At 37.8% G+C, this 72,089-nt stretch overlaps 3 protein-coding genes and 1 long non-coding RNA gene across 6 annotated transcripts; 2 read left to right on the top strand and 2 right to left on the bottom strand.

Annotated features, from left to right (window-relative positions):
- Nucleotides 1-13,160: 13,160 nt before the first annotated feature.
- Nucleotides 13,161-27,422, bottom strand: LOC105919053 (APAF1 interacting protein). 2 transcript variants are annotated; one of them, XM_021311585.2, is made up of 8 exons: nucleotides 27,306-27,422; nucleotides 23,587-23,649; nucleotides 20,206-20,306; nucleotides 18,341-18,389; nucleotides 18,125-18,242; nucleotides 16,062-16,197; nucleotides 13,935-14,102; nucleotides 13,161-13,778 (listed from the first exon to the last, which is right to left on the bottom strand). In XM_021311585.2, the coding sequence occupies exons 1-8, from the start codon at nucleotides 27,321-27,323 to the stop codon at nucleotides 13,679-13,681; spliced, it is 753 nt and encodes a 250-aa protein (XP_021167260.1). In that variant the 5' UTR covers nucleotides 27,324-27,422; the 3' UTR covers nucleotides 13,161-13,678. The 2 variants fall into 2 exon arrangements, with proteins under 2 accessions (XP_021167260.1, XP_012709737.1); XM_012854283.3 differs by having other exon boundaries at nucleotides 27,231-27,326.
- Nucleotides 27,423-38,919: 11,497 nt separating this feature from the next.
- LOC110367082 lies at nucleotides 38,920-42,419 on the top strand. The gene is made up of 5 exons (XM_021311614.2): nucleotides 38,920-39,127; nucleotides 40,593-41,207; nucleotides 41,316-41,363; nucleotides 41,447-41,525; nucleotides 41,617-42,419. Exons 1-5 carry the CDS (start codon nucleotides 39,055-39,057, stop codon nucleotides 41,786-41,788), a joined length of 987 nt encoding a protein of 328 aa, XP_021167289.2. The 5' UTR covers nucleotides 38,920-39,054; the 3' UTR covers nucleotides 41,789-42,419.
- A 33-nt stretch (nucleotides 42,420-42,452) lies between these two features.
- Nucleotides 42,453-67,297, bottom strand: LOC105919068 (excitatory amino acid transporter 2). 2 transcript variants are annotated; one of them, XM_021311603.2, is made up of 12 exons: nucleotides 67,140-67,297; nucleotides 64,733-64,809; nucleotides 52,786-52,925; nucleotides 50,742-50,894; nucleotides 49,720-49,970; nucleotides 49,496-49,604; nucleotides 48,865-48,991; nucleotides 48,538-48,771; nucleotides 47,554-47,748; nucleotides 46,991-47,125; nucleotides 45,797-46,007; nucleotides 42,453-44,845 (listed from the first exon to the last, which is right to left on the bottom strand). In XM_021311603.2, the coding sequence occupies exons 3-12, from the start codon at nucleotides 52,913-52,915 to the stop codon at nucleotides 44,774-44,776; spliced, it is 1,617 nt and encodes a 538-aa protein (XP_021167278.2). In that variant the 5' UTR covers nucleotides 52,916-52,925; nucleotides 64,733-64,809; nucleotides 67,140-67,297; the 3' UTR covers nucleotides 42,453-44,773. The 2 variants fall into 2 exon arrangements, with proteins under 2 accessions (XP_021167278.2, XP_012709757.2); XM_012854303.3 differs by lacking the exons at nucleotides 64,733-64,809; nucleotides 67,140-67,297 and adding an exon at nucleotides 55,823-56,059 and having other exon boundaries at nucleotides 42,454-44,845.
- LOC110367083 lies at nucleotides 51,524-54,221 on the top strand. Its single transcript, XR_004930861.1, has 3 exons — nucleotides 51,524-51,811; nucleotides 52,029-52,293; nucleotides 52,833-54,221. It is a non-coding gene; the product is annotated as an uncharacterized LOC110367083 (long non-coding RNA).
- Nucleotides 67,298-72,089: the final 4,792 nt, after the last annotated feature.

Here is a 72,089-nt window from a genome sequence, read left to right as displayed (position 1 = left end):
ACTGCTGTATCAGCAATAACTTTGTAGTATAGTCTATTTAAAACAGTATCAAACACTTATCTTAAATAAGCTTAATATGACTGATTAAATAACACTTTTTAATGTTTTGTAGCGTTGTTATTGTTTTGAGTTTTTAGACACGTATTAGGATTCAGAGGATTCAGTTCTATTACACAACTCCATCAGATCAAAGTAATGTTATCTTTCAACTTTGTTGGGGCCTGGTGTTGCTTATCAGTCTATGATCAGTTTGGCTTCTTTATAATCTGATACGATGAACTTCTTTTTAATTTGTTATGAAGTTCAGGAAAAAATGCATCAGATCATATGCACCTACATATCAATCATATAATTAACATAAAGCAAAGGTTTGAGGACTTTAAAGCAGCAATGGGTTCACATTTGCACATGAAAAAGATAAAACAAATTCTATTTTTTTATAGCCTTTCTTGTCAAATCTGTCTGAGGATCTGCTCAGAGCCCAGGGGAAAAGCACCTCGGCTCAGAAGGAAACTAAAGCTGTTTCAAAGTCAAAGTTATAATAACCTCTGTGTATTTGAAGTAGAATAAGGTGGCCATCGCCACAAAGAATATCAAGATAAAATCTGTGTAAATGCAGTTAATGGTTTGTCTTAGATAACACTTCTATTGGATATTATTTTAAATAAGTCGGCCACTCTGCAAAATTCTATGATAATAATAAAATGACTGTACAAAGAAATTCTAAAGCATATTTTATAAAAAAATAATAATAATAATAAAAACTCCCAAATCTACTCTGGTCTTATTTCTTTCTACTGAGGCCTTCCTCTTCTTCTCATAAACATAAACACAGTTCGCTTCTTGTTCGCTTCACTCTCAGCCATGTTCAAAGTATATGGCGAGAGCAGCGGAGCTACAATGAACGGCGAACACCGTAGTTAACAATTAAGCTAACCGGATACATAAACACAAGAAGAGCGCATGCAAGCAGAAACTAAGAAGCAATGATCACGAATACTGGCGTTATGTGATCACGTCAGAATGATGACATGTCAGACAACCAATAGATAAGGAGATTCCCCTGGAACTAGAAGGACGGGGGGGAAGGGGGGGGGGGTATAAAACGTCTATGAGTGAGAGCAGGAACAAAACTCTGACAAATCCATGCTTCGGACAAAGATTGGTCAGAGTTTTTACAGGCCTGCAGCTCCCACAGAGAATGATTTTTTAACCTCCTTTTTGTGAATAAATAGTGTATTAACTACTTTCAGGATGGAAGGACGATTTCACCCAGTATAACAAAACTTGTTTTAAACAGGATCACAAAAATCCCTCACGTCCTCATCTCTCCTACCTTGGCAAACCTGCGCAACACTCTCCGAAGGGTTTGTGTGTTGTTCTGATTTGAAACACTAGGTGTCATTATTATGTATTGCTCTTTCAAAGGAGAATAGCGTAAGTTTCAGGATCTTGGTAGACATCTGCCTCCTCGGGCGATAAGTTGAAATGACATGAGCGTTGTGAATGTGCATGGGAGAAGAGGAAAAGCATCTTCTGCCGGGACTGCACAGATCTTTGGTTTAGAGGCGTAGTGTCTTCTGAGGTAAGATAAATATTGGAGTTAGCCCATGTTCTCTTGCTCCTGCAATGATTACGGCAGAGACATCAGAAAGTAGCAGGATGAACGAGAGCGCGCAGCATGTCGCACCCATGTGCACGCCCAGAGGATTTGGCCCGAATCATTCTCTCATTAACTGACTCTTCCAGCCTGTGGGGACAACTGCAGTAAATAGAGGATAACTCATTTTACACCTTGGGCAATTGTAAGGGCATGCATGGGAAAGAAAATAAATAATAATAAATTAACTTCAAAAGTTGCACAATGCACCTTTAAGGCTCGTCTCAATTTCTCCAGAACACATCTTGATGATCCCCAAGACTTTTGGGGAAATGCTCTGTGAACTGATGAGACAAAAGTTTAACTTTTCAGAAGGTATGTAACCCAATTTATCTGGTGTAAAAAATAACACCACATTTCAGAAAAGGACATGATCGTAAAATATGATGGTGGTAGTGTGATGATGGTAGAGTAGTTGTTGATGGTAAAAGAGGCCCAACCAGTTATTAGATTTAGGGGGGCAATCACTCTTTCACAGAGAGCCATGTAGGTTAGGAATTTTCCCCCATTAATAATAAAAGCCATTTAAAAACTGCTTTTTGTGTTTGCTTGTGTTCTCTTTCACTAATATTTAAAGGAGCAATAAGTAAGAAATTGACTGTAACATTAACCAAAATATTCTCATTTGTCATCCGGGATGGAAGTAATATTCCCTTTAAACAATCGGTCCTCTACATCAACAATGTCTTAGTCAAGTTTTTCTCCTTGCAAAATTAGAGGTACAGTGCAAAACTACTTTGGTGCAGTGTGTAGCCTGTGTTTACTTCCTTGTTCCTGAGCCAATCGTATGAGAGTTCCCAGGGTTCCCAAAACGGAGCGCAGCATTTGGTGTTTTATCTTGGCAAAAGAGTAGCAGGCTGCAAACATGGATGCCACTGAGAGAAGCAGACCGGAAGTAGAAGAGAATACAACATCGTATACCTATCCTCTGGAAGTACAAATCCAGTGAGATTCCACAGCAGCAATGGACCGTTGAGGAAAAAGCAACAGAGGCTGTCAGTGGCAGGCTGTTGTGTATGGTGTTCCGATTTCAAACACTAGATGTCCTTTTTAATCATTGCTCCTTTAAATTTGTCTGATGTTCTGAAACATTTAAGTGTGACAAACATGCAAAAAAAAAAAAAGGAAGCCAGAAAGGGGGCCAACATTTTTTTTTTCACACCACTGTACCCACATCCATACATACAGTAACACCTTTATCCACTGTCTACAAACAGGAGTCTTGATTTATCCCTCTCTCCAGCTCCTACTGGCAAATCCTCAAGGTGTGTTTTTAGGCAAGAGGGGATAAATAGTCCCTCCAGTGAGTTCAGGGTCTCCCCCATGGAGTCCTCCCTGTGGGGTGTGTCTGGAAAACCTGTGGGCATCCAAAAGACATCCTAATCAGATTACCAAACCACCTTGATTTACACCTTTTGAAGCAGAAGAGAAGTGACTGTATTCTGAGCCTCCGCCAAATGATAGAGATCCTCATCCTGCCTCTCAGACTGACCCTCATATTAGGGTTGGAGCTGCTTGTGTCCAGGATACTGTTCTATTGGGTCAAAGCCCACCTTTGTTGAAGGTCGGAAGTTAAATGGATCGGTGAACTGAGAGTATCTTTTTTGTACCCTGGCAGACCGGAGTTCTGCTTACATACTGCACGTAAGGCCACAACCCATGTAGTAATCTCTCATCATGTGTGAATGTAGGATGGAAGACAAAGGGTTTGTGGGTTACGTTTCAAAATGCAAAGAAAATAATCTTGTTTATTTCTTCAAGAATATATTTCTACATGCTTTGCACTTTGATTAACAGTGAGCCGGTGGGAACATTACTGCATGGGCTGAAGTTGGCTTCACAAAGAGCATTCAGTCTGGAAAAGGCATTTGTTTTGATACACCTCCCTTGTCAAACATTTTCAACAGGATTTTAATTAGGGGAGCATGGAGAGTGGTCCCAATGAGGAATGTCAGATTTGTTGAAGTAATTTGTCAGATGGCCATTGTGAACTGCAGCTTTGTCCTGCTGAAAGACTCAGTCATCACAGCACAGACGAGCATCCTCAGTCAAGAGGGATGGTTTCTGCGGCATCTCCACACAGCCAGACGTGGTGTGTTGCTCCTGCACGACCTGTTGCACCATTGTTCAACTGAAAAAGCTCCCTGACCACCTTATATAAGACATCTCAAGCAAGAACTCCTGTAGATTCCACTGGAGGTCCTTGTTCTTTAAGCCCCTCACTTGCGGATGTTGTCTGTTTGCTAGGCTGCAGTCAGTGTCAGTAAGGGCCCTAATTTATTTCAGTGCAAGTCAAATGTATGGGGTTGTGCCCTTTTGAGTTTTTCTCTTATAATTCTCTGCATCTATTAAAAAATTAAAATGACTCCCTCCGCCCAACCAGTGCAGCAGTGATTGAATGTTGCAAGAATCCTGCCACATTCAAAGACCGAATACTTTTTTTGCCTTTGCCATCAGGGTGTTATGTGAGTCAATGCCAGACAGAAAATGGCATGATAACAGAACTTATTTGCAGATTTGGATTTTAAGACTAATGGTCTAAAATATCTTAGATACACTGATTAACAACCAATTTGAGTTTAAGTGCAGTTGTGAATAATTTGCCCACTCTACTTTTGTTCGTCTTTCACTCCGGTTTCTTCTTTTTGCATTTTAAAGCTCTATTTCCAAGCTGGCTTATATCTAACAGCATGAAAAGTGAATACTTGGAATTTATTCACCAGCCTTAGAATTTGATCAGTGGTGTGTATGAACTTGTCTGCTTGAGGCAAAGACAAAGACAAAGTGACAAAATAATCCAGACAAAGTTAAAACTGTGTGGACTCAGGTAATTCAATGCTATTTTTCCTTACAATTAAAGTATCTCAAATGGCTTTGTCACTACACTAGAGGATTGTCTTCAACTGAAATTGTATAGTATGCCATCAAATGGAAAACTGTAAAAATCAGCCTTTGAACAGGCAGTATATAAATTAATAAGGTAAGGCAAGGCAAGTTTATTTATATAGCACGTTTCACTAAAAAGACGATTCAAAGTGCTGTACATGAACAGAAAAAAAACAGACATACATAAGAAAAACAAAGGAATAAGCTAAATAAATCTATTACTAGAATTCTTTCATACATTGACAAACTTACAGAAAGACTTAATTGTTTCAATTAATAATAAGAAATAAGATAAGTATATTCTTTAGGATTTCTAATCTAAATAAATTTTGTAGTTTTGTGAGAAGAAGGAAATTATATGTATACACAATCATCCCAAATTTGAATCCCAGAATAATTAAACTGCCTCTTCAGCCCACCTCCGATACCTCTGTGCACTGAGTACCATGTTTTAATCTAGCTGTTTAAAACAGCTCTGCACATTGTGCGCTGATCAGCCGCAATTCAAAAAAACTGGATCAAGTAAATAAAAATATAAACACAAAGATTTTATACGCTGCTATGTATTTCTAAATGTTAATGCAAAATCGTATTTTATTTATTCGGTATTTACTGAAATGCCACGTTGTGGTTCTTTTGTTGTTGCTCTTTGTTTCGTTGCTGTGGTTTCCACCTCTATGATGTTATTCCGTCACTGAGAGTTTTGAAACGGGGAGTTTTAATTGATTCGGCAAAATCGTGGCTAGAGGCTGTTTCAGTGAACCCTGGCAACACTTGGTGAGAGCTGGATAAACTGGCTCCTGTCGTTATCTAAATGCGGTGACACAGACGAAGGCCTGAGTCAGCAAGAGATGGCTGAACGTCATCGACCACAGGCAGGTTTGGGCATTACTTATGTGTTTAGATCTGAGCTTGTGCGGAAGATCATCAAAGGGTACTTACAAAATAAAAAAAATAAAGCCTTCCTATTGTGACACGCCACAGCATGGAAATACAGAGTAAAACTCTTAAACTACAAGAACGTTTACACTTCCTACTCTTTTAAAGACTGCGTATGTCTACAGCATTTCCACAATTAAGTTGGTATAGGTAGAAATAGCAATAATATTTTATGTATAATACAAACTTGACATTAATCCTGAAAGGGTTTGCAAAACAAACCCTTGTTTGTACTAGCGTACATCTAATCAAAGGGTTTGCAAAACAAACCAATCAGATGTACGCTAGTTTTGTACAAGCATTGCAAACATTTGGTATCTCAATTAAGATAAGATAAGATAGATCTTAATTGAGATACCAAATTTGAGGAACCCCTTGGCTTTCTCCACATTGAAATGGAATGAAAAGGATATGTTCTTGTTTTATTTTATACAAATAAATATCTGAAAACTTTGGGGGCACTTTTTGTGTTCTGCCTCTGTGAGTCAACACATTGCAGAACTAATTTTCTATGCAATTGCAAGTAGTCTTCTAGGATATGTCTTTCCCAGCTTTGCACATTTGAACACTGAGGTTGTTGCCCATTCCTCAAAAAATACATCAAGCTCTGTCAGATTGGTTCAAGAGCAACTCTGAGCAGCAATTTTCAGGCCCTCCAAAATTTCTCCATTGGATTTGGGACCGAACTCTTTACAGGAGCATTGTCACACATAATAGTAATAATATATAGTAATATCATCTTTATTGTCATTGAAACATACATTGAAACATACATTACAACAAAATTTGTTCTCTGCTTTTAACCCATCACCCTTGGGGAGCAGTGGGCTGCCATGTGCGGCGCCCGGGGAGCAATCTGAGGTTAAGGGTCTTGCTCAGGGACCCAGAGTGCAGGCGCTGGGGATCGAACCGAGTTCTTGCATCCTTCTCTGAGTGCAAGCGCGCTGCTCTAACCACTAGGCCAACACTCCCCTGGATACATTAATAATCTTAATCTTTAATCCAAATGTTTTAACCACAGCTCTGGCTGTAGGGTTAGGATCATTATCCTGCTGGAAGGTGAACCTCTGCTTCGCTTTTGCAGCCTCTAACAGGTTTTCTTAAGGGATTACATGTATTCCATATATATTCCTATCAACTCTGATTGGCTTTCCTGTCCCATCTGATGAAAAGCATACCACAGTATTATATAACAACCATGTTTTATGGTGGGGATGGAGTATTCAGGGTGAGCTTTGCTCAGATTTTTAAAAATTTTAGATGTGTCCTCATCTTTAACAAAGTGCCCCTTTTAACATTTCCCTTCGACACTTGGCATGTCTCCTACATTGTTTGTGGACAATTTTAAAACAGCTTTCTTCCAGAAAACGATTTCTCATTGCCACAATTCAATCTAGGCCAAAACTGTGGATTTATGCAATGAGCTACACTGGATTTTATTTAGAGATATGAGAGTCAAGGAGGCTTAACACAAAGAAAAAAAAAACATTTTTGGGGACTCCCCCACCCACCCACCCATCACAAAAAACATTACAATAAAATCCAGCATAATTTGTCTAGAAAGACTAAATGTGAAAATGGATATGAATACTTTTGTATGGGACAGTATATAACATTTGTAAATATTTAGATTCCCATTGAGACGTCTTAACACAGCAATCACAGATAGGGCGATGCAGTTTCAACTGTCTGTGGAACCCCCCCATACTGTATTTATGACTCATTTATGATTTTCCCTATTATTTGTTTATACAAAATATTGCCGTGGGGGGCTGGTGGAGTTGTTGTGATGGTCACTGTAAGCCCCAGAGGAACTATAAAAGATACTGTTGTCTCAGCCGTCATGTTATGGCCACAAAGAAGGTTGTAATGCAAAAAACTAACAGGGAGAATGAGTAACATACAGAGCAAACTATAGCTTCCTTTCTCTTTTGGGGAGGGGGCATTGTGACTGAGTTTTTGTTTTTTTCTTTTACATTACTATCAACAAAGTCAGAGCCGACAAGAAGGCAAAATGAGGCCTGGGTGAATGCTTTAAGGGCAGTAGAGGGCTCGCAGCCAAGTGCTGCTGCTTGTTTGATAAGTCTGCTGAGGAGGTCGATTCACATTGGAATTCAGCAGACAACAAACCTTTACACAGGGTGTAAGTAAAAGCACGGCATCTGTTTTTCTCAGTCAGTAGCTAGAAACCTGTGCCGGGAAACAAAGTGTTGTTTTTGTAGCTCTAAATCACATCAGGAACTTCATTTTAATTCATATGAGTAACTACTTTTATGTTCCCAGCTATATATACCTATTCATTTTCATTCAGTTCAATAAAGTGCTAATTTTAGAAAGGGTTTATGGTTTGAATGGATATTTTACCAAGTTCCAGGGCCCAACAATAATACTGGTTTCTCTACAGTTCTTATACTTGTGACTAAAAAAGAAGAATAAGGCAAGCAGTGAACTGATATTAATCTAAATGTATCATTCCCAATCCTAACTTCAGCCAACAATAAACACAGGTTGGGACTTTACTAGCAGAGAGGAACATCAATTAGGATTCTTTTATTTCATGCTAAAGTATTTCTAATTGAAAAATTCATTGGCTTTTGTCAGCATGATATACGGTAATGCTAACTCACATTCTTTGTTCCAGTAACTAAATTTCCATTTCTGTTGAAATTACACTTAGAAAACTGAATGGCACTACCTGTAAAATAGATTTTTTTAAAAATCACTAAATTAGCTTTAATTAGGTTGCACATAATGTACGTCTTATACATTGAATGTGTTTTAAAAGGCTCTTATCTGTTTTACCTTTTATAGCCATTAATGTTTAACACAAATCACGCTCTGCAAGACTTCAGCCTCAAAATGCACTGAAGAGGTTTCGAAACAAAGTGGGGGGAAAAAATAAAAAACAAAAAACTTATGTAATCCTAAGAGTCATGGTATGATAGACATGTAAACAAACATCTACTAGGCAAGGAGAAACATGTACTGACATTTGCAGTAACTTTCTGCACAATGAAAGTTTTTCCTAAATGAAAGCCTGCATCGAGCAAAAGCTGCATTGTTTTATAAAGTGTATGTTGGTACTTGCTGACGTTTGAGTGAATAAGCTGAAATGAAAGTACTTTCAGAGGTCTGACCAGCCAACCCCCCCTCGCCCTAACCATACTAGACAAACTCATCTTGGACCACTGCCTGCTCTTCTTCACTGCACATCTCTCTGTTTTCAGCAATCATCCACCCCCTCCCCTTCAAATGACCCTTTGAATCTGCCCCCCCACCCCCCTTTTCTTTCTCAACACTCCAGGTGAGGAACATCCTGCGTAAGTCCAAAGCGAGGAAGGCTGCAGGTCAGGATCGCATCAGCTCCAGGCTTCTGAGGTGCTGTTTAGATCAGCTGTGTGGCATCATGGGAAACTTCTTTAATATCCGTCTGCAGCTCAGCAAACTACCACAACCGTGGAAGACCTGCTGCCTAAGACCAAAACACCTCAGTAAGCTACAGGCCGGCAGCACTAACATTACATCTGATGAAGACCTTCGAGAGGTTGGTCCTCAACCATCTTTGCCCCCTGGTGAGGTCTTCATTGGCTCCACTGCAGTTTGCCTAGCAGCCTGGCATTAGGGTAGCTGATGCCATTATCTACCTGCTACACCGAGCTCTGGCCCACCTGGAGAAACCTGGGAGCACCGTGTCAATCATTTTCTTTTTCCCCCAATGGTTTCAACATCATTCAACCACAACTTCTGAAGGACAAAGCTGGAGCGGTCAGGAGTGGGCCACCACCTGTGGGTACTGGAAGACATGGCACGTGGAAAAATAGACTTTTTTGACCACATCTTCAACTCTTGCTGTTTCTGCCTACTAGGTCGCAAGTCCCAATCTGCCTCTTCAACTTTGATGGCATCGCATATAGCCATTTTATTCACTGGCTAAACAAAACATTGCAGAAGGCAGTGTTTATAGTAACCCTTGAGTATTTTTGGATGGTCATCAGATATTCTCCTTTTTTCCACTTTTAATCTGGAAAAAAAAAAGAAAACTAGTCATGGACTGATTTACAATGCAATTTGTGTCTATCAGCACAAATGCATCACTGCACATCAACCCCTTGAGTCACGTAGATATGGTACTCGTGCTTAATCCTCCCCTTGCAATGAAAAGGTGCACACAAGAAAATCCACACTACTTTGTTGCCATTCACTGAATAAAGGTCACAGATTTCAACTGCTTCTGCTATTGTAAAAAACGCATACTCAACACCTCTGCCAAGGGTAAGGGTAAAGAAAATAGTATAATGAAGTTCTTTGGAGGTTTTAGAGGTAAAGTATTCTCAATTCAATTGTAAAAGCAATGCTGATATATATATATATATATATATATATATATATATATATATATATATATATATATATATATATATATATATATATATATATATAATAAATAATCAACAGTAGACCTGGAGGGCAAAGAGACTGTGCCACTAAAACTATATTTCCTGGTTTAAAATGAAAAGCTACCAGTGTTTCCTCTCTCACTACAGTTTCTGTCATCTTTTTGTGCACAAAGATAAAATGGGGTAGAGCATCAGGGGGTCTAAAAAGCGGTTGGTTGATCATTCTTGAGATTCCATTGTTTTCTGTTTAGATGCGTGTGCCGAGTGGCTGATACACATAGAACTACAGTACTTTGGTTCCAACGTCAGTAATATTAATTCATCTCACCATTTGGCCTGTCACAACGCTTTTACTGGAGCTAAAAATCATAAACACATTTACACTTTAATCAATATTGTAAAAAAAAAAAAAAAAAAATGGCACAGCAATGAATGTTCCTCTTCTCCTGAGACATGGGTGCCAAACACGTTAATACAGCTTGAACATAATTTATGGGTTGAGAGGCGCCGCTACAGCACTTGAGCCGTTATACATCCCTCAGCTGATTGAAAACACTGGTGAAGATAACATTTTCTGCAATGCTTTTAATGAGATGCTCCGCGCAGCAGCTGATAATGTGTCCCAAGAAGGACGTTTAATGGGTACAGTAATAAAGAAGAGGATCCAAAATAGTAATTTGGTTTTGTGGCTATTCTGAGCAAGCTTCAAGCTTTTCTCAATAAACATAAACATAAAAGGTTTTGGAGGCAGTTTGAACCAACATGCAAACATGAATAAAGAAATGCAAAGAGCTTGTTAAGGCCTAAAAAAAAAAAGCTAAAGTTAGCCTTCTGGGGATTACAGAAGGCAAACTTCCTGATAGATGTTGACATTTACAGTAAATCCAAAAGCAAATACAACTAAAAAGGTTTTTTATAGTTTTGTGGCATTAGGAAATAGATGTTTTTGTAGTCCTCAGAAAGGTTAAACTTATTTTGGCAAGTAAATTTGTGTGGCTCTAACTAGCCTATAATTGCTTTAAAAAGACTTCTGTTGAACTATTTCTATAAATAATTTGAAATAACAGGAACCACTGGACACACAAATAGTTTTTTCTTTGTCCTTTTTTTAAAATAATATTCTGGATGTTGCATTTTGAGAAAACATTAAATGGAAAATATCATGCAAAATCCACTTTTTTTTTAGCCCTTAAGTTGTGTTCTTGGGAATCTCTAGGAGTGCAGAAAAGTTGAATGTAGTCTGTCCAGGTTCTGCGTAGATGTCTTTACATTCTTTTAGGGTCATATTGCTCAAGCCGTTTGTTTTTCTGTTTCCTCTACGTTTTTCAAACAATTACATCACAGTAATTGCTCCGGAACTGCTAAACAAGGCCATGGATCTCCAGCTCCAGGTGTCGTCAGCAGCTGACGACACCTCTGACAAAGACGGAAGGTGTGTCAGGTAAGTTTTAGACAAAACTGTCTGATAACAGAAGAAAGAAGAGTCTATTACACAAGCATTCTTGGAGAAGTTAAAATGTGTAGTCATCGGCAAAAATGTGAATCAAGTTAAAGAACTGTGCAAGTTGCATGGGAAGCAAAAAGAGCACAAATAGACATTAGCATGTGAAAGAGAGAGTAAATAATTCTCAGACGGATCAAAAAACATGCGGAACCAGGAGCACTTTAGTAAACATGTAACAGACTATGAACTGGGCGGGTGGAATAGTTTCAACAGGGAACAACGGCCTTTACAGCTTTTGGGGGGAAAAAGCTGTTTATAAGCCTATTAGATTTTTACTTAATGTTCCTGAATCATTTTACGAGGTGGAAGTGAGACAAACGGTGCATTGCCTGGGTGGGGGATCTGTGGCTACGCGTCCGGCCCTTTTGTGGACTTGGTCACCAGAAAACCGTGTCCAGATCTTGTAGTCGGCATCCCACAATCCCCTGTGCAGGCCAAATTATTCTTCAACTCCTGGAGGGGGCCACACAAAACCAGTCCAGGGCCACCTGGGCACCAATTGAACACCCCTGCCTTAAGAATTGCTAATGGTTGAAAAGAGACAAAGCAGACAGACAGAAAGGGACAGTATATTTAGGACTTGATTAGCCCTCCTTCCACCCCTTTCTGAGTCTGAGCTATTTTACAGAGATTTTGTGGTATTATCTTTACTTTCCACTTGTTTTAATGACATACCTTTATAACACTGTAACATTTCAAGCCTGACACCACACGTTACGACTGCATTAGAGAAGTTTATCTTCAGAACCGGAGCAACACAGCCTGAGGGCGGTCAGATTCACTTTGTGCCTTCGTTTGTCTGGAGCTCTCAATAAACCCCATCCCCATCTTTCCTTGACTTCATGTCATGTTCAAACCAGGTCAAGTTTAGAAAAAGACATAGAGGGTCGTTTTTCTACTGTATGACAGTACCTGTCCAGTAGTTCAACTAAATCATGAGGTATGTGTGACAAAGATTTCTGTGCCAAGCTGGCCTCATTCCATGTGTGATTGATGTGCCACAGTGTCCCTCCAGAGCTCTCATGCTGTAGTCTTAATGTGTCTGTAAGTGAACTTTTTAGACAGGTGATAAATATTAATCTAAATGCACGATAAAAGAAAATATGAAATTTGGCAACATTTGCAATGATTAAGGCTCACGGAATGTTTTCTTTTCCAGTCATACTTTGAGAGTGCCAAATGTTTGCACTTTTTTATGTTTATCTTTTCAAGATATGATTAAAAAAAAAAAAAAATATATATATATATATATATATATATATATATATATATATATATATATATTCAGATACTTGTGATGTTCACACTGTCCTTTTTTATCTTTTGGACCGGTGTTTGGTTTTCTTTGGGAGAAGATTTATCTGAATTCCTCATTAGGAGGTGAGGAATCTTGGCAGCACAAAAAAGGTTTTTTGTTATTTTGTTTTAGCCCCCCTGCCCCCCTCCCCCTTCACTTTCTAACAAGCCCGAGGCGCATTTGACAGCGCTCTGTTTTGAGTGAGTAAAGTTGTGGAAGCGCTGGGATGGTGGCAGCAAAGGGAGCTTGTTAAAAAAATGACAACTCTGCCTTTCATGAGAAACGCGTATGCACACAACTGAACGCATGCTGTGCGAGGATCTACGGGCGCTGTGCAAGTTCTGCACCAAGCATGCGTGCCTGCTGTTGGAATGGTGGTGTGGGACTGAAAGGATGTCCATGAACGCAGCAAGGGTCCTTTCAAGCCCCGCAGAGTTATTTTCTGTGAAAGATGTTTGACAAAATGACCACAGGCACTTGAGTGTAAGTTGTGTTTTATTTTTTTTTTTTATCCCATCAGTCAACATTTTGTCTCATTTGCAAATGAGATGTTTAATTTGAAATTTGGCTTACAAAATGAAAGGGACAGACACGAGTAAACAAAAGCCCATGGAGTCACAAGTGGCATTTTATCATGTTTCATTCACTGAGGCAAACGTATTAAAGATTAAGCAAGACCTGTGTTCCAGTTCTCCCTGACATGCAGCTACCTTGATTTCGGTGCAGCCAGGCTTGAACAGAAAGGCATTTGAACCTGAGGACATCGGTTTGACAGCTACTCTCTTGTGAGTTGTCCCACAGTGCTTTACAGTGTACCTGCAGGTACCTCCAGATTACAGGCATTCGATCTTCAACCCCGAATTTGCCCTTACCATCACATTTCATCCATTTTGAGGCAGGCTGCCGTGAAAGGCAAATGATTACAATCTGCTCCCCTGATTGAACTCGGCTAACCTTTCTGTAACAAATATCTCAAAAATAAGCGCCAGAAAATGTCACACTATTCCCTTTTCTTCCACTGGAAGCGCCGAGGGGTCCAAACCGCACTGCTTCATCTGGACGGCAATGTCGAACAGGTAATCATAGCATTCACACCTGCAACGGACATAATTACGACGTAAAAAAAACGAATCTAAATTTGCTTTCTTTGTTATGTGCACGCTGGATTTAATTATACAAATACATGATCCATGCTAGATTAGAGTTAGTGGGAATAATAGTGCTGGAAAAAAAAAATAAAGAAATGCTCACATTGTCTTTGCTTTTTCCCAGGACTCGCCCCAGACATAGACACCATGTCTGCGAACAAGAACTGCGCATGAATCCGGGTATTCTTCCATTGCTCGGGCCATCCTGTCTTTCAAGTCCTTCTCCTCTGGTGTGTTTTCAATAATAGGAACTACCAGCATGTCATCATACCTACAAAGGCGAGGTATCAAAGACAGAATCCATGCACCATTAAAACCTTCTCAAGTGGTACATTCTGGAGCAATAATTACACTGCAAAGTGAAATGCTCCAAAAAAAAAAAAAAAAAAAAAAAAAAAAAATTTAAAGGGAAACTTTTAAGTCAGAGTATAAGATCAAGATGGTTAAACTTCTGGAATATTGATCTGGTCAGTTTAGTAGTAAAGGTTGTCAGCAGTGTTGGTGTTAATGATATTAACAATGGGGGCACTAAAGAGGCAACAATGAGACAAACCCAAAAACAGGCGATACCTGGAGTCTCATTCATAAACTTTGCATAGAATCCTTACTAAAAGCATATGTATACAAAAAAAATCTGATTTATAAAACCTTGCGCATGCACAATAGCACACAATTTCCTTTAATAGATTACAGCTGTACCCGAACATTTGCCAGGTTCCTCCTCATTTTCTGCTCTCCTCACGCCTAGGTTCAACTATAAGTGGTCAATGCATAAGTGGTCAATGCATGTGTATTAAAAATGAGTCAGCTGATCGTTTTTTTTTTCCATGGTGAAACGGCAACCACTGTGAAAAATTTCACAGCGAGTATTAAACATCAAATCAAAAGTAAAAGCATTTATGTCGTTCACATTAAAAGGACTTAAACAGCGAGGCTGATTGCAGTTGGAAGAAAGCCTCGCGAAGCCTCAGCTCCGTGTTGAAATTCCTCTGAGGCTGTGAGACCAGGGGGAATGAGAGGTTTCCCCCCCTACGATGAAGAATCCCCGCCCACCCCAAAAGCACTCCAAAAAGCAATTTAGGAAGCTGCCGGGACGCTCCACAGCTGAGCTCTGCATGGTGTGTGAGCGGTATTAAAGTGCACCTTCTCCACTCTGGGGTTAAGAGAGCTGCTTAGGACCCAGCTCCAGGGGGTTGTAGCCACTGTCCCCTCCAGGTTTTAGCAGAAAGTAATGCTTGGAATCTAAAGCGGCATATTGGCCAGTCATCATCACTGGCCAGGAAATACCTGATCCCTGACGCTTTGATTCAGAGATGCCTTATAATTACTTTATGAAAAGAAAATCATATCAAGATGAAAACACCGTATTTGGGCATTCAGCCTAAAAATGTTGAGACATTATTGTTGGTGCATTTCCCCCAGTCCTGCTGCATGCCTGCTTTCTCTCTGCCCAGTTTCTCTCAAACATCAGTCTCATAATGTTAGCTCGTAGCGCTACCTCAGCTAGCATGTGGCTTCCTTCAGCATTTTTTTCCCCCTGTCCTTCTTTGTTTTCTGCCTGTACTCAACATATTAGCAGAGTTTGAAACTCACCCTTTTGGTCGGGTGAGTGGCGACGGGCAAGGCAGCGGCTGATTTGGGAAAATGTAAATGGGTCACTTTAAACACATTTTGACACAAATGATTATCTTTAAATGATCAGCTCTCTTGCAATTGAATATACTGAGATATTGATCTTTTCTTTTTGACACCCCTAATATGGACATTTCAAAAGCAGTGCAGACAAGTCTGGAAAGATAAGAAATCCAATCAACCATCAAGCATCTGAGAGTTATTGGGGGGAAAAGATATAACAAGACCGGGCACATTTAGGCATAGCGTCAGAAAAGTGCTGGCATATTCTTATTATGAGGAAATAGTGAACCAGTCATGCAGTGAACCAGACGCACAGTGAGTTATGCCTTTCTGAGCTACGATGAAAGACAAAAGCCAAGCCGGTTGATTGTAAAAACATTTTAAAATAGATCAGGACCAGAGGAGGATAAGATTTTCCACTGTCAAATTTCACAGCGCATTAACTTGTTTCAGAACAACACGCAGATAAATTAAGTTTGGAGGGAGAGTTTTCATTTAAATTGCAAATGTTTGCAGATGAGCTGAATGTTTCACTTTTATCGGGAGATTAAACCTTTCTCCTGACTTTACTAGTGCTTGCTGCCTGATTACCTACCGATAGTTTGTGCCTGCAGTGTCCTTACGAATCCCCTTTATCATTTCCTGGTGCGTTATTCTGAAATCTTTGCCAGGATACAGCAGCGTTGCCATGACAGCAGCCTTGGAGTGGGTGTGTATAACTGCCTGTGCCCCTGAGTTTAAGCAAAGAGGAAAACAATTTCAGCTTTTTAAGTACTGTTCTCTCCTAAATGTTATTTATGACACAACTTAAGGAATTAAATGGAACAAACCGCAGAATATGAAATGAAAAACTAAACTGTGCACTTATAGACTCCAATATTAGAAGCTCAACAATCTGCTAGAGGAAACAAACTGGCCTTGTGTTCAAAAGCAGGAGGAATAAGTGAAACGCCATCAATTTGTGGTGAGGGATTTCATTAAATACTTAACATTGTTTACATCGGTCAACACTCTTCTTAATGCTTTTTTTTTTATCAAAACTGCAGCTACAGAGATGAATCTATAGCCTTTGTCAATATTTTCTGGAGGTGTCGGTTACCTATCATGAGTATGCAGGTTAGCTGCAGGCCACAACACCAACAACTAAATACTTGCTTTTGGCCAAAGATCTGAAGCCAAGTAAAGACACTCCTGGGAGACGAAGAGTAAAAGGATAAGAGAGATGGGCAGATGGTGGGGAAACTTAAGCAACATGTCTTCAAGCAAGAACAGTGTTGCTACAAGTTTAATTTCTGACAAACTCTTCCAAAGAAGCCCCCAAAATCTCTCTGACTCAAAATCCCCAAAGCAAATTTCATTTAGCCGATCACTGAATGTTAGTCCTGAATGTATTAAGCAGACAAAATGCACATAGAAACAGCAGACTTTGTAATTCTATGCTCCTCAACTGTTTTGAATTGATCTTCAGCGCATGGTATTCCTGATTCGGTTGGAGATTTTCACCATATGATTTCCTTGAGGAAAAAAATGCGGTTTCATAGCGTTCGAGTAAAAACGTTTAGCGCCAACTGAATGCTTTTGTATAAAACAGAAAAAAGACAATGTTATGCCTACCACTGAAAAACTTAACACACTAAATGTAGGAGTGGTTTTCAATTTTTGCAGAGTTTTATGTCTTTTTGAAAAATGTCTCTTCAGCATAACAGCGGCAGGGTAACAAGCTGATATTATCCGGTTAAAGACTCCAGCTAGCTGCTGTTTAACAGATGCTGGTAGCTTCCCAACTGCAGCTTTAAAAACAGCCATGTGTAAGGTCCTTTAACCTCCGTCCTGTTGGAAACATTTTCAAGCAGCTGAATTTCTCTTTTCTGTTACTGAAAAAAAAAAGGATGTATGAAAAGCTTTCGTTTCATTTAAAACACCAGGAAGTTGGGGAGGACCAGCGCTGCATCACTCTACAGAAAACTCCATAGAAAACTCTGCTCACGATGGCAATTTATCTGAGATCTCTTTAAACTGTAAATAAAACATGAATTTTTTTCAGCACTTTTAAAACTAACCTTTTAAAACCTCGGTATATGTCCATTACCTGTGACTGGCCCTTGTCCAGTTCATAAACAATATAACACCCCAAAGATGACATTATTATGTCACTGAGGGGCAAACAACGCATTGCAGCACATCGCTCCATTCAAAAGCACTCATTTTTCGCACAAAATGCTAAGTCAATACAACTTTCACATATCATATTTTCACTTAAAAGGGATGAACCCTGGATTTGCTTGCTGTAGTAGTTCAGTCTTAGGGTTAAGTGTATATAAAGCTTCAAAAAAATTCACAAATATGTCTACATTACTTTGTAAGTTTCATTCCTGACTTAAGGTATATCCTCTTTTAGAGAGGATAAAAGGAGAAAAGGATGGTGACAAATGTCAAACTCAAGGCTTCAAAATTGCAGTTCAGACACATACATTTTCCATTCTCACACCCCGTAATATAAATTCTCTTCCGGTCTTTTGCCAAAAGTTTAAAGTTTATGGAACTTTAAAACGAATGATCGCATTCACAAAATGGATGATCTACAACGCTCATAACAAAGCTACACGTGACTGGAAACAGGTTAGCAGAGCCGGTATGCCATGCACCGGGGTGACTAACCTCTCATGGTGTAGGCATTCATAAAAAGTGGTGTACACTGGCTTTTCTTTAACTTCTTCCAAGCGGGCGGACAGCTGATGTCTCTCTCCTCTATGTCACACACAAACATATCCTCTGGCTGAAAATCACAAGACAGGAATGACATGAACCGTAGCAGAGTTAATGAGAACTGTGAGTCAGCGCGTTTGCCGGTAATGCTTTGTGTAACCTGCTCACCTGTATTCTCTCCTTCTGAACGCCTGACGGTGCAATGTAGATCTGGTCACTGAGAGTTATAAAGAAATAGTTACGTATTAGTGCTCGGGAAAATATTTTTTCATGCCAAGAGGATGAAGGATTTCAAAAGAAAAGGACTCCACTGCAGGGCTGGGCAATATATTGAGATTTTAAAATATATCGAGAGTTTTTTAAAAGAGATATAAGATGAGTCTATATCATTTGTGTCGAGACGGTCTATGTTGTTGTTAGAATTATACTTTTATGTATTCATGTAGGTTTTTTTTCAGTTGTTTCTCATATTTATTTACAGCTGTTTGTTAAGAAATGTGCCTGTGAGACATTTGGGTTAAAGCTTTGATTTAGAGATGCCTACTTTATGAAAAGAAAAACATATTGAGATATTATGAGATATTATTTAGGTCCATATCACCCTGCCCTACTGCAGTGACAAGCTTATTTCATCTTTGACATGCAAGAAGTGACATAAAACGAGGAAAAAAATAAAAAATCTTTTTCGGTCTGTTTTTGTTTGTTATGCACCTTGTTTGTGTCTGAATAAAAGTCTTCGATTGGTATCAGATAATTCAGGATTTTATGCATGCCAACTAATCTCTTTTTGCTACCAGTGCATTGTATTAGCTGCAAAAATTCATATTCGCAGCCTCGATGGCAACATCTAATGTAGGAGAGTCTGAAATGAAATGGAAATAAATGCAGAATAACGGCATTAAATCCAAAGGTGCTAGATGATCCCCTCCAAATCTTTGGCATAATCTTGTTTTAGGGTGTTAACATTTCTAAATAGAATGCAAAGGATAAAGCTATTGTACTCAACTCTATCGGGCAACAAACCTGTCCAGATAAAGAAGTACCTTATTGATTTTGATAGGAGGCTTTGATGAGGCTGCCTCAGTCTGTGAGTCATTTCTGACTCAAACCAAAACTGCAGCAAGGGTGGAAAAAGATTCCAAACTTAAAATTCAGGCCAGCACTCGCAACGAAAAAGCAAAAGCGCTTTCTGTATATCATCCTATAACATTAGGATAATATGCACTCAGGCTCCTTGATCAGTTTAACCTCTGCTTGCGAAAATCTTGTTTGCGTTACCTCAAGGAATCCAATTGTTTATCATCTGAAAACACAGCGAGGAGATAATAAATGTTGGGGCCAGACTCATTCTTTAAAGGCAGGCTTATTTCAAATGGATGTTTTTGTTAGGAGGATGGAAGAAAAAAAAATACAGCCTCTGCACAGGATATATGCTGCAGAGGGAGTAGGAATTTTATATAGCAATCTTGGGCATAATTAAGCGAGATGAAAGGGAAACTCTTCCTTGAATCGCTTTAGCATTACAGTGTTTTTCTGTCTGACTGAAATACAGATGCACGTGGAGCGGCAGTCGGTGAAACTTATTTAGCTTATCGGGGGTTTCATCATGATTCCTTGTTGACTTCAATAAACGTCTGCAATTCTACATTTCAAACAGCTTTGCTAATGGGCGGTGCTCTCTTTGTGGCAGCCATCTAAACCCACAGACTTCATTCATGTAAGTAATAACCTGTCAAAAGCCTTCAATTTGAATTCCAGTTTGTTGTTACAAAATTGTTGCCTTATGCCTTTACCTTTGATTTCTAAACACTACCTCGGCACAGCTGACCTCCTGCTGAACTCTCCGCGGATGGATACTCCAAAGCAATTCCACAAATAGAACTTAATAATTGCCACTGTCGGAGATATGCGACAAGTTATAGGCCAGCTGAAATGAATCTTCCTTTAACTAAATTAGATGGAATAGACAATCACAGTCGGATGACGAAGCATAGAAAGAAACCCATTCAGCAGCGAATGTAAACCCTACGAACCCTCGTCTCAAGCTGATCCCACCACCAGTCCCAGTCACCCATCCTAGCTGGTAGAAGAGCCGGCACAGCTCGGGAATGAGAACACGAGGATGCTCCTTCTCCTGGAACACACATACACACACACACACACACACATGACCGGTCACTAAGACATGAGGGACTTATGGTTAAACAACGTCACTACCAGTGGTGCCGTATCAGCAGAAATGGCTCTTTCACGGGAATAACATCAAGTAAACATGTTATTTTAAAAGTAGTTTTCATAGATAAATAACTTCAATACAATTTAAATATGATTAAATCTGTCAATATGTGACACTGACGTTTTTAAAGTTATACTTTATAAAAAGTAAAACTACTCTATAAAATTTCATTCTAGACTAACTACATAGTAATATCTTCAACTTTAGTTACTGGAAGGAGAACAAAACGTAAAATACACTCAGTGACCACTTTTCTATGTACCCCTTTTCAGATGCTTGATAACAAAAATAGGCAGTCAATCACAGGGTAATAACTTAATGCCTTCAGGCATCTAGAAATGGCAAATATAACTTGTTCAAAGAGTATTGAAATGGATAAGAAAGGAGATTTGAAAGACTTTGAATAGGCTAGTCGGAGCATTTCAGAGACTGCTGATCTGCTGGGATTTTCAAGGACATCCATCTCTGGGGCTTACACATAATGGTCAGAAAAAGAGAAAATGTTGCAGTTGTGCGAACAAAAATGCCTCGTTGATGTCAGAGAAGAAATAGCAAACGGGTTTAAAGTGACAGAAAGCCAACCGACCACAATACCAGATTGGAAATACGTTGATTTGTCCATTGAGTCGAGATTTAAAGTGCGACATTCAGATGACAGGGTCAGAATCTGCCATAAGCAACAGAAAAACACAAATCCATCACATCTTCTATCATCACTTCAAGCCGTTGGTTGTGTAATGGTGTGGGGGGCATTTTCTTGGGACATTTAAAGGCCCTCGGTACTAACTGAGCATTAGTTGGACGCCACAGCCAACCTAAATACTTCCATCCTTTCATGACCACAGCAACCCATCTTCTAACTCAAGGGAGGTCAAACTTTAGTCCTTGAAGGATGTCCTGCAACTTTTAGATGAGGGCCTGATTCATCACACCAGACTCAAATAGTTACATTACTCAGGCACTCCTGAGTGGGCAATCAAGTTCAACAGAGTCTTGCTAATGACCAAATTATTTGACAGAGTCATTTTGAAGCAGAGACATATTTAAAAGCTGCAGGACTTTGGCCATCAAAGACTGGAATTGGACACCCTTGTTCCAATGGCTACTTCCATTGGGAAAATGCACCTTGTATTAGTCTTTGAACATGTGGATGACTTCGCTGTACCACAATGACATTCAGTCTCCAGATTCCAGTCCAACAGAACACCTTTTGGGTGTGGTGGAAAGAGAAATTTGCTTTATGGATGTGCAACTGAAAAATCCGCTGGAACAGTATCGCGTAAATATAGACTGAAACCTCTTACAAACGCGTCCCACGCTTTATTAAATCCATACGCACAAACCTATAAGACCTCATTTTAAAAGTAAAAGAGGGTCAAATTATTTAATAGCACGACAATAAGGTGGCGGGTGAGTGCATGCTTCATTCATAGGGTCATACCGCAAAACTAACCAGCTGATGGCTCTTCATCTTTTAACGAAGAAGGCTAAAATAAACAGTATGGCGCTGTGTATGAACACTTTGTCCATTTCTGGTCCTAAAAGTAACAAGGTGATTCCTTTCTCTACAACAGGGTTAATAGGTTTTCTGTAGGATTGAGGCCAGGACTCTGTGCAGGCTTGTCAAGGTCCTCCACACCAAGCTCTCTCTCATCCATGTCTTTATGGACCTTGCTGGTGCACAGTCATGTTGGAAGACCTCATCTACAAATTGTTCCCACAAAGTTGGGAGCGTAGAGTTGTCCAAAATCTCTTGGTATGCTGAAGCAGTCGGGAGATCCTTTCACTGGACCCAAGGGGTCAAGCCCAGCTCCTGAAAAACAGCTCCACGCCAGAATCCTCCTCCAGTAAACTTTACACTTGGCACAATACAGCCGGACAAGTACATGTCTCCTGACATCCGCCAAACCCAGACTCGTCCATCAGATTTGCCACTCCACCGAAAACTGAACTAGAGTCCAGTGGCGTTGTGCTTTACACCACTGCATCCAACTCCTTAGATCGCTCCGACTCTTGTATGGCTTGGATGCAGCTGGTCGGCCATGGAAACCCATTCCATGAAGCGCTCTACTCTCTGTTCTGGGGCTCATCTGAAGGCCATATGAAGGCTGGAAGTTGACGACCTCTGACACCTGTGCCTCAGCACCCATTGATCCATAAGTTATCACAACTGCACTTGTTGCACCGGTGGCATCCTATCACAGAACCACGCTGGGAGTCACGGAGCTCCTGAGAGCGACCCATTACTTCAGAAATATTTTTAGAAACAGTCTGCATGCCTAGAAGCTTGATTTGAAACACCTGTGGCTGTAAATGTGATTGGAACACCTGATTTTGATTATTTGGATGGGTGAGAGAATACTTATGGCAACATAAGTTTATACCACCTACCAACAGATTTACTCTAATAAAAAAGTAGACTCATGGGATGGCGGCCAAGGCCAGTAAAACGGGTAGTATATATATATATATATATATATATATATATATATATATATATATATCATTTTTCTTCACTACTGCTTGGCATACACACTGTCAGTGTTGCAGATTGTGTTAGGACGTTGGCTGACATGTTATTCCCCCCCCCCCCCTCTTTTTTTTTTGTTCAGGTTCTTTAGAAGCTCTTATGTAATTCTGGCACTGCGCGTTGAGCCGTTATCATGCTGGCATGCTGCTCCTCTGCCAAGCTTCTGCAGACTGGGAATCATCTTGTCAGACACTATTTTGACATATTCACATGCAATCATGTGAATGTTTAACTGTGGTAGCCTTGGCTAGATTCACAGAAAACTGAACTCAATCCGAGCCCCCTAAAAATTATATTAAGATTGGTCACGTGCGACCAGAAAATGTGTTCCTAAATACAAATAAGACATGTTTCTGTTTTGTGTTCCAAAGCACAGAGGTGAACAGTGCATCCTGCACACTGACTTGGGTGTCAAGGAAACACGGAAAATCCTTGTGCCAATCTTGGAACACTTGCATCTTTGCTAGTTTCTGGTTTCTGGCCTGTTTCTTATAGCCCAAATTCTTTTGCAACTAGGAATGGAGTGTTTTAGCACGCCACCATTTTTTTATTATTGTGATCTTACTTATTATTCAATTTGTATGGTCTTGTATCTTCTTGTTTTATAAGCTTAGAGCCCAATTTGCATATAGGTAATCTTATACTTGCTTGTTTCTCGGCAGCCTCTTGACACACATCTAAGGAGCCGTTGCCACACAACGCCGACATCTCCTGTGAGAAAATGAGAAAACCATTAAACGCATTAGATGGCAATACCTTACCTGAGTAACTTGATTGTCATATAAAACAGGGTTAGGGCTCTTAAGTACCAAGGAAAAAAAAGAAACATCTGTTCTCATTACCTAATGAAAAATCTGTTCAGTGGAAATAACAAGGAAGAACTGGGAGGCGTGGCTCTGAATTCTTTATGAATTATTTTTCACACAGATCTTTTTTCTACTATAAGGAAGAAACTGTAGCTTCCTCTTTAACTGACAGACAAATATGCACCAGCGCTACAAAAAATCTCCACTGTTGTGGAACCTTAAATTAGTTTCAGCCGTTAAACAAGGGGAAACTTGTGGGGTTTTTTAAACAAAAGAAAAAAAACGAACTTTCTTTAGAGATTAATCAATGATGTCGAAGAAAAATAAAACAAAAATTGGATATTTGGCTTACAAAGATTATATTAATGCAAAACTCCATAATCTAAAGTAGTAACAACAAAAAAAATCAGTACATTATTTCAGCCACTAAAATTTATATTGGTTTCAAGGGCTGTAAAAGTCCATCTGGTTGACTGAATACAGTATTTGCTTGCAAAGTGTTAACGCATGTCACTTGACATATAACAGCTTTAGCAAATATTGTTATACTACTTTGATCACTCTGATCCAAAATGGACTAGATTAATGGGTGTCAGCTGTATTTCCATCTATTGAAATTTCATTAGTGGAAAATGATATGAGGATTAAACCGGGAGATTATAAAGATGTCACTTTTCCACTCCAACTTGCACATATTACATACTTTTTACTGCATATCTGAACTGATCATGGATTGAGGCATTTCTAAAACTAAGGGGGCCAAAACGGTTGCCCTTTTTTTTTTGTAAGTACTTGTCTTTGTATTAGTAACCAGAAGAAATGCAATCAAACATTGCTATTGCGTCAGAAATGTTTAATGGAAGTTTCGGTCCAACTTGGGTCTCTGTCAGATGCAGGTGTGGCCCTCAACTGCAATAAAAAGCTAGTTTTCACTTGCTGAGAATCCATTACCTTATCTAGCTTTACAACCAAATCCTGTTTCCAGGGAAAGGTTCTTTAAACTCAAGAGTGGCAATACGCTACGTGTCAGAACACAAACTCTCAGATAAGTCATGCTGTATCATTAAAGAAAGTATGCAAATGTTATAGTGGGTGAAAGAAGGCCATTAGGTGACACCAAATGGCTCCTAGTTTCAGGACTATCAATTAACACAGATTAAAGAGAACGTGGGGCTTAACATAAACAACTACCGCAACTGCATTCAGTCCATAAAACAAGTAGAATAGAATAAATTAGAACAGAAATACCTTTATTGTCCTCAGTGGGAAAATATGGATGTGACAGTGTCAAAAACAAGCAGACAGTAGGCACACGACACTAGATTCATTAAAATGAAAGAGCTAAATTTAAAGTTGAGCTGTACAGCAGAAGAGAAAAACTTATGAGAAGAGAAAAAAATACTGTGCAATTATTAACAGATAAGGCATAATCAAATAAATATTAAGTGTTCAAGTACAAAATCAGCAGTCGATTTACAGAAAAATGTAAAAAATATATCCTGCATAAGATATAAAAACATCTAAGTATTTACACCTAGCTAATGTTATTTGCTTAGGAATAGGGGTGCATAATGTTAGGAAAATAAAAACAATATTCTTGAATATTGTATTGACAATAATAATCACAATTATCACACATTTTTCCCACTACTTCCCGCTCCGGCAACACAATGCACTGTACTCACAATCATATACTTTAAGTGATATCTGTAACCAAGGTCAATATTTTGTTATGGGGGTAGCAAAAGTCCATCCAAAAGGGCCAATTATATCAATGTAAAACACTGTTTTGATGCATGGCGCCTCAAAGATTACACTCTTTGTTGCTGTGATATTGCAGATATTGATATTGCGACAAAGATTGTTTTAGTCACTTTATTGTGCAACTCCTCTCTGGGACAAATGCCGCATGGCCTTTTTGGCAAACACATATGCGGTTAAAAGGACTTTCTGAGGTTTTGCTTATATATTTCTCCCCTCGATGCCCAAACGTAATATGGAATTTAGTGGCCAAATGTGTTAAACTCCGGAAAAGTGGTAGGAAAATTGGACTCGTGGGAAAACAAAGAGAGAAGTAAGGCAACAGACATTATACAGGGCCCTGGGATCGCTCTAAAGCAGGGATTCCCAAAGTGTAGAGCACGCACCCCTGGGGGGTGAGAGCTGCCGCTAGATTTAGAAGCTGATACATGTGATAAAGAGAGAACACACACAGGTAGATCATCAGAGTTTAGACCGTGAATCCACCTGGATGGTCTCTGCTTCAGAGACGTTTCAGGTTGTCTTTTGAGGTTTGACTGAGTGTCTTTTTCTTTCTCTGGCTCCAGGCTGAGCCACCAATGCATCCTGAAAATCCTCAGGATCCTGTTGTGGATGTTGTGTGTAACTTTATTGTAATTTAATTCACATTCTGTTCTAATTTTATTTCCATAACCTGTGCTATGATAGTTGTGTTTTTGTGACTTGAACTGTAATTTTTTATTTATTTATTTATTCTTTAGTTATGTGTTCTGGTCATTTGAGCATGATTAACTTAAACACACCACCTTTAAGTATGGCTATAAAAAAGCTTATAGCATTTGGTGTTTTTGAAGATGTGGGGATTGGGGGTGCGTCAACTCGGTTGGGACACAGAAGGGGCATGGATTGAAAAAAGTTTGCAAAACCGCTGCTCTACTACAGGACACTCTGAATACAAACAGTACACCAATAAACCCTTTGCCAGTGAATCAAAGTATCCTAATATGTACTGCAGTGATTGGCTGATTATAGCCTTTGCTGTTAGACTGTAGGGGAATCTAAGGCTTGATATATCTGGATAGTTGATCAAACTGATTTTCTTAACAAATAAAAAAAAAAGATGAATGCTGGCCAAAGCTAAACACTAACCACACCTACAGACTACCACTGTGACATCTAAGTGGGCTGAGATAAAGCACTGCATTCCATACACCTATGTTTAACACGCAGGAGCAATCATGACAGAGGCAGCTATTTTAAACCCATCTTTACTCCTTATAACTATAAAACTAAGTAGAATATGACTACTTCACTTGTGGCACAAAAAAAAGCAGGCATTGAAGCTCAAAAATTGTTTGTTTTGTTAGTTTGTTTTTTGCAAAGTTATCAGCAGGAGCTGCTAGGGTAGAACAGCTATCACTATATAAACATGATGCTAGCATTATGTGGCTATTGCTTAGGGCTAAAACAATACCTCCCCTTTCACCAGATTTAATTCATCGGGGTATTGTCAATTTCCCAAAATTATACTTTCACTAATTCATGTATAAGAGCTCTGTAACACGGCAACCGATCCCGGTTTTAAAGCACCTTTTTAATATTCCATTAACTTGGTTGCTAGCAGCTAACAGCTAACTTGCAGCTAGACGTTCGGTTTAAGAAAATTAATTATGACGCATTAAACCACAATGTTTTTAAGTTATGCTCCAAAAGCATCTGAAAGACACAAACAGGTCCAATACTTACCACACACTCGCGGGTATATCACTCTACAATTAAATACACGAAGTTACAGACTGTCCACCTTGACGCGTAACTTACGTCATCCCTGTGCGACATCCAAACGTGACGAGCATATGCGAGCTGTCCTGCTGTGTGACTGTCACTGCCACGCTGTGTCGGACACCGAGACGGGGTGGGATAAGGTCCCACGGCACAGCTGAGACAATCTAGCGCCAATTCCCACTAAACTCTTCCCTTCTTTTCGGTGTTCCATCCCGTAGACCTTATTTATAACGACAGATGTGTTTTAGAGAATCAGAACACGTTCCCTAGGGAATGTAGAGATCATATTACCTACGTAATAGTTCAGTGGAACATGAGATTTGACCCAGCTTCTGAAAGCATGGGGTATCACTGCTGCCTGGCATTGTAGTGTTCAGGAAGACTGTTTTCTGATTGTGTCCCTTTAGGGGGGATTTGAGGGTGTATTTGATGTATAATGTTCACTTTTGGCTGCATTTAATTTTATTAAAGATATAAAAAATTGGAAAATGAATGCTCAACAAATCACACACCTTTCTTAGTTGAAGCTGTTAAAAAAAAATTCATCTATCATTTTCCTTCCACTTCATAATTATGCACCACTTTGGGCTAACACATCAAATTCCAATAAAATACATGGGAGTTTGCAGCATATGAAAAGTTACAGTGATGAAATACGTTTTGCAAATAATTAAAGTCATTTAAATACCAGCTTATTGTGCATCATAACCATAGTCCATATTTGGTTTGCCTTCCATCTATGTTAAACAAAACGGTGTCAAGAGGCACTAAAGAATTTTACACAACTGTTGTATTGTTATGCCATTAATCAGGTGACAGTGATAAACAACAAAAAGCCAGTGGAGTTACTCTTGTCATATAATAACCTAATGGTCTAATGAGGCACTCGACTATTTTTTTTCTCCGTTTTCGACAGAACTTCAGTTTATCACTTAGGAGAAAGTGCTTTTTTTCAAGCAACTTTCTTGACACATGAGTTGTAGATAAAATTACCTGTGCCTCTTAAGAGTTTTATTGGCACTGCAAAGAAAGCTATCAAGGCACATTTGAGGTGTAAGTAGCTTAAGCACAGCATGTAACTGGAGTTCATAAGACAACAAACATCAAAGAGCACGCTAAACTATGAAACACATAAATTATAAAGACCAAGACAGATATGTACGTGCAAGTCAGAGCCTCAGAACAGACACGCTTGTGTCCGTTTCACAAATGTACTAAATGCACATAATGCATATGATAGAAATCCTATTTAACATTTCATTGCAGCAGCTATAAGTCAGCTCTTTAACTTTATTGTGACTTAGACATAACTCATATCATTGAGTGTGTGTATACTCACCTATTCATACACAAAATATGTGGTTGCCACTTTAATTTGAGATTTGGTAAATCATGTTATGTACACATATGATTTAGTTTTTTTTTTTTTTTTTTTTTTTTTTACCTTTTATACATGATGCATTTCCTTGTCAATATCACTGATGTCACTCATTTCATCATCCCCAGATGAATATGTTAATTATATATTACACACAATTATATATTACAATAGTATATATCTTTTTTTAATGAATAATACAATTGTACTTAATACTTTTATTAAGGTATCGGTGCTGATGGTAATCATAATAAGTGAGTTGTGTATATTGGTGCATTGAAAGGGCAAGGTGTTATGTGAACCTCCTGGAGGGAGGGAAAAAACCCTAATAACAGCTCAATTAGAATGAAATATGTAAAATTGCGTTGCTTTTTAAAAAATAAACTTAACCTGGATGTTTCTAGTAAAATATTCCTGCAATATACACAGCAGCTCCTGCGAAGAAAGAAAACAAATAAGTTCCCCTCAAAGAGGTGGTGTTTTCACATCTAAATGTTTCAGTTCAGACTGCTAGATGTAAAAAAGCTGAAAATACTTTACCAGTCTTTCCTTTTATCCAAATTACTGGGCTGAATAAAGTGTTTGCTTCTAATGGAAGCTAAGGAATATATTTAGGGAGTATTCAAATGACTTGTAATTTACTTCTGATGACAAAAGTAGACACCACAAGTGAACTGAACAAGCGCTAAAGGGTGGATTAGGAGGGCTAAGAGAAGGCTCTAATGTACACAGTGTAATCCATTAGTTTCAACAACAGTCTATCATTGGCTATACTGCTTATTTAGGTTTTTCTGAACGTTTTTTTTTAAAAAAAATACTGTATCATAAAATACACGTCTACTTGTTATTTTCGGAAATCAATGTTGAAATTGTGTAGACCTTTTTAATAATTATAATCATGTTTTGTCACAACCAAATGCAAGCCACCATTTGTATTAGACGTTTAGGGGAGGTTTGTTTCATGCAAACCTGTCTGGGCATGCTAACTGTTGAACTTCTTTCATGAATGGCCAGTGTTTGCTCTCTTCCGGCACTCCTCTTACAGTTTACTTTGTTTCCTGATGGCAAGACTCCAGCTGGTATTGCTTGTGGAATAATAAAAGAAGACAACAAAAAAAAAACTTTGTGATTAGTGAGATTCCATGTAAGCCAAAACTTAGTCTGACAGAAGTCAGTTAGGGTCAGACTGTTGGGAAATTAAGGTCAAGGTCTTACCAAGTTCTCAAGTTGCATCAACATAAAGAGTTTTTGACTTTTTGTGTGTCTTTTGGTCTTATATAATTGTTATGGCCTATAGATTTCACACAGTACACAAAGATGTTTCTATTCAATTGAATTCAATTTTATTTATATAGCGCCAATTCATGAAACATGTCATCTTAAATCACTTTCCAAAGTCAAATTCAATCAGATTATACAGACTGGGTCAGATTATACAGATTGGTCAAAACATTTCCTATATGTTGTGTAGATCATAAAGTTATTAATCCCTATCTGGACCAAAGAGAAAAATCTAAATCAATAACACTTTGAGATTTCCGTAAATGTAAAGTGCATTTATAAATAAAATTATTATTGGTAATATTAATAAATTAATGACAGATAAATACTTAGCTTCCACTAAAGACAAAGTAGTGAATGACAAAACACATAGATCAGTAGAAAAACAGGATGGAGGATGTATCTTATGGTATGTGTCACTGGGACATACAGCCAAAGGTTACAAAACATAGGAAAGACATTTCAAACTTAACCAGGAACAAGGACAAAGATATTCTTTTAAGTCTTTGAATTTTCCACCTACACTGGACAGGCTTTCCGTGGTGGAAAAAGTGACTCTTGGGAAATCATGTAAAACAAGTCCTGTGGATAATCTATGCACCTGAAAGGCACGAGGAAGAGATTCCAAAAAATACACAAAATGGGCAACCTGTCTGTAAAGTTTCATGAGACTAAAGAGCTTGCCAATAATCACAATGTTCCATCCATCCATCCATTTTCTAACACGTTTATCCCCTGTGGGGTCGCAAGGGGTGCTGGTGCTTATCTCCAGCTGTCAATGGGCGAGAGGCGGGGTACACCCAGGGACAGGTCACCAGTCTATCGCAAGGTAATCGCAACGTTGTAGGATAAAATAATTTCAATCGATGGATATTTAGGACTTTTTTTGAAACCATTAAATCAAGGAAACAATTGATTGACTCAGATCTTAAAATATAAATTTGATTCTAGAAAACATATGAAACATGTTGCAAAAATATTTTATAAATTTGTGTTCCATTAAAGAAAATATCATAAAATGAGAAATATAGTCTTGATACCCATGTGTGAGAGCTTGTGTGTCACTTTCCTTAAAAATCTATGCAGCCAGTCCACATATAATACCTGAGGATTTGTGGTGGAGCGGTACCAACTTAAAAGACCTTTGATCATTTTTGGGGGGGTTAAGTTGTTTTAAGTTGTTACATCAGCTAGTCTTACAGGAACAGCGAGAGAGACAACTTACTCTTTTCAACAACTTTTTTTTTACACTATCAGTGCACCTTCATCTTTGAGTTTTCACAGATAAACCTTCTCTAATAGAGCTGCCATTCCATCTACAGAGCAACGTGTGCAAGCTACTTTTTGCAGGCATAACACATGGTTAGAAAAATGAAACTGTCTGCGGTGCGTTTGTCTGATTTAAAACTGGCTATGTTCAAGCCAGGAGTTGCATCATTCTTGCTCTCATTCAGCTCTGTTGAATTAAACAAAGTTTCATGCTTAATCAACTTCACCTTTCTTTCCCTAACAAGCTGTACTTTTACACAGGTCTACAAACTGCTTTAAAATGATCTTGCATGTTCCTCTGATGTGCCATTCTTGATTTTCTTGAGACTAATTAACGGCAAAAGCATGACTTAGCTGGGGAGCACAAGTTGACACTTCCTGCAGACAAACACAGAGGTTTCACCAGAATGAATCAAGCACTATTCTCAGGAGAAGTCTTATCAGTTATTATTTATTATCTTATTTTTTTCAAATTCATCTTACCACTGATTTTCAGTTTTGTTCCATAACATTTCTGAATAATTTTACGCATCCATCCATTATCATAGAGTTTGAGGTAGTTAATTACTGCCGTAAAAAATCCATTAATAAACATTGTTATGCACAGGTTTTGCAGTGATCTTTTATGTCGAGGAAGTGCCGTGCAAAAGTATTTGCCCTCTGTGGCAGCGTGTGGTGGAGCCGATGCCCCATATAACGAGGCTATAAGTGCTTGACCCAGCCATCTGGGATTCAATTCCTGACCACAGGACCTTCTGTCTGCCCATTTGCTATCTGATTCCTGTCGGTAAGAATCTTAAAAAAAGAATATATGCTGTCATCCAGATTTATTCCATTTTTGTTCTTTGTCACACACGTCTCAGATCAACAAACTAATTTTAATTTCAGGCAACGAACAACTGTGTGAATAAAAAAAAACGAAAAAAGCTAACCGAACCAACCTAGCCCTATCTTAAAAATTAACTCAATGAGTGGTTTTGTCACCCAAGATGGCAATAAGTGCGATCTGTACTAGTGAACACTATTAACAGGTCTTTTACACTGCAATTACATAATTTTTTGTTGTAGAATTGCTTTAATTTAGCCACACTGGAATTTATCAAGCATCAACAACATGCTATTATATTGTTGGAATCTCCCAAGAGCCCATACCTAGTGTAGAGGCCTTCATTAAAAGTCATCCCCCCCAAAACATGGTTCTGTTAATAACCGGTCTAGTGTTGTTGTCCCAGGGAATATCACAACCAAAAATTAAAAAAGTTTTGGTTTTTTACCATAATAAATATTTCCCCTTTTTTTAACTTATCTGTTAACTTCAATATGTAATTTTGAATTATTCTCTGAAATATTTATTTTGTAAATTATATAATTAAACCATAGTTCTCTCAAGGGGTCAATTCAATCCTTCGTTAATTTGTACCCCTATGTTGGACTTGTGTATTGCAATGTTATCCCTTCCTGCTTACTCCTGTAATTAAACCATCTCATGTCCATGTACTTAACCATTTCTCTTTATAGTTAAGCATTCTCGGGAATTATAAGGATAAGCAATTGCTATAAAGCTTAAACCATAAATCTATTCAGAATCAGAATGAGCTTATTAGGAGACAAACACACAGTCGATACATACATATAAGTACATATAAAATATATAGTATAGAATAAACAAAACAAATTCAAGTTGCATAAGAATAATACAAAAATAATACAACTATTTGTAGAGGAACAACAACAGACATTTACAATTATTGATCAAATGATCTATAATCAATCTATTGATCAATCAATTGATCAATAGATTGTCACGATTGTGGTTAAAGGAGGACCCAAGCACAGAGTGTGGTGGTGGCAAAAAGTTTAATGAGTAAAAGAAAACTTAAAATATACAAGGAGATAAGGCAAGGAGCTCAATATTGGGGACATGCTACTCTGACAACAGAATAAACCAGCAATGAGAACAGAAGAAACCAGCAGTGAGAAATGACAACTAGGTAGTTTATATACAAGGTAAGAAGTGAAGAAAAACACAACAACACAGGTGGGTGTAACCAAATGAGAAATGAGAAACATCTAAGCTCAATGAAGGCAGAGAGCAGAGGTAAACACTGGGAAGAAAAACACAAATAGAATAAAATATACAAAGAAAGAAGTAAGTACCTTATCCATAAATGTATTAACTAAAATAACAGCAACTAGATAATTTTAACAGTAATAAAAAACTGAAACCCAGAACACTGGTACTTATGGAAAATAAGCATAAGCGAAGAAGGAAAGCACAATCTAGGGAATTTAAAGGTAGAGTTGGCAACTTTTCCAGATGCTTTATGAATAACTGCACATGTGCACGACCGTCTTACCTGGTTTTCTGCTCCTCAGTGGGATCACATGAAGAAAATCTCCCAAATCCACTCTGGTCTTATTGCTTTCTACTGAGGCCTTCCTCTTCTTCACATAAACTACACGGTTTACTTGTGGCTCTCAGCAATGTTCAAAGTATGTGTTGGGAGGAGCGGAGCTACGATGAATGGCTAACACGGAAGCTAACCGCTAAGCTAAAAGGTACATACACACTGGAAATGTGCATGCATAGCCAGCCATCAGAAACTAACGATGAACGAGTACACACACTGGCGTTATACGAGCATGTCAGAATGGTTGGCATGTGGGAGAACCAATAGATAAGGTGATACCACCGGAGACCAAAACTTAAAGGCCTGCAGCTCCCACATAGATTGAAACCAAATTTGTTTTCGAAATAGGATTACCAACTAAAGCTTTAACAGCAGAGTCAAAATCAGAATCCAAACACCCAGAGATAATGCCATAGATAAACTATTTGACTAAAGACGCTAGCCGATGACAACTGGCTTTTCCCAACCTCAGCGAATCAAGAAGATTTTGAACATAGTTAAACACACTTTGTTACCAACATAAATCATTAAACGTAAGTAAACTTAATGTATGAAGCACGTTTAAAGGATAAAAACCACAAAGTGCTTCACAATAAAGACAATCATAAAACAACACAAAATAAAAATACAAAAAAGATAAAACAAAATGCAGTCATGACATAAAACTAGTTAAAAACCATTTAAAAGCCAATCGGAAAAACAGTTCTCAACTGCTTCTGAAAAGAATGAGGAAGGAAAAAAAAAAGAAGAATGAAGCGTGTAAAGACAGTCAATGCAGGCCACGCATTCCACAGTCTGGGGGACACAGCTCTAAAGGACTGATTCCCTCCGGTCCTGAAATCAATTTGTACCATTAACAGCCTTTGGCTGGAACATCTCAAACTACGAGAAGGGGGATACGGATATAAAAGGTTGGAAATATAAGACGTACGTTTCTAAAATTAACTTTAAAATGTACAAGTATCCAGTGTAAAGATATTACAACTTGTGTAATCTTTTTCTAAAACATATAAAAAAACATAAAAAGACACTGGTCAAGACAACATGAAATAAAAGCATGAATAATCATCTCTAGTTCAGCTTTTGACACCAAAGTTCAAAGCTAAAAAATATTTCTTAGCTGAAAGAAGCAGTTTTTGATTAATCCGCAAGAATGGCACCCTAGTTACCTGGCAGAATCAAAAATCAAAAAGGATGCCAAGGTTTCTGAGGCTTGGTTTGACAGAGGAGGCCAATACACCCAGGAACTGCTTGATTTTTAGTGTTACGGACTTATCTGAGTTTACCTGCAAGTAGTTGTCACAGAGCTACATCAGCTACTGATGTATATTTTCAAAGAAATTAAAATATACACCAAGGGACTGCCTGATTAACCGCCCAAGGGGACAAATATACAAAAGAAAGAGAAATGGTCCCAAGACAGCCCTGTGGTACCCCACATAGCAGGTTCTTTGAGTCTGACATGAATTGGTTTGCAAGAAACCTGAAAGATCTTCCAGAGAGAAAGGATTTAAACCACTCTAGAGCCTTGCCTGATAGACCGACTACATTGTGAAGCCTATTAATCAAAATACTGTGATTGACAGTATCAAAGATGGATGTAAGGTCGAGGACAGCCATTAATGTGAATGCTCCAAAGTCAGCAGACATCAAAATGTCACAAGAAACTTTAAGGAAGGCAGTTTCTGTGAAATGGAGCTTATGAAATCCAGACTGGAAATTGTCAAAGAGATCATGAGTAATCTTTGTCATTTGCCTCCCATGTAAACAGCTTTCATTCTGCTTGCTGGCGGGCTGTGCTGGATGATCTGGCATGTTAAAATCACATCCAGCGACTGTCACAACTGAGTTAACTGGAGGGACGTGGATCTAATAAAGTGTTATATTCTATTTTGTGGTCTCTGTTTGCACTCGTTCTCTTTCCTCCCACTCTCCTGTTGCCACACTGCTAATGGATTAAACTTTCTGAAAGAACAGAGGTGAAACATTCAAGTATTTTTCTATAACCTTTATGTAAAACAGTCATTACAAGCTTATATTTTTTTTCTGAAATCTTTACAGTGACCCAGTATTTGCCTGCTGCCTCTGATTTTTAATGCAGGTCATTTACACAACGGACCCCTAATGTTTCCCTGCGTTTTCTCAGTGGTAACAAATGTGAGTGTTGCTGTTCACAGGTCACTGGGCTTAGTTGCCTCGGGATTTTGGACATTGGAACAATGTTAGCTTCTATGAAACATGAGATAACGTGCAGCAGTGGACAAGGGAGGTTGGCTGCTAATTGGCCTGGAAAGGCCACTGGACATGCCCTTGAAGGGTTCCTGCAAGTGTTTATCCATTCATACAATTCATTTTACAAGAACAGGAAAAGGGTGTTTTTGTCTAATCTTCTATATTCGGTCTGAAAGTTTAAGATAACAGCTAGAGAAATTCACACGAGGAAAACAAGTATACTATGCTAGAAATTAAACCCTTTAAAATAAGATGTTTGGCCAAATGTGCTTGTGGACAGACATTGCTTTAGATAAACTGGGTTTTTGCTTTCCAACGCTTAAATGTAATACATTTTTAATAAAAACCCTTATAACACCACAGGCTAAGTTTTTGCTTCTTTATATCCAGGCCTGCTTTTGAAAACCGAAAAAAAAAAAAAAAAAGAAATGTTCAAGCAAAATCCAATATTGCTTCAAGTCCAAACATCTAAAGTCTGTAGAAAAAGGATTGTGCCATTACCATTTCACCCAAATCTCAGATGAACCTTTGAAGTTTGGGTTTTATAGTTGCATCTCAAAAACATCTTGCGTCTGATGTTTAAATTCTTACTATTCTGACATTTTCAACACACTGTTTGTATAAATAAGGCAGCAAAGGAAATAAAATGCTCGATTTGTATCATTTACAGATTTTTGTTTTTGTTTTTTGTCATTAAAGAACACAAAATGCCATTTACAAACAATAATTTTACTTATTAATGGTGGAAAAAGTGTCCAAATCAACTGGAGCCAATGTGAAAAATAATTACTGTCTAAACCTATCAACTGCTTGTCCCACCATTGGCAGCAGTAACTGACAATCAGGCAGTGCCTGGGTGGGTATTTTTGTCTATGCCTCTTTGCAGAATTGTTTTAATTTAATTAGAGCAGAGTCTTTTTAACCAAAAATTGACTGTTTAAGGTCTCAGCATTTCAGTTTTCAGTTGTCATTTTAGTTGTCAGATTTAGGTCCATACTTTAATCAGACACTCCAAACTCTTATTTTTTTCCCACCTTTCAAAGGTGAACTTGTTTATGTGATTTCATAAAGTCCATATTTTGTGTTTTTTGTGTTAGTTTATAGATTTTTCTTCTATAAGTGAAAATACTTTTGGGCAAAAGTGAGAAAGTTTTGTGTTGCTTTTTGGAGCTCGGTCTCTTTCTTGGTCTCTTTCATCAACACTGACCTTAACTGAGTCAAACAAGGCCTGCAGTGCTTTGGACATTGTTCTGAGTTCTTTTATGAGCTGTTGTGTTAGTTTTGCTCTTGAAATCATTTTGGTAGGCTGGTCACCCTGCACAGGTTTATTTTTTTTTTCATCTTCTGTGATGTCATTTGAAAAAATGTCTTCTATTACACACTGACTAGACAACCATAAAGAGAGCCTGACTGGGAAACACAGCAGTGTCTAGCCACAGAAAACTTACCATTACACCATGTAAAAGCGAGTATTGTGCTTGAACCTAGTCATTATGTTGTGCATCATAGCTAATGCGCTGTAAAATTCCATTCTTTCCGGTGGCAGAAAGCAGAGCCTGTGCTGGGTGTGGAATACAAGCTTGGACAAGCTCTCACCCACACATGCTGAGTAATTCATGACGCATGTTGTAACTTCATGTATGTGCCAGATAACCTGCAGCTACAGCTCTTCGGTGATGCTTCAGTTTTGTGAAGTGCAAGCTTTTCACAACAGCCATTATGTAGTGTACAGTACACACAACCTGCAGGGAGACGATACGGGGCTAAGTTTGTGGCAAAACTTTCCAGTTAAGTATAAAATCACTGCTTTAAGCATCTGAAGCAAAGCACCGAAAAGTGGGGATTTAAGTTCCTGTTTCTTCTGGGACATGGGAAGAAAAGAAGATGGAATGATAAGAAAATGTGATGAGAAGGGACATGTTGTTTGATGTGTCGCCAAAACTGAATATAATTTATGACGTGCTGAAAACCTGAACAGGTTCCAGTAGATTTTCCAGTCATCAAGTTAGAGTTTACTCTTTTGTTAAAGCAGTTTCACACAGTTTCAAGTGTTGTTTCGGTGTGTTTTCAATACGCTAATTCAAATGCAGCATGAAAAGGAATACTTACCGATCCATCACTCACCAGGTCACTAAATATGCAAATGTTTTTGTTTTATTATGTCAACCCTAACGTGCAGCTGGTAACAACGTGGGAAACGTGTATTATGTTTTAGCGTTAACAGCTTTGATTGTCAGATTAAAGTCTTGTTTCGCAAAATTACGTAAGAGGCTTTTTCCTGTTACATAAGAGAGAAAGTTTGGAAGAAGAAAAAAACCTTGTTCACCAAGGCTGATTTGAGGCAAAAGAGTGAACAGACAGAAACTTACAAAAATACCTTCTTGGTTGTGTTGTGTGACAATCTCTCCTTATACATTTTAACTTATATGTATTTTTCAATTCCGATTTGTGATCGCCACAATGATTTTTGTATATGCTGTTCTGTTTCTGTTCCTTTTTGCCCTTTACGTGACTGTATTTACTTTTTATTAGAATTATTTGTTTTTGTGATGCTTTTAGGGTATTGTGTCAGGAAACAGAAAACGCTCTGGGTCTAAAACAGAAGTGCATTATATCAATTATTATTATTATTATTATTAGTAGTAGTAGTAGTAGTAGTAGTAGTAGTAGTAGTAGTAGTAGTAGAAGTACTATCTATGGCTCTTTTCAAATTGGAACAAATAAAACCAATATCCATTCAAAACCTGTGGTATAATTGATAAGACATGTATTTCTTTCTTTTTTACAACATCTTTAGGATAAAAAAGAGGAAAATTATTGTTTTGGCATTAACAAAGCATGTTTTTCAAAGTCATTTTTTATGTAATATGAACGGATGACAAAGCCTTGTGGCATCTTTGTGGTATATATTATTTAACATTATATAACCAAAAGGAAACTGCCAAGGGAATGGAATTTTCTTTCATGTCCATTTTGTCATGCTTTGCCTGAGGAGGAAGGAAAAGGGCGTGAGAAAATGAGTGGAGGAGGGGCTTTCATGAGCAGGTGTGTCCGCCTTCCTGAGTGTTTGTGTATTACCAGCTATTATCCTGAAGTGACTCGTGCTACGTATAAAAGGCAGAGACATGATTTGCCTGCTTCACATTCACACTTCACTGTCTCACAGAGTTTTGGCTTGCTGATAGTTCCCTTGGCTCTGGGCATCACTGCTATTATGAAGATGAGGATTCTTCTGCCAGGGGTTTTTCTTGGACTTCTTGCTGTGATCCACTCTTCACCTATTGACTGTAAGAGATTGTTTTATCTTCATTAAACTAATTCTATGTTGTTGAAATCAATTGACGATAGAATTGTAATAACCAGAATCAAGATTCATGCGACAAAAATTAAGCTTTAAAGAAATCATCATAACATTCTAAGCATCTTGTGTTAGGACAAATCAAACTTATTATTTTTATTATTATATTATTTAAACTTTACACTTTGAATCAACACGTACCCAAAGCTCTCTGTACATTTAAGGTCTAAAGCTCCTTCTGGACGAGTTGTGTTTCAAAGCTGCTACTCAAATGTCAATGCCGCCCCCAGAGAACACACTGAGGTCTTTGTAAAAAAAAAACTTTTGAGCTGCTCAAAAGGTGCATTTCTGTGTTGATCTTGATTACAGTGAAACCAAAGATCAGCAAATAGCCGTTACACCAGTTTGGGCAACGGGTAACCTCATAGGGGGAAAATACCTGATCTGAACATGACTAAAAAAAAAGGCAAGATGAAGATGTGCAATTAAATGTTAAAGCTCCTTACTTTCATTTGTGTTTTATGTAAATGACTGTGGTTTATTGTTTTAGTGATGAAGAAAGCCTTTTCTTACTTTTTCCATGACCAATATTTGTATTATTACCTAACATCTTAAATTATAAATACATTTTAATCTAAATTAAACAATATATTTGTTGATAATGGCTTATTGTCGTGTAAGAATACCCTTCTACCATTAGTTTTGGAAAAATGGAGCAACAATAAGAAAAACTAAATAAAAATTACCACGAGATAGAGCACAGTGAACAAGATTTTTTCCAAATAATCTCTGAAAAGTGTCAAAAGTAAAAAAAAATATCAAAGGCAAACTGAAATGTATATACAGCTTTGTAACTATAAAACGGAAATTTGGGCAAATGCAATGTAAAACTGTGATGAACTACAGATGTTGCTGTATAAAATTGGTATAAATGACAAATGTGAACTATAAACAATAAATCCTTCATGTGCAACAAAATCAATGATAATTTGCAAATAAATGCATTGATAATATACAGGAAATGTAAGGATTTACATTTGCATGGGTAAAACGGTAATCATTTGCATGCTTAATAGCTAGCTCACTCCATGATTTTGTCTTATTGATCCTCTTTCACAAGCTATTCTTTCCCAGTAAAAGGGAAGCAGTTTCATTAGTCATTGCTTTTATTATGTAGGTGTGTCAGCTTTTAAGGATGATGCCTTGTCAATTGGGTGATTTCTTTTGTTACACAAAGATTAGTCATACAGGTTAATTATTTGTGTTCTCACCACACCTTATCTCAAAGCAGAGTGCAAAACAAGCTAACACAAGAATTCTTAGTCAAGCAAGTGAGCTCTCATGGGTTCTGTTGTAATACCTAAAAGAGCTGAGTAACTTTGCTTTCCACTCATGTCAGGACCAGTTGGTAAATATATCAGTTTACCTATATATTTTTTTTCTCTTTCTTCTAGCTATGACCCAGGTCTCTCCCAAGCAAGAGGATGATGTTCTAGAAGAGGTCATGACAGATGGGTTCCTTGTTGACCATCCTTTTGGCACTTCGTTCACGACTGAGCCCCCCAAAAGAAACACAATGGCGCAGGCATCCCAGCAGCCGTCTTCTGAAGTCGAGGGCAGTGGTGTCTTCGAACATTCTGGGATTTCTGGGACCGAATCCCCTGAAATGTCCACAACGGTTCAGGCAGCGCTGCTGCCCTTCTCTAGTGAAGGCAGTGGTTTCTTAGTGACACCTACTTCACCAATAGGCAAAACGCCTGAAATGACAACTATCCCCACAACTCCGACCTTGGATGTCTCAGTTGAGGAAAGTGGTACCACAATCAACTGTGTTTCCTCCTTTAAAGACTTACGGGCTCCATCTCTACAAACAACCTCAGAGGACACACCAGAAGGTAGTGGTGACAGCTTAGTCTCCAGCACAACAACTCTGAGTGCTTCAACTACACTGCCCCCTACCATCTCAAATCAGCCTGAAGAACCAAGAATCATCCCAGACTCTGGGAACGTAAAAGGAGCCAGGATGTATATAAACCCGGCTGAGAGAACAAACAGTGCGCTTCCACATGGTAAATATCTTTTAACTAAATTAAGATTAAAGTTTAAAAAAATGTTTGACAGAACGTTCTTTTGGTATCCTAGAGTGTATCTAAATCTGGTTTGTTGTGTTTCTTTAGTATCAGAAGGACCAAACTCACAAATGCAGAATGGACACGTCACACCTGGTAAGTTTAAACATCATTTTTAACATAATTTATTTTTGGCTCAAGAAATGTAATTTAAATAACCCACTATCCCTTTTGTCCAGATTGGATCATTATCCTTGGATTTATTGTTGGTGTCGCAGCCCTCGTAGCACTTTGCGCTGCTATAGCTACCAGAGACAAGTAAGATCTAATAATTAGAATACAATTTACTATTTTTACCTGTACACTTTTTGCATACTGAACTGTTTGTTGACATTTTTCTAATGTGCAGATGGAATGCTCCCAAGGAGATGTCCGAGAACAAAACGAATGTCTCGAACCAGAAGAGGGAGCAGGAGATGCAGACTTTCCTGCACAAAGAAGAGCCCAAACAGAATGGAAAGGAAGCCGAGTACACAGTTATTCCCCTGAACGACCTTCCTGATTGTTATTCATCAGACTGAGGTTGAGAGTCTGACCATCTGGAGCAAATCACAAGACTGTTTTTTTTTTCTTTTTAATAACATGACGTTTTTTAAAGGAACAAAACTGGACTGTTCAGCAGAATTATTTCTGTGGAATTTCGCACTTCTGGACTTGTTCTGACAGAAGTGTCTTCTTTTTTTTTTGAATGATGCCTTTCCTAAAGCTTCATGGGACTTGAAATGTAAAAAAGGCTGATATATTTATTGCCATATTCAACTTTTTTTTTATTACATAGACAACTATTCAGGTATGGTGCACAGATGCCTTTTATTTCATTTCATTTCAACAAGAAAGGTTTTTGACAAAGTGTATTGTTTCCTTTTTTATTGTAATTGTCTCACTTTTTTACGTGTATTTGTTTTAATGTTATTTCAATATCTTTGTAGTAATCTTATTGAAGAATGTATTGTGAGTTTTAACTTATATGAAGCTGCTCTGCTGCTTTCCTATTTCCATTATGCAGCCTGGGAACACTGAGCAGCACCCAGCCTGCTAACTCCACTGCTCTTCTTTTCTCCCACACATCACTTCAAAGGTTGTGAAACGCACTTGCCGAATATTCATTGCGTCCCACGTCAAGCAGGAAATAAACAGCAACTCATCAGTAAATATTTATTTGTGTTTTTATTTAATATTTACACATACACAGTCAAACCTTTACTCACACCCTTTTCTGGACAGATTGTTCCGTACAAGCCCATTAAGTTCTGTTTCGATGTAGTCAGCCAATGTCAAACACCCGGAAAAAATATATATTCTTTCTTCAATATGTGCATTGAATAAAAAAAAAAAAACTTAACTTTTACATATATTATAATTCCCTAAATGAGAATATTTTTCCGTGAACGTATCTCTAATCAGAAAAGAGATCAATAATGCAATTTGATCCATTTTACTAATACATAAAACTGTAACATAAATCAGATTATGCACATAGTGAAGTATTCTTAAAAGGTCAAGATTGGAAAAGCCATACAAACTGGCAGACTCGATGATTTTTTTTTTTCCCGTGTAGGCATAATGTAGCTGCCAACATCAAAATTCACACTGAAAGCCACCTTAGCAGAATCAGAACTTTTAAATACAGTTTTCATGGGGTCAGGCATACAATTTGCATTTTTCTTTTCAAAAATAGTAAAATAGTTTCATTATTGCTTTATTTTACTCCCTCACATTCAATCAAAACACCTATAGGGCTGATAAATAAATACAGAAATATCATTGCCCTAAAATTGTTTAACACTGTTTATTACAAGAAGAATCTTTATAGAAACATGTAATATAGCAAAAACACTTGTGACAAAAAAGAAAGTTGTCAAGTCTATGCACTTGATTTGTAAAATACCTCTAAAAGTGAATATATACAAAGTGCAAGCAGGCACTTTAAACATTGACATATAAGCTGCTGCTTATGTAAAATTAAATTAAATAATCCGGCTGTCTGCTAGGATCAATTAGAGTTTTTACCCTGTGATACTCAAACCCATGTGGAAACAACATTCAGTGACCTTGTTGTTACAGCGTTGGATTCATGCAAGTGCTGGAGGCAGAATTTAGAGTGCACTTGCAAAGCAGATGTGACCATAGCTAATTAAGTCTAGATCAAATTACAAGCGTATTATTTATATGCTAATCTGATGTGAGAAATCTACAAAATATAATCTTTCGGGATGGCCCAGCCATCCTCAAATGCTTCGTTTTCCCTGCAAACCTATTGGATGAACTGAAGCCTAGTAAAAAAGCTTAGTTACTTTAATCCAGAAATATTTTTGTCAAAGGGATCACACTCTGAAGGTGACATCTTCAAGGCAAAGTTGTCATATAGCACAGAAAAAAAGAACAGTTTGTAACAAAACACACAGCACTGTAGTCTACTTAGATTTTCAGAGAAACCCCTTTTGCTTCTCTTGTCGAACCACTAGCTTTCTTTCCCTTTTCGTCTTTCTTTTTTCCACCCAAAAATGCACCATAATGATCACACATCCTTCTCAGGACACAGGCTAACAGTCACCCGTTGGTTCACACATAAGAACAGACACAAAGTCGAAATGAACACAGAAACAGATTTAACAGATTTACTCTCTGCAAACACATTCTGTTCTGTTTGTGTCCACGTTTAGAAGCCACTCCCCGTCTTAAGTCTTAAGCTTCGCTTCTTAGGCTTGACCACGTGCGTAAAGGTCTAATCCCATAAATCAAACAGTCAGAGGTAATGCAATCCTGTACAGTCCGGTACTTTAAATTTAATGCCAGCAGAAGTCGGGTTTTATTTAATTTATGTTTCTTTTTTCATCTTTTGGTTGGATCAAAGTTAACGGACCAAGTGAAAAAGACTAAACACAACAATCTTTTAGTTCAGTACAAAACAGCAATGAAAATTACACAGATGGGAATGTCAGACATATAACACTGAGTCTTGGATTCCTCCGACATTTGTCTTACTTCATTCTGATTCATTGTTTCAATCTTGACTGCCAAGGCGATATTTCCAACAATTTCACGTCTTTGTCCGTTCGATCGTGGATCAAGTTCTTATACGCAACAATAGAAATCAGTCATTGCAAAGCAAAGTTTACTCTCGACAGGACAGGAAGAATGCAGCAACCCTGAGTAAGGTCCTGAGTGTCGTCAGCCAACTCTGACTCATCTAAAGGATTGCTTGAAGCGCACAAGTCCATTCCAGTTTGTGTGAATGCATAAACTTCCAGAAGCAAGATCAGATTTAAGATGCTAAAGCCCAGCGTCCTCCAGTGGTTACCCAGAAGACATAGAGAACTCTTCGCAGACTTGCCAACAGTTTGTTGTTGCAGGAGCCGTTTCCATTTTGTGTCGTCTCTGTCCGCTCTCTGTGTCCTTGCACATAAGTTGTTTTTTTTTCTCTTTTCTTTATATTTTTCTTTGTTAAATGTGTTTCCTCAGAAAGAGAAAGCCGGTCAAACTCAGGCTAAAGTGCTGAATCTGCATTACTTGAAATTCCACGGATCCTCCTCAACAATAGAGAACTCTGGAGGGTTGCCGTTTTTGCCGTTTTTGACCTGTAAGCAATTATCAAGAACAGCTAACTATTTGGGCCAAGGCACCATGACAAACAAAAGATTGGTGGTCGTGGGAAGAGAAGCCATTCCTTCGTTACATTCAAGTCATTGTCCTTTTGACAGACTTTAGTTTATAAATCTCCAAAAAAGACAAGTATGCCATGTCACACACAAATGGAATAATACAGTGATTCCGTTTACATGTTCCTCTTACTGAGAACACCAATACAGTTCTCCATAGTTGGGCATGCATTTTATGGATTCTCTCCCCAACCGAATTACAAATACTGAGTAAAACACAGGCAGTGAAAAGTCAAAATTTGGTATTTGTAAAAAAAAAGGAGCTACAGGAACAAGTCTGAGAGGCATTTTTCAATGTAATGCATTGCTTGTGATGACATATGGTGAATCAGCAGTCTTTATGCATACCACTGGCTGCAAAGGAACTTAAAAATATGTCAGTTTAATTGACAAGTGTAATTTGGTTAGGGTTACCATAAATACATGTCCAATTAGACAAAAGCAAATAAAAAAAAAAAAAAAATCAGTAACAACAAAAGGAAACAAAACGATAAATGTAACCATCCATAAGAAAACATACAGATTATCAAAGCTTAAAAAATCATAATTTCCTTTAGATTTTATGACTCCTTGGTTAATAAAACCACACAAAGTACAGACTTTGCTTTTGTTGAACCTGGCATCACAAAAACTGCTTCTTCATATAATTTATAGGTGAGCAAATAAATATATATATATATATATTTATTTTAGTTTCACCACTTTTAAATATATTTTCATGAATGAAAATATGAAAATTGCTACGACCAAAGACACATACAGGAATAATTTAGAAAAAGAAAAAGAGACACAAACACACAAATAGGACAGACATGGAGCTGAGGGGCGTCTCTACATACAAGTCTCTATGTCCGTTAATGTGAAATGTACCTTGCAGTCGTCAATCAGGATTGAGTTGTGGTGAGCATACACATTCTGGTTGGTGTTGTTCTCAAAGAAAGACTGAGTCTTTGCCATCTCAAAGTCATCCATCCGGGTCTGTTGGGCATCGTACATGTCAAGCTCGTCTTTGGAAAGGTGGTAAACAATTCCCGCACCGTAGGAGTCCCCAACTACATTAACTGAGGTACGGAAACGATCGCTGCATGTTGAATACAGAAAGAAAAAAATATACAAGATTACATTATTATCTGAAGAATTTCTGCAGCAGATCAGGGTAAAATGTCTTCATATTCTCATGAATAAAACCAAACTACAAACATGTTGGACAAAGCAACCGTGTTTTCAAACTAAGATATCTCCTCCAACCTTTGACCAATTGGCTGTGGATATTCTAAATATATTTATTTTATGCTTTCCAGTTGTTTGATTATGATTTTAAAACTCTCTTGTCTCTCCTTTGAAGTCATGATGTCAGGAATGACATACACCGTTATTGGTGGTTCATTGTTTGCTTGTGTGAATCAGTTATTACTTATACACTTCACCCATGGCAGCTAAGTGAAGCAGTGGCGAGTGCTTTTGCAAAACATCATCCGGTGTTCAAATCCCAGACCAGGCCTGGAAATTACTTTGTAGAATTATACATGTTTCCCTTGTGCATGTGTGGGATTTCTCTGGGTAGACTACTAAGGTTTTTCTTGGACAGTCAAAAATATAGATATGACTGTGTGCATGGATATGTGTCTAAAAAGGCCTTATGATGCCCTGGTGATGCCTCTTTCCCACTGGTGAAGACACACACTCTAACCCACCCACTTCTAAACATCTAAGGATTATTAGGGTATGTAAAACAGATAAACTGGAAGGGTATGATTTCCTATAATTACCAAATAGTTCATATCTCTGTAACATTTGAAATAGCAATTAATGCTAACACGGTATTGAAAAGACAACTCATAACATCTTTCGCTGTCATAAAGACATGTAGTAAAGTTTATATCAAGTTTATTTAGTGATTTAGTTTTTTTCCCCACTTGTCAGATGCATTTTTATTTGCAAAAGTCTTATAATTTTTGAGCAGTAAGACATGAAAGAGCTCATTTATAGCCTTTATGTTGAGTTGAAATATCTTGGACGCCTCTATGTTTTGAATGAGGAAAGCAGTGTTGGTGTAGAACTCACAGCAGCCAGTCCACAGCGACCAGGAGGCTGATGTCCTGAGTGGGGAGCCCCACTGCTGTGAGAATTAGCAGCATGGTCACGAGTCCTGCACTGGGAATACTGGCAGCACCAACACTGGCCAAGGTGGCGGTCATGCTAAACAGGAGAAACGTTCAGATCTTAGTAGGCGAGGCCAATGGTTACATGTTTTCATATCTGCTTGCAAGCATTAAATGTAAGTACAGTATCAATATAATAAAATATTTGCAGCTAAATATTGGACAATCTAAGGCTTTAAAAAAAATAAAGTGACAGTAAAAACACTGCAGGCATTAAGGTTTCAAAAAGGCAACAATATATTTTTTTTTATAATATTGATAAAACCGTGCCCTGAATGAATGCCTGGATTTGAAATATTGCAGAACATGTTAAGCTTAGTGAAAGCTAAATACAAATTTGGAAAATGGTGTCCATAAGTTATCTTTAGCGATTTTAAAATCCCATGGGAATTACAACAATGTGATTGATGTCTTGCCAACATTGTGCCACGACATTGTGGTATCTTTCCGTAGCCTCAATCTCACCTCACAGTGATTATCTGGCCCCAGTCCAGCTCAATACCATTCATCTGAGCAATGAAGATGGCAGCCACTGCCTCGTAGAGGGCCGTACCGTCCATGTTAATGGTGGCCCCCACGGGGAGGACAAAGCGTGTCACTCTCTTGTCGATGCCCAGGTTTTCCTCCAAGCATCGGAACGTGACGGGCAAAGTACCGGCACTGGTGAGCCAAAACACAAAGTTAACCTTCATGATGACAGTAAAATTTAAGTTGAATGGTCCACATTAATTTAATATTAAAGCTCAAAAAACATTTTCTGCTACTATTCTAGGCTGTCGGTAAAGGTCCAAAAATGGACCAAGAAGGGATGGTCATTACAAAATAATATGTGCAATTATCTTGTGGGCAGGGGAAAAAAATGCATCATACAATTAACTTGTCTGTTTTACAGTGACAGTTAATGTCATCTACAATGCTCCTGAAATAAATAATTAAGGACTTCTCACAATGTTCATTAAAGAAAAAAATTATTGAGATCGAAATCAACCACAAAATTTAGTGCTTCTGCAAACAAGTTACATTTTAAATAATTTCTCAAAAATTCCCAGATCATGATCTACTGTTTTTTTTTTCTGTATTTTTTTAGCTTGTTTATTTTGAGAATGAGCTCTTTTTTTGGTATTGTTGGAAGACGAGTAAGCTGCAATAAGCTTAAACTCCCATCAATTGGAAACAAAATGTATCATTTCCAATTAAATATTAAAATTAAGTCCAGCAAAAAAAAGGCAAAAATTACAGATATTGTTATAAAACATACGAAGGATGCCTAATTTGATACAATATCATCATACAATATGTTTTTTGTGTTCTTCTTAGAAGGATCCACTTTGTTATGTCCTTTGTTACAGACGTTGGCTGTGACTCTAAAACACTGTATTGTCGTAGTGCAATATTGAGGCAAAGAGCGTTAAAATTGTTGAACAGAAAAGAGGCAAAAGTTTATTTTACCTGGATGCTGTTCCAAGAGCTGTGACCCAGGCTTGAAATATTCCCATAAAAAAGGTGAAGGGATTTTGTTTTACTATTACAAAATATATCAGCGGTAGGAAGATGCCCCCATGGATGAGGAGGCCCACTATCACAGTCACCATGTACATCCCAAGCTGCCTTGCAACCACCTCCAAGTCAGCAATGGAGATTATCTTTCCACAGATAAGGCAGCCGATACCAAGAGGAGAATACCTGAAGAGAGATATAATGTCACATTGTTAAACAATTTCTCTTCTTTTCAGAATAAATGTGCACAGAACAATAACAGTCTGGATCTGCCCTCACCACATAATGGCACCCACAAGCTTCATAACAATTTCATTCAGAACGTTGAAAAACTCCAACATCAGCTTGGCCTTCTCTCCCATTTTCCCCATGATGACTCCAAAAGCCACAAAAAATCCAATCAGCCCTGTAAACAGAACGTGGTGATGTTAATTCAGTTTGAGTAAAATGTTGTTTTTTTTAACATGTTTGAATGGTTAGACTATTAATTACGATAAGTTTATGCCAACAATATGAAAATAGGTCAGGATTGCATAGCTGCAACGTTTGATTCACGCAATCTTGTTACACTCATATATCTTTAAATTGAGCTTATGCAAAAATAAAAAAAGAACAACTGGTGTTTAATATATATATATATATATATATATATATATATATATATATATATATATATATATATATATATATATATATATATAAACATACACACGCACACACCTCTGGTAAGCACATATGAACCCTAAGCGTATTTAGTCCTAAACTTACACACTAACATAAATTGACTACACAAGCTTCAAAAAAGGTTGCATTTTTTCTAATAAAAAATTAAATCAACATGTTTTGTCTTCAATGCCATTGCCAACCCATCTGGTAAATAATGTAGGTTTGATTTTAAATTTGCACCTACCTAGGACATTCATCCCACTCTTGAACTGAAGTGACCTCTTAACTGTGAACTGTGGAGGAGCTCTCGTCCTGTTGGTTGGCACGGGTACTTTGGTGGTTACCGTCTGGATCTGGAGAAGAAGGACATTTAAAAAAAAAAAGAAAAACAGGTAAAAAAAGAAACGAGTGGGAGCAGCTGACACATCACGTTATATGGTGAGAGACAATCCTCTGTGCGACTCCTACCTGCTGGAAACAGGCCTGTACCAGATTCTCCGGGAAGAGATTTCGAATGAGATCGAAGAAAGCATCCATGCTGGAGACTTCGTCGTTCTTCTTTCCCTGTCCGAGATTAGCTCTCAGTTTGGGATTCCCTGGATGGATGAGCAGCACCAAGATCACTCCGAGGATGGCTGCTATTACTGTCGTTGACATGTAGTATATCATCGCCCTTGAGCCTAAGCGACCACTGGATTTGGCATCCAAACCGGCAAGTCCTGTTGGAAAGGGATGTGGGGAAAATATTGAGCTTTCATATTAAGATTGATTTTTTTTTTTTTGGGTTTTGTAAACTTTAAAAAAAACAACATTCAATTGATATAACCAAATGTATTATTATTTTCCTTTAGTCCTTCTACAGCTATAACCTTTAGATCCAATGCAGGTAATTTTGAGTATATTTCCAGTCATAACGTAGCCTACTGTTAGGAAATTCTAATTCATAACCCTCTAAAAAAAACTGAAATTCTCACCAGATAGTGTTTAACTCTAAATTAAATATATTTTTAAAAGCATAGGAATTCACATTTTGTTGTATATGAAATCATGACTACAAAGAAAATAATCAGATTTAAATGTCTCTGTTGTACCCAATTAAATCTTAATAATTATAAGTTGTTATATATATATAAATATACAACAGCTTAATATGCCAACTAAACTACTTTTATTGCCTTAATTTCAAACAATTTTAAAGTTCTGTTTTCCTCTTGTGAAGGTAAAGAAAGGTTGCCTCACCCTGCGGTTAAACAACACCACTTATGAAATATGAACATTGCACACAATGAGTTCCCTGAGAAAGAAACGATATTCTGAAAATGTTTTTTTTTTTTTTTAACAAAAATTTTAAAAATTAAAAAGGACACCAACTCCTCTGTTGCGACCCAGTTCCCGGGTACCAGGAAGTGCAGTTGTGACCTCATTTCAGGACACTTGTTTGCAAATTCAGCAGAACATTGTATGCCGCGCAGACACTGAATCTCACCCACCTGTGACCAAACTGGAAACAACAAGAGGCAAAATAAGCATTTTTAGCATCCTCATTAAGATCTCTCCAGGGAAGGCAATGATCATTATAACGTCAGGAGGGAGGGGTGATATGTGCCGTAGGAGCATCCCAGCAATGGAACCAAGAAACACACCTGCCAATGTCAGAAAAAAAAAAAAAAATGCATGTTAAACACACAAGCTGGTGGCTCTAAGGCACGGAATAAAACATCTGAACTCTTACGTAAACATGTGTGTCAGGAGGAAATCTGTCAGCATCCTCTCAGCAAACAGCATCTCACATTATTCACATTTAAATGCTTTTTCCAACAGCCTTCCTAACGGTTACACGGTCAAGGTCTCGACTTTCCAAAGACATGGCCGGTGTGCTTTTGCAATAAACCAAAAGCGTAGATTTAGAGGGTTTAGCAAGTAAATGAATTACTTCTCTCCAGCTTATTTCCTTTTGTCTAACTTTTCCTGCACTTGTGATATACTTTTTATTTATAAAAAGAAGAATTACTGCAAGAAACGGTATGAAACAGATGGCCAGTAATTAGGTTATTCAATTTTAGGAGCCAGGATTATTATTTTTTGTTGAAACATTTACAAGAGAGTCCAATATGCAAAAGGTTGAACTCTCTTACATTTGGGCTCCAGCGTGTTCATAATGCGTGGGTGGATTTTTCTCTGATGTTCCGAGTTCCCCTCAGAGCCTAAAGAAAGGCAGCAGCTGCAACAATTGTTGAGGCCAGGTGCAGCAGTTGGCTCCCCACTGATCGCACATGTAATTTATGATGGGAAACACATGGCCATCACCTGACATCGCCAGTGGCAGGAGAGATGATCTCATAATTGATTTTAATTTCTCCCCCCCACCCGTCATGAAAGTTAATGGACCCTTTGCCCCTCTTTTTTCAGACGGCCGCGCAAAACGTCATACAAAAGTATAATGAAACGAATCAAAACCCGGCGCTAACAAGTTCAAATCACATCAAGACCGCGGACTCATCAAGAGTCAGCCGGTGGATCACCCACACTGAAGCGGCAGCAGGAGTTTTCCTCTTAAATGGTGAGAGAAACATTTGCTGGCTCGGCAAGAACAGAGGTGAACTCTCAGAGGGATTGTATTTTATCACGTCATTAATCACCATAATGTAACGTGCAAAAAAATAATAAAATCTAAACTACCAGGGGTCTCTCACACAAAATATGCAATTTAACCTATTCTGTTGATGTATTGCCTTTATTCGTCATTCAGAAAACATTTTTCTTTTTTTTTTTGTTAGGTTGACATCAGTCGCATGATTGAAGTAAATGCGGATTTAGACAGGGCATCTGAGGCAGACCAGGTGCACCCCTGTGCACGTTTCCTTGCCGAGGGACAAATGGCTGAGAGGGGGGAATCCAGGTTAAGAAAGCAAATAGCCAAACCATGGATTAGGTCCAACCCGTCGCATTTCCAGCTCCACACCTTGGTTAAGTGAAAAGGATGAAGGAAAACCACGCAGGATTTTAAATTTTCCTGAAACCGGATTCCCCACCTCTGAAACGGTGCACACCCAGTGAGTCAGACATGTTTGTGACTGTTATTTCCTTTTCCCAAATGTCATAATTTAAGAAAAAAAATCCAATCTGGGAAACAATTTCTTACACTGTGTCGCAACCAGAAATAATGGCATTCAATCCATGGGAGTTCAGGTGTGTCTAATTATTTGTAAATGAAATAAAAATGAACACAGGGACTACTTTTTACTGCATTTGTGATTATTTCCTAGCTATTTCCAGGAGTGGCATAAATGTCAGATGGAATAGACTGATCCTGTGAAGACTCTGAGGCCTGCTGGGAGCACTCAATCTTCGCTGGAGCTTTATAAACCATCCACTTGCTCTAGTTGCCCCTTTTTGGTGACCCACTTCATGTCAAACTAGTCTATTGTTTGAAATATGCTTCCAGTCCCCGTGAGTCCCCGAACAGGATATATGAGAACTGAAGATAAATGGATTGTGTGTAGACTGGTGGAAGTAGAGGGACAATAGACTTACCAAGGATTGTGAGAGTGAGAACCATGTTCTTCATTATCTTTTCACAGATATTGCTGCATGGATTCTCCGGAGTCTCCACGATTGGATCTATTTGGCTCTCGCTCATCCTGACCTCCACTTGCTTCTGCATTTTGATGGCACTGAAAAATATACAGACAGAAGAGCTGGTATTCAGGAGTGATTGTGTTATTCACTCTGAGGGTTTTGGTTCAGTTTCAGTACATATCTACTTTATTTAATACTTTGTTCTAAGAGCTTTGGTTCTGCTGCTATTCTGTTTTTTTCTGTTTTGCTTCCTTCCGTTAGTTTTTGAATCTATATCTGAGTTTAGATTACAAGTTGTCTTATACATTTCTAGTTTTGTTTAGAGTCACTGACCTCGTCTCCAGCTGTCATGTTACCACCTCTTCTGTCTCTTGTTAATGTGAATAAGGCCAATAATATAGCATTTCCAGTATTTGTACTGTGTGATTTCCTCGGTTCTTTTCAGATCTTTCTGGCTGATTTCATATCTGCCTTATTTAAGTTTCTGCCCCTTAGTTCTGCTTAGTGACTGTTCAGTCTTTTTGTTTCCCCTTGGAAACCAAACTCATAAAAAGTTTCTTCTAAATATTCATTGCAGCACTGTGATAAAGTGTCATGCTATTAACCTGCATTATTTTTAAGATCATGGAAGATAACAGAAGACGTTTAATGGATGACTTTAACTATCTTAAACCAATACTTTACATTAGAATGGTTTGTTTAGGTTGCGCCGCCATTTACTTTAGTTGAAGTGATTTAAACTTTTATATTTTCTCCTCCATTTTGTCATTGAAGAGGTGATGGAAATAATAACTGAATCGATTCAACTTTGTAGCTTTGCTCCTTCAATGTGGGCAAAGATGTTAAATGTTTCAGGACAACAATTTAATAAAACACCTGCCATTCTGAAAAAACAAACAAACAGAATTTGGTTTTCTATGTATGCCTAAGTTTCCCTTTGCATGAACGCCTGGTGCTGTGTTTTTGTTTTTAGCTGTGTTTCTTTTCTGAAGAAAGCCTTAAAAGGAGCTTCTGCTCCTCGGAACTATTTCTGCTGTTTTTGTTTTTCATAGTACTTTAACTGTGTTTCTCTTTCAGATGAAACCAGTAACAAGAGCCATTGCTGCCATGAACTCTCTTTATTCTTCTTGTCTTTTCAATACAAACTCCTCATGGACCGGTGCTTTATTGCACTCTGCGTCTCTTCCTCTCAGCCAGGCTGGGCTGATGGCTGCTCATAATGATTTGCTGAATGCTGCTTCTTGTCATTCCTGTCCACTGTCGCCACATGCTTAGTTACTAAAGTAAAGTAAAAATCACTGCAATGTCAACTATGCAGTAGTCTAAGTTCCCCAGCTTTCATTTTACCATTAAATGATTTACTGGGTTTGACTGTAGTATTATTAGAATGGATTGATCTTACTCTGACTGCCTGACTGGAATGTGTTTGTGTGGTGAATTTATATGAACGTAAACTTGAATGGATTCTTCATAACTGCATACAAATCACATCCATTTGTCTTGTAGTGTGCCAGAAAATGACTTCACTTGTAAATTGGTGCCATATAAACAAACTGAATTGAACTGCTTTAAATCAGAAAAGAACCCACTGATAATTCGTCTTTCAAAACAATTTCTTTGATGTTTCATTTTCAACAAACAGAATACTTAGTTCAGCAAATGCCCTTGCCGGTGGTTGTGTTATCTTCTCCTTTGTTTAATGAGCATTGCATGATGATTAATGCAAATTCGGGATGTTCTGTGTACTGAATGAGACCTGAATGGATAACTAATTTTGGGGGATTATTTTTTTGTTTGTTTGTTTACCAGTCTGGTAATGGAAGGCCTTTTTTTAGGTCTTAGTACACTGACTTGTCCGGCAGTATATTCAGAATTGGCTAAATGAAATCATGGATGTTATCTGCAATTCACAAGCTCCTCCATCCTAATAGGCACTTCTCTATCTCTCTATCCTCACTTTGTCCTTAAAGCAATGTTTGTTGTGGTCTAAACCAAAGCCTCTTTGACTAAAGATCAACTCTCCCCTGAGCAGCCTTTAAATCTCCTGGAGAACACAGACGTACACAGTTATGTAACAGTGAATCCCTGCGGTCGCTTGAACCACCTTGACCTCAATGACACCTGCAACATCAACTTGGGCAGCAAAAACTACAATAAAACTCAAGTTCTTTGTTTTATTTTTGCACATTTAAAAACAGTTTCCTGCAGGCAGCAACTCATCCCTCACCCGCAGCAAAACTTCTAATGAAATAGATGCATTTTTTGGGATAGAAACACAAGCTCTTTAATGCAAACGCCAAAACATATTCCATAATTTAAATATAATTTGGATGATACAAAAAAGCTAAGAGGGAATGCATAAGGGGAGGTCATGGCAGCTGCCAAGTCAATCAAGGCCGTCTCATACAGTGTGCTCTGGCAGTAATGAGACTTAAGCGATTTAGTAAGGATAAAATTAGCTCCTCCAGCTCACAAGTGGTTGAGTTATGTAACAGAAAAAGGGCTTCCTATAAAAAGTCAAAGTGTTAACATCGACTGCCTTAATGTCTTGTGCATTATGTGGCAAATCAGACTTCATAAACCTGCATTACAGATTCCATAGACAGAATACATAAAAAATTACCCTTTTTGCATATTAAAAAGCATATAGCAATGCTTAGCCATTATTATGCTATGCAGTATCTCTTTACTAAATTGTTGTCAGATAGCAGCAACAGTGACACTATGAAATGGCAACAAAGCATTTGCTTGTAGAATTTTTATTTTTTTTTCTGTTAGAGTAACAGGCCAGAAGAGCAAAGAATATATGCTCTTTAAAAAATTATTTAACAATCATCACAAAAGACAAGACATCTGCAAGACAAACATAGAAGTATGCCCTCATTGCATGAATGATGGCCAATAGTTGTTGTTGCATCACAGATAACAATCCTTCATCGGAATCTCCCGTCATCATTGACTACAGTGACAAAATGTGGATTGTAATACTTACCAGCTGTATATTAGTCAGGATAAAATCTGCACTTGTTGAACGATATCACACAACCAACACGGCCAGTGGAAACCTTTGCAATGTCATGGCTTGTGTGTCAGTAAAGTTTCAAAACTATTTCAGTCCTTTCAGTTGGAAAAAAAAAGTCAACTGGTCACTCCTTCTTCAACATTTGTCAAATATCCCCAGTCAAAGTCAAAGATGCCTGCTCTATCAGCTGAGAAGATGTGTGCAGAAGTAAAGTGGTTAAGTGGAGGTGTGACCGAAGGCTCCCAGACAGGAAGGGTGGAGTCATCCTGCCAAGATTAGCAAAGGAGTTAAAGTCCTTGGTGTGTTTCAAGTATGTTTGGTTTCTCATGTTTCCCCGAGTTTCTGCCTCAGTAAATCAGTAATGCATAAATGACCTTAACCACCGATTAGTGCATGTCCAAAAGCTGCACATGTAGCTTTTAGGATAAATCAAATAGCTGCATACGGCTTAGATTATGCAGAAGTTCAAAAGTTGAAAATTGTTTTTTGTGCAAATTTCATAATTAGCAGGAGGACACTATTTAGGTGCATTTAATACAATGTTATATATTGAAATTGCATTCTTTGCTGAGCAATGCATGGAACCAAAATATAAATCATGTGAAATAAAATATAGCTTTAGGTAAGACCCCAATCCACAAATGCTTTGAGATTTTAAATATATTGTTAAAGACCAATGAAAAAAAATAGTGTTTTGGATTTTGTGAATAATTATTGAACATATACAAATTAATAGTTCAAATAGAATAATCTCTTTTCTTTTTAAATGATTTTATGAAGGTTACAAGGAGTAGGCGAGATCTGAATCTCGCTTTTACCAAATTATGGAGTTATCTAACGACTTGATACTGAACGTAGATCAAACTGCTCGTAGTACTCAAATATTAAAGCCCAAAATGCTTCTTGCACAGCTCACAGTGCAGATTCATTTTAATGGACCCAGCTCATTAAAATACAGCCTTTCTATATGGCTGCAACAAATACTGACTCAGTACAACCATTTATTCATGTCAAGCATTGCAGAGTCACATCTACTCAGACCAGCTTTGACACTGAGCGGTCTCAGTGGCTGTAGGTAGGTTTTGCCCCGTTTTGCATTTACAAAATGAACCGTATTGCAGTAAGTCTTGAGTGTTTTGCAAAGAAAGCATTTATTGTTGATTCGGTTGGAATTTGTGAGCAAAAGGTGTGCACATATAGTAATTTGGCACCGTGTTGACATTTAATGCATCTGCCTACATTTTCTGAGATCTGTAGGGAACGTAATGATTAGTTGTCAAAATCCTTATATTTCTTAAAGTTTACAGATTTAATATATGATAGGTCTGTTGATGTGGGAACAGTCAGTAGCACACACAGGTAGGGAAGAAACAGCGTTGGAGCACATGGCAAAGCATTTGTCCGCGCAGCTCCGCCTTTTTCTCCTCAGTGCAGCAAACACTCCTCATGCTGCAACACCTGACAACACAAGGCCATGCTTAGACAGCAGGTGTCTATAATTAACTAATCTGTCCTGAGCCATCCTAATTCCAGCACACATCCAAGATGTTTCAGAAACAGGGAACAAGTCTGCAGCTGGGAAATCATGAAGGTTTGCAAAACCTTAGAACTTTGGGGCATTAAAAGAAATCAAAATGGGTCTGCAGGGCAGATCTCATGGTCTGCTCCTCCTAAGGTTGTAGGAAATCACTATTGTCAAAAACAGTTGGTTTAAAAACACAAAAAAAAACTGAACCTTCTTTAATCTATATGGCTTCACATGCAACAGCACACACAATTAAATCCACAGATGAATTACACACTATATTATATCATAACTTTCTAAAATTTAGGCAAATTAGGGCCACACTACAGATGGAGTGAAGAAATCCACCCTTACCACTTCCCTTGGAGTTAAGATGTAATAGTCGTGTGATACTAATCAAATGCATTTGTTTAAATGGTCATCATCTTCATCATCAAGCATGAGCAATGCACATTAAGAAAAGGAAAAGTGAAAGTGGAGACTCGCTGGTCTTAAGCCCTTCAGGTACTGGAATGTGCCAGTGCAGGGTCAAGGAGGTGAGACATTGGCTGTAATCTAAAGCCTGGCATGCACTGTGCAATTTCAAAAATTATACAGCACTTAAACATGAAACATCGTACAAGCCTGATATTTAAAACACTTGATGATAACCTGTGTAACTCCGCACTTTGCAAAATGCCAGACTTTTAGATGAAGAGGGTGCACGCTACAGCTGTGGTTCGCATTGATGCCTCGCAGCAAGAAGGTGCTGAGTCTGAATCCTGGCTGGAGGCCATGAAGTAAGCATGTTCTCCCTGTGCATGTGTGGGTTCTAGTTACCTTTTCTTTGCATCACCAGAAAGCCAAGTTATCTTCATAAATATTCCAGGCTTCTCGTCAGAGTTTAACACAATTGTGTCAAAACCGCTTATAGTGATGTTTCCGCAGCTTACAGATAAAACTTTGCAAAAGGTTTTGGGATTCTCTGTAAAACACACAGCTGCCGATACATGCCATGATAAGACACCTCACTTTATCAAAATAAAAGCGCAAAGGGCCCCCAGGAATTTGGGCTCAGTCTCTGCTCTTACTTCTGCTGACGCCCTAATTTTGCTGATACTTCAACAATGAAACTGAAGAGGAACAGTTCGTGAGGTGGGGTGGGTAAAAATGCTTTTTTCTCTTTTTCATTTAATATAAACACTGAACTTTGAAGATAAAAATGCTACCATCTTTCCATAAAGATCTGGGACTCCTTTGCAAAAGGGATCATCAGCAGAAAATTCTGGTCTGATTGACTCAGGCTCTCTCCTGCACTTCCAGGATCGTACACAAATTAATTAAGTTATCTGCTCAGCCAGTGATGCAGCTCTCAGGAGACTGCTACAAGAGGCAATGCTTCAGTCCTCAACACCTTTCTAACCTTTGACAGATTGCTCTATTTAGCGGATTCTGATACGGTGCAGCATTTAAACATATAGAGTAACTCTAAATGAAGAAAGATTCTGCCATATTTGGAAAGAATGGCTGTAGGATTTATCAGGGTCTCGGTAGACCCCTTGGAAACTATTTCCAAGAAGAAGTACAAGAAAGCTATCAGAACTGTGAGACATTTCTTTTACCATGTACCATGAAGTGTTTAATCTGGACGAAAATACCCTCCATTCAATCAAAAAGTCAGAAAGTGACACTTTCTTTTCTAAGGTAAAAAACCTGCTTAACTTGTTCATCCACCCATCTGGGGGAAAATGGGAACTCCAACGGAAAAATGCTGGCCTGGATTTAACTCCTTCTCCTTAAAGGTGCTGATTATTATGGGTCCTAATAATCGAGAAGTGACAAGTCCATTGATAAGGATGGTTTTTCTGATGGGTAGAAGAAATGGAAAAGAGATGGTTGATGTTGCGATGGTGGAAATATACAGACAGGGTAATGAGATTCAAAAGATAAAGTGCTATTAAGGATGACGCGTAAACTCTTAGCTTGAAGGGAGGGAAAACCTGAGGAAGCATCAATTGTAATTGTGAAAATGTTTTTAAATCTTTAAAAGCTAACTATTTTTAGACCTATCGTTCTTTTAAATAGGGTAGAAACTATGTTGTTTTTTTTAGTTTAATGTCCTTTTTCACAAACATCAACATCCTAATGAAGAAAATGTAGCCATCCTCTTTTTGCAAAACCTTTATGTTTTTTTTCTTTGTTTTGAAACCTAGAAATACAAATGACGTTGTTTATTTAAAAATGACCACACATCTTCTCTAGTACATATGTATTAAAACCTGTCTCTAAACAAGTTTTAATATAGCTAGACTATGGGCAAAAAGTGGCTCATTGGATTGTAAAGGTTGCAGACCCCCAGTCTTTCCTTACATTCTGACTAAAACACTGTGATGTTTTCGGTTCTAACATAAGAAATTGTAAAAAAGTCTGAGATGTTTAAATAATTCATTGTCATACCTGTAAGGCATAATGCACAACTTCTTGGGTTGTCTGCCAGCATTGCTGTAAAAGTATATATATATATATATATATATATATATATATATATATATATATATATATATATATATATATATATATATATATATATATATATATATGAACTCCTCACACTGTTTCTGAAAGCTACTGTTTATATGCCCGACTTCTAAAGATGACAAATTAAAATTCAATCATTTATAAATTCATTACATCAAATGAGACATTGTATTGAAATATTACAGAATAGTTTGTCTTATAGCATAGAAAGTAGGTAAAACATGACAAAATCAGTCTTCTATTTGTGCTGTTGATTATTTTTCATATAAGCATCTTTGCCAGCTGATACTTTTCATCATTTTAAATAAATCTGTCTAAAACAGAACTCCAAATAGATTTAGTCTTTTTTTTCTGCTCTCTTCATCAGATTTTGTATCCTTTTAACAAGCTTCAACTAAAATCGGGCACTTAATTAAAAATAAATAAACACTTTTGAGACGCAAGAAAGAAATCGAAGAAAAACATTTGAGAGGAACTTTGGATTATGTTCGATGGGAATCATCCTGACAGCTGCTTTATGTAAATTGCTGACCTCAATAGAATGCGTGATCTATTTATTCTGCAAATCAAAGGAATATTAACTCAAAGAGCTTTGTGTCTTTTATAAGCTCAGCAGAATTAATGAAGCAATTAGTGTTTGTCATTTGTCTTCTGCCTTTCCATCTCAGTTGTCTTTTTTTTTATCCAGTCATTTTTAAAATATCCCCAAAGCAACTAATGTAGAATCTAAATTAGGCATAAACCCAAATTTAGAGTGGTACTTTGAAAAATTGGCCCAACACTCTTTACACTATACCAATGTTTAATTGCTAGAGACAAATGGGCCCGAAAAAACGCTATAGAGTGCTAATTGAGTTAACTGCCTATCAGCAAATGGACTGGTTTTCTGCAAAGACTTTTAGGGCCACTGCTCAAATGAGGAATTCATTGTTTTAAATATCCTGAAGTTTCAGGTAAATGTTGAGTCATTTCAGAGAAATCTGTCCTTCTCTAGATTATTAAAAAAAATATTTGTAAGAGTTGTTTAGGACATACAGTATTTATATGTTTCTCTTGCACATCCGAGCATTAACCATAGTCACTTAATGTTGTCATGCATTAAAAACAATCAAGCATGTTTTGCATGAGCTTGGAGAGAAATCATGATGCACCCCTGATGATTATGCATCAGTGCTGATTTTAATGATAACTGTCTCAGAAGAGCAGGATTTCAAAGCCAGAGCTCATCTCCAGCTCCTGATTAAGGGAGTTAATTGCTCTTACTTATGCAGAAGATGTACAATTTCAAAAAAAAGGCTGGAAAAGAAGCCCTTAACTTGCTCTGCCATCATGCCTCCACTTGAGAATGAAGCAGAAGCAGAAAAATGCCATTTTCTAATCAGACATATTTCAGTCCTCTTGTCCCTTATCAAGCAGAACACGACTAAACAAAGCTAAATTATGTGAATGTTTTCAAATCATGTTTTACCAAAAGTTTGACCAAACCGATATTATTTTGCATCTCTGTGCATCCAAAAACCTGTAGTCTATAGTACAAATAATATGTACGGTAGACGCTGACGCATTAAATATTACTATTAGGACTTACAACAACTCTCTACTTAATTTGTTAACCATGAAAGCCAGAAAACAGTACTCTTTTTTTCTGATTCTGTTTCATTTCATTTCGTTTTAGCAACTGGATATTACAAAATAGAAAGCATCTGATAAGAGGCCAGATTTGGTAGGAGTAGTCATCATAAAATTATTTTTGTCTTACAGTGTTGATGTGCCCATGGGCAAGGCACTCAACCCGTAGTTCCCAATTGACCAGAGTATCAGTGTCTATATGTGTGTAAGCGTTTGTGCAATCAAGTGAATGCAGCTCAAGTGGAGAGGGCTTTAATTATGACCAGAGAAGCACTACATACATTCAGTCCATTTACTGCAGCATTTCTACAAATATGATTAAGTCACAAATATTTAAAATTAGCTTAGTCCATAAGTGGGTAGGTATGTGTTAACACCTATCCACTGTTAATAAAATCATTTTAGTAGATGTTTAGCATCATTGTTCATTGAAAGGGGAACTTTAACCCCAGTTTCAGGTCTTGTAATGGATCTTATAACGTGTTTTCGTCCATAATGCCATCCTGTATTTAATGTTTGTGCATCTTCCCACCCAGCTGACCTGCTGCCTTGCTGAAGGAAAGCATAACCAACGTATGTTCCTGTAGCTACCACAATTCATGCTGGGAATATTGCGTTCAAGGTTTCAGTTTTCAGCCACAGCGTTTTGCATCTTAGTCATGCAGCTCAGTATTGATCTCATCTGATCAGAGCACCTTCTTCTATATCGCTGCTGTGTCCCAAACGTTTCTTGTGGCAAAGAGGGTCATTCTTTGGCTTTCTTAAAACTATTTTCACAGTCTTGCCACCTTTACATAAAGGCCTGATGTTGAGTCTACAATTATTTGTTGTAGTTTTTACAGATTATCCCACCTGAGTTGAGCATCTCCATAGCTCCTCCAAAGATGCCATGGGGTTTTCAGTTTTATTTATTTATTTATTTTAAATTTTTTTAAAGTGCTTTATGAGCTTTTCAGATCTTGAAATATTGCTTTATAACCTAATCCTGCTTGGCCTATGTTGCTTGGTGTTCCTTGGTCTTCATGGTGTTGATTTTTCATTAATGTTCCTAGAAGGAACAACTGTAGTTATATGTTACACATCGAGGAACTATATTTAGGAATGAAGTTACATTTTAATAAAATTTGTTGCACTTGATTTTATTAAAGCTTTTGTTTGTTTGGGGGAGGGGGGGTTCTTTGTAAAAAAAAACAGCTATATATCAGTTTAATCCTACTTCAAATGTATGTATATCTTTGTGGTAGTCAGTCATAAAAACTCCTTATAAAATACACAAAATTTCAATTGAAACTATAGGGACAAAATTAATTAATTTCTTAATTATATTAAGTTGATTCATAGAAATCCAAATTCACAATAATGTTGCTGTGGCATACTTTTTTATTTATTTGTGGCATATATTCAGTGTATTTTCCTTATGCACTGCTAACCCCGGTGCTTTAAGTGGGCCGATATGGTAGAGTGACGAGACGTCTCTGATTTCCCGGGACATTCTCCGTTTTGGATTACCTGTCCATCGTCATCAGGGGCAGTGCTAGCCATTTGGGGCCATGAGCACAAATGCTGTGTGGTGCCCTCCATGTGGAAATGAACAATAATACATGATTTACCGGTGTGTTTCTCTTTATTTCCAAAATAACTTCTGAACAAATAAGATAAATTAAAAAACTAATTTTGTGTCAGCAATGGTGCACATACTTTCACACACGATAACCGTAGTTTACCAATCAAGGAGGCAAATTAACAGACAATTGATTTTAAGTAGAATTAAAATGAAAAAATGAATAAAATGCAACAATGGGCAGTGTAATACAGAACCAGGACTCATCCTATAAAGTGCTCTTAGAATAATACTTATTTTTCAAGTTGTGTTTTCCTGAGGAAGATTCATTAGGAGGAGCTTATTAAAACCAAAGTCTATACTTCAAGTCTGCAGAACTTGTGTAAATTATTTCAGATTAACAGATTTTAACACTGCTGTCTAGAGTAAATCCTTTTGAAGTAGGACATATGCAAAAGGTTGAGCATAGGATCAATTCTCATGTCTTTGTTACTTTTGCATTTATAATCTTTCTAGTTTTACATTTCTTCAAAGACATTTGGTGTTGCTTTGGTAAAAAAAATAAAAATAAATAAATAAATAAAAAAAAACTGGATGTGAAATGATAGTTTGCAACTTTTTTGTCCACAAAAGTTAAAAAAAGTTAAAAAGAAATTCCATTCATCAACTCATGACTTTGTTAAAGTATCACCTGTAGCTTTAATACCGTTTTCGCTACTCAATTACATATAGGACTCATGGAGGAGAGACTGGAGAGATGTCCATCTTTTCTTTGACCAAATAAAGCACTGCCTAAAACTATGGGGAACGATATCTTACAACAGATGCTAAAAGCTAATAGATAAAGATCTGAAGCGCTAATATTATAATTTCTGAGTTTTGAGTCTTATTTTTTACCTGACTACAAACCTGACCTGTCTCCAGGCGTTAAAACAAAATGCGAACTTAAAGAAAATTTGTGTCTGCTAACGATAATGCCGTCCCATCTGATTATGCAGGTTGGAAGTTATTTTTGTCTCATTAAAAACACATTTTCTCTTTAACAGATATACATTAAGAGATGTTCTGAAAATGTGAGATAAGCATGAAGCTCATCTGAAATTGCATTAACAAGGCAGTCGATGTCAATCAACCCTCACATCTTACCCCTACCGTGCTCGAGGTTAGACCAAACGTCTCATGACTGAACTGGACTGCAATGTTATTTAAACTTGTACATATACTAGTGAGGATGGCCTGTGCAGGATTGTGCTTTTAGCAGCAGAAATGTAGATGACTTATAAATAAAAATATAAAATATACAGCTGGAAAATACAAATCTTCCTCCCATGTTTCCACATCTTTACATTAATCACGTGAATATGTATTAATACACATACTAAATATGTTTTCAGAATGATCATGGAGGGGGGGAAATTGGCAAACTACCTTTCACTTCTGACAATTTAAAATCATAAAAAAATACACAGTAGCTACTGTACACCCTGTTGTGATAAAAATGTGTCTACAATGTTTAAAAGTTTAAAAAGCATAGAAAGACTTTAGCATTAATTAATGGTAGCAAAACTGGCCAGAGAGCACTTCAATCAGCAGATCCCATTTGTTTTAAAACTTGGAACTGGAAGAGCATGAGTAGACACACACATACCTGTTTCTGGTTCGCTGTTATCCTCTTGTGCTAGGAGTTCTCCTTTGTTTCCACCGCTCTTCTCTTTTGTGTAGTTTCTGTTTAAAGCACAGATCAATGTGTTTGAACAATTCATCTTTTTAGCTGTCGGTGTTTATTAGCTCTGCATTACAGTTAATTAGCTTATGTTACTTTGCCAATATCTCCTCCGAGTAGCACTAAAAGCTCAAGTACCATCAGTGGCAATTGTCTCAGCTCAAAGACCATGGGTCTGGACCTTGGAGACAACAATGTTATGCAGAATGGAGAAAACTCCTCACACGCACGCATCCCTAAAGCATCTCCTTGATGTTGCTGGAGGAAAAACATTCAGTTTAAAATAGATTTGCTACTTCAGCACCTTCAGACGACCAAATCTGGTAAATTGCAAAGCACAGTACTGATAGTTTTGGATGCATTTAGACCACATCAGGTAAGGTCACGCAGGTCTTAGACAGCAGCTTAATATAAGGCTAGATCTATTTTAGATAGTTACTGTAGCTTACAAAACCATCTGTGTGGAAAAAAAGGCTCAAAGAAAGGCTGCACAATGACACAGTGACCCACAACCACATATATTCAATACAATCAAGGCAGCTTTTTACTCCATCTAGAAAGTAACAATAATCACTACTAATGATTTAATTTGTGTCCTTACCAGTTTGAGTTGTATGAAAAATATAGTATTTGCATAGCTTGGCTTTTTATTTCCTGAGGCAGGAGACAGGTAGCCTGTGTATCTACATTTGTAACTTGAAGGCTGGCTGTAAAAGCGCTTCTGTCTGCAGCAACAACATCTTCTCACTCCATGATACTATGAGGGTCATGAGTCAAAGGAAGGATTTGATCAGGGGATCCACTTACAGTCAACCTCACTGCCCACCCTTCATCATTTTTTTTTTTTTTTTTTTTACATTCTATGCTGACTGAAGTTTGTTATAAAGTTAAATAATGAACCGAAAACAAAATTCTTAGAGTGAGAATTATTATTATTTTACTTTTTTTCCAAAAAGTGGTCATAAAAGTAACTTGAGCGTGTTTATTTTGTATGAATAGAAGCTAGTCAGAACTGGGCAAAGGCCAAAGTGGATGTATACCATCAGAAAACATACAAATAAACTGCAATAAATAAAATAACCAGATCAAAATTGCTGTATTAAAAGTGCAACAGCAGTTTGTGAAAATGCTATTTTCTTAACTTATTTTCTTTTGATTATACATTTCCAAACAAGTGGATTTGAACTGGACCTATTTTGCCTTGCCTTGAAATGCCTTGAGGTGTGAATGTATTAATAAACTGAATTCAACTGATTAACCAAATGAAGATCATTATCTGATCTAGATCTCCCTCCTAATTGGGATAACACCTATTTTTTATTGAATTTAGCCTTATTTTGCTATTTTATTCCATGAGCCATTCATTTTTAAATCTTTAATTCTCATTTCCATGCACATCACTTGATGTATTTTTGTCATAAGGGGGAACAAAATATTGATACAGTTAAATTTTTAGAGGACATTTACATAACCACCTTCTTGGGCTTTTTTTTAAATCAGACTTTACAGAGTAACCTTTCTACAAATTTGCATGGAAGACCTGTATTTTTTGATTTGTGAGCAAAGCATCCCAGAGCCCTCTGCTGGCCAGTCACCCATGATACTTATGTTTCCTGTTATGAGCCAAAGCAAAATAAACTGTCTGATGTAAAATCCATCAAGTTAATTTCCTTGGAATTTACAGTCTAAGCCTTTAGGCAGTTCTTTTGAACTTCATCTTGGTGCAGTCTGTTCTTGAGTTGTGGTGGGAGTCGATCGCGCACAGCATCATATCTTTACTGATACACATGTGGCCCAAGGCGAGCTGTTTTGCATCGCTTTGAGAGACTGTCACTTCTAAACAATGCATTAGCTGACATTAGTTCCTGTCTTGAGATGTAATGTCATTAATCTTTTAATTTGACAGTTTATGTATTTCAGCTCATTTCAAGACTTTGCGGACTGACATTTTTTTATTTATTTTTTTTGTAGAAGTGCTGGCAGTATCATGACGTGACCTAGATCAAGCCATCATCCCAGGACTAGGAGTGGGAATTCAACCAAGCGCCAATCGTCAATTTTCGGTAGGCTCAGAATGAGGTCACATCACCAAGACAACTGTTTGTAGCAATTCCTCAGTCAGGACAACATTTAGAAATATGTCGTAATCATGTATTGTATGAGGGATGCCATTCCTGCAAAAGAGGGTCTTTTTTTGCGCGAAAGAATTAAGCTATGGCCATCGTGAGACTGACAACGTAAAGCCTTTTCTCTATCATCACCACAAATATGAATGCAAAACAGGTACTCTGTTTCTAATTTCCTACAACATTCAAGAACTTAAAGTGCTCACCCGAGGAGGTCTTCTCTTCTTCCTGGTTTCCTGATTAATTCCCTGCTGTGCCTACACCTCAAAGCCCAGCGGGATGTGCAGAGTTCTTGAAGGAAAATTAAGTGTAACGGGAGGTTTCTCCTACTCTAAGTTATAGAAGTCTAAGCGGGCAAGGCAAACACTCGCGACATGCACAACGTACACACGGAGGAGAGAGGATTTGAGACGGGAGCTTTGTGCCTCCTCCCAGGTGTGGGTGGGATGTTCTCCTAGTTTAAAGAACTTCAAACCGTCGTACATCATGGACTCGCATCAGATGAGGGACAAACTCTGAAAAGCATTTGATTGACTCAAATGTAAATATGATCAATGATATAAAAACAATTTCTAGATGCAATTGAAAAACTTCTACAGATTTGCTTAAGGTACCTTTTAAAATTATATAACCAGTGCTGAATATTGTACATAGAACATTTATATGACATTGGAACCAGCATTCATATCTTTAAGTCTGAGTCATTGTCTGTCACTACTATTGGTACTAGTCTTGGAAGAGGAAGAGTCTGTACCCTGAGCTGCTCATTGTTTAATTGGCTGGGCTTTACAGGTGTCCTGCACAAAGCCTCGTTGATCACAGCGGGTGTCTCCATCGCAGGAGTAGGAGCTAAGTTTAGCAAATCCTCTCAGTGTGTTTCTCAATGACAGCACATGTTGGACTGTCTGCAGAGAAACTCACGGAGGCAGAGCCTCACATGCGCACGTATCGCAGACGCTGTCTGCTGTGGCAGGTGAATTCTCACCTGTCACGATGGTGTACTGCCGAGCACGTGTACATGTGCAAAGCTTAAACCGGGAAGCAAAGGTTTTTTTATTTTTTTTTATTTCCTTCTTCAGTGCCTTCTCATTGATGAGCTGTTTAAATGCAATAAGTTGCTACAAATAAATTAATAAATATTTATCCATCCATCTATGGTCTTTACCCGCTCATCTGTGTTGCAGGGGGATGGTGCCTGTCTCCAGCTATCATGGGACAAGAGGCGGGGTCCACCCTGGACATGTTGCCAGTACATCACAAGGCAACATAGAGACATACAGAACAGCTGAATAAATGTGATATTAATTTTGAATTGCGTGCACAGTGAAGTTCTAAACTCGTTTAGGAAAGCAAACACTCTGAAATAAAAAAAAATGACAGCAGGCATTAAAGACAATGTTTTTGTTCTTCTTGGAAAATGTTTATCTCAAGACACTCAGAGGTAAGAGGCCTGAGGCTGGCAAAGATTCAGTGACTTGTTAAGAGGGACTTCAGCACTTAGAGAGCTTTTCTATAAGATCCAGGCAAGCACTTGGTTCTTCTTTAACAAAAGATAAATTGGGGTAGAATGGCTGACTGCAGATAACTGCTGGTGAGATTACTCTTGGTTTCAGGACACTGCAGAGTCAGAAAGACACATCCACCTCACAGAGATTTTAAGAAAAATAAAGATTACACAGACAATTTTCCCCTCGGAAGATGAGATGAATTATGCACCGTGTACATCTAAGTGACCTTTGAAAGCCGCTTTTGACTACACTAGATTTTATTTAGAAGGGCTGATCACACATGGGCTGCACACTTTTCAGATTTTTATGTGCAAAATAAAAACAAAAAACATGCTTCATTGCCTTTTAATTCAAAGTTTCAACTACTTTGTGTTGGTTAAACACACAAAGGATGCATGCGTCTTAGGAAGACGCTGTTTTGATTACATGTCAGTCATTTGTATAGTTAAGAAAATGTTAAAAACAAACTCCTTAAGCCAATATAAAACACACAGATATATTCTATTCACCTTGCATTTTCCTCTCAGCCATAGAATTTCTTTGTCTCTTCTGGAAAAAGACAGGTGGCTCTGTGTTGATGCTTGGAATATCACTGGGACGCAGGCTTTCGGGACTGGACACTTTGCTAACAACACGGCGTGTGTTGTCACCAATCACCACGGTATGTGCTCCGCCTTAAGCAAACACTCCCTTTGACAATAAGCGACACAGCTCAGTTCAACGTGTCCTGCCAGGTCTGAGGTTGCTTGTTGACATCGAGTGTTTTGGTAAATTCCACCTCACACTGTAAAATGACTTACATTTTGCCAGGTTAATCATGACTGTAAAGAGCACAGTCTTATTTGTTAGCATTAAATATTTTGATCTGCAGCTGAGCAGGTGGCTGGATTGAGTAAATCTTCTAAAACTGGCTATGCAGGATGGGCAAAACATGTAAAATCATAAAAATCAGCGTGAGAACACATCATTTCTGAGGTTGTGTTGTTGATAAAAAAATAGACATATTTTGTTTAACAGTAATACACATGTAGAAATACTCCATAAAATTATGAATACATTAAAAGAATGTAATAAATCAATCCTTTGTCTGATAAATGAATGCATCAGGTCCTAAATACATATCTTCTGGAACATCCGTCTTGGTTAGGTTTAACTAAGAAAAAACAATGACAAATTAGTTTTCTAAGGTAATACTTACTTAATGTTATAACCTGCAAAAGACTAAATAATTTTATTTTTTTGCTGTGTTAAGATACGTATTGCTTAATTTTTACATATATACTTGTAAACTTCAAGTTTAAATTCCAACAGGTTTCATTTTGTACCCTTTAGAAGAAGAACTTGAAATAAAATAATATAAAATAATGTCTGCAAAGTCCTCCTAAATTATGCAAGTTCAGTTCTATTTAGTGTTCCTGTTTAAAAGTAAGATGAAACACATGGATGTATCCATCAGAATACAATGCAGAAATGATGACGCAAGCTTCTGGAAATACTTAAAATACCTAAATGCCTAAATCATTTATGTATGTATGTATGTACTCCTGCAGTTAAACTCTCAATACTCCACCAGATTTGTGTTTGACAGCCCGTCCATGTTGAGGAAGGAAGATTATATTGATCCTCTCTTGGTATCGTAGTATTTCTCGACTTCTAGGCGTTTTACCCTGAGGCACTGAAAGGCTTTTCAGTTCATAAATGGATGTCTGAGACTGCATCCCTATGACAACGTTCACATGAGCAGGATGAAGGAGCTGCTTGTCTTTGTCTGCCACACACTGAGCTGCCTCCAGTCCTCTGTGCTGTGTGAGCAGAACCCCACTGCAGGCTGGGAACCAGTATGTGGACCCCTCTGAGGCCCCCTGCTGGTACAACACGGTGCCTCCACAAGACTTGTGGGCGTTTGCAGTGTGAGCATGAGGTGAGAGGATATAAATGGTTGCATGCCACGGCCACTGAGATTATGAAAGGTTGAGCCTGCTAAAAGCGTCTAATTTGTCACAGACTGTAGGGCATTAGCAGCCTGAGGAGCCTAGATGGAGAAAATAAAGATGAAAGCCACAATAACGTAAAGTCACAACCAAAATGACCCCGTCTTGCTTTTTAAAGAGAGACTGAAAAAAAAGTTAAAAAAGTTTGGTAAATCAGCTGTCGTTCAAGCCAGAGGCTTATATTATTGAGATATTATAAAGAAGGAGAAATTCTAATATTTGCTTTCATGAGTAGAGAAAAATCTGTAGATTTCTTTGCAGAGACCTGTTGATTTTAAATTTGCTACCAAGTCCATAAATCTTACCAAGATCGTTTCCCCCTGGATAAAAGAGAATATGAGCAATGCATAAACACAATAAGTTAAATGTTTGCTAAATAGAATTTTGGATCTTTTTTAAACCTAGTTCCATGCTTTTGAGGAATCAGAATCATATGGTATACAACCACTTCTTGTTGCACAAATAATTATAAAATCAATAAACGTTGATTGGTTATTCACTTGTTGCATGATGCTTTAAATTATTAATATATCTATATCTGTCTAAAAGAAGGCAATAATGAAATATGGAAATTTTTTGTGTTCAATGGACATCTCCCAATGAGACAGACACCTATTAGGGCATGGAGAGTTCAGTAATAATTTTACATTACTTTTTATTTCACAAGTCTATATTTGAAATGTGGCCAGTACAGTTTGTTGAATATTACAGAAACTATTAATCTTCTGGAATTTTACACAAAAGCATCTCCTAGATCTACAGAGAATAGTCTGAAAAAGAGAAATGTCAGAATGGCATTTTCTTTCTTGTTGATTTCAGGGTACAAAGGACACTGGGCATGCTGGCTAAAAATGACAGACGGGCACCAGTTGCTCACATGAAAAAAAATGCTACAATCAAAGTATGTGGAACACCATCTTTCAGCTCTGAAAAATATGGGCTATAGAAGCAAAAGACAATTTCTGTCATCTAGGAATAGGAAACTGCAGCTATTATTCAAACAGGCTCACCATAATTGGAGAAAATGTTGTCTGGTCCAATGAGTCTTGATTTTAGGCAGTATTGTCAGAATTTGGCAGAATAAACATGAAAACAGGGAATAAACCCCGCTGTGTATCAACAGTTCCGACTGCGGTTGGTTGCATGTGTGATTATATTCTCTTGACCCATTTTGGCCCCTTCATGTTTAAACATCACAGTAAGAATATTCTGCTGACCTTGTCCAACCTTTCCCACACATGAAGGGTAACCAGGTTATGATGGCTTCTTCCTGCATGATTTTGCACCATGTCCCATAGTTCAAATCACTGTAAATAGCTTTTTTAAACATGACAATGAGTTCACTGTACCCCAGTGGACCCAAAGTCATCAGATCTCAATCCAGTAGAGCAGCGGTTGATTGACAAGCCACAACTGCGGCAAATACTTTTTTCAGTTTCTTTTTAACTAAGTCATTTATTCAGATAACAATAATAAGGCTGACATATAAAAATAAGCCATCACAAATAATAATTTTAAAGTTTCTGTCAGGTCTAAGCACCTAGAACATCATACTACACAGGGAAAGAAAGGCACAAATACAATTAGTTTGGCTTCATTCTCGAGGAGAGTAAGAAGAGATCGCACAGTTACAATCTCCAACCCACTCTGCCGGTCT

Source organism: Fundulus heteroclitus, chromosome 4 (genome assembly GCF_011125445.2).
Source record: "Fundulus heteroclitus isolate FHET01 chromosome 4, MU-UCD_Fhet_4.1, whole genome shotgun sequence".
NCBI classification, from domain to species: Eukaryota; Metazoa; Chordata; class Actinopteri; order Cyprinodontiformes; family Fundulidae; genus Fundulus; species Fundulus heteroclitus.
Note: the sequence above shows the minus strand (reverse complement) of the source record. Positions and strands in the feature narration are given on the sequence as shown.

Excerpts from the sequence above, each read along its gene's own strand:
- LOC105919053 (XM_021311585.2), bottom strand. Across the intron at positions 20,307-23,586 it reads AAGAGGCTGCCGAGAAACAA|GAGAAGGAGCATCCTCGTGT; the intron begins GCAAGTATAAGA and ends TGTGTGTTCCAG. Across the intron at positions 16,198-18,124 it reads GAATGCCTACACCATGAGAG|GGGCACAGGCAGTTATACAC; the intron begins GTTAGTCACCCC and ends GCTTAAACTCAG.
- LOC110367082 (XM_021311614.2), top strand. The coding sequence starts at position 39,055 with ATGAAGATGAGGATTCTTCTGCCAGGGGTTTTTCTTGGACTTCTTGCT. Across the intron at positions 39,128-40,592 it reads CCACTCTTCACCTATTGACT|CTATGACCCAGGTCTCTCCC; the intron begins GTAAGAGATTGT and ends TCTTTCTTCTAG. Across the intron at positions 41,364-41,446 it reads GAATGGACACGTCACACCTG|ATTGGATCATTATCCTTGGA; the intron begins GTAAGTTTAAAC and ends CCTTTTGTCCAG.
- LOC105919068 (XM_021311603.2), bottom strand. The coding sequence starts at position 52,915 with ATGCAGAAGCAAGTGGAGGTCAGGATGAGCGAGAGCCAAATAGATCCA. Across the intron at positions 48,992-49,495 it reads GAGTGGGATGAATGTCCTAG|GGCTGATTGGATTTTTTGTG; the intron begins GTAGGTGCAAAT and ends TTCTGTTTACAG. Across the intron at positions 44,846-45,796 it reads TCCTGATTGACGACTGCAAG|GTCAAAAACGGCAAAAACGG; the intron begins GTACATTTCACA and ends AATTGCTTACAG.